The sequence below is a fragment of the Oncorhynchus tshawytscha genome, linkage group LG02 (assembly GCF_018296145.1).
Source record: "Oncorhynchus tshawytscha isolate Ot180627B linkage group LG02, Otsh_v2.0, whole genome shotgun sequence".
NCBI classification, from domain to species: Eukaryota; Metazoa; Chordata; class Actinopteri; order Salmoniformes; family Salmonidae; genus Oncorhynchus; species Oncorhynchus tshawytscha.
The window spans coordinates 32,562,027-32,634,115 of record NC_056430.1 but is presented as its reverse complement, the minus strand read 5'-3'; the positions used below and the strand labels follow the sequence as shown (position 1 = coordinate 32,634,115).

The window sequence follows — 72,089 nt, the reverse complement described above, 5'->3', positions numbered from 1 at the left end:
TGTAGCGAAATGCTTGTGCTTCTAGTTCCGACAATGCAGTAATAACGAACAGGTAATCTAACTAACAATTCCAAAAAACTACTGTCTTATACACAGTGTAAGGGGATAAAGAATATGTACATAAGGATATATGAATGAGTGATGGTACAGAGCAGCATAGGCAAGATACAGTAGATGGTATCGAGTACAGTATATACATATGAGATGAGTATGTAAACAAAGTGGCATAGTTAAAGTGGCTAGTGATACATGTATTACATAAGGATGCAGTCGATGATATAGAGTACAGTATATACGTATGCATATGAGATGAATAATGTAGGGTAAGTAACATTATATAAGGTAGCATTGTTTAAAGTGGCTTGTGATGTATTTACATTTCCCATCAATTCCCATTATTAAAGTGGCTGGAGTTGAGTCAGTGTCAGTGTCAGTGTGTTGGCAGCAGCCACTCAATGTTAGTGGTGGCTGTTTAACAGTCTGATGGCCTTGAGATAGAAGCTGTTTTTCAGTCTCTCGGTCCCAGCTTTGATGCACCTGTACTGACCTCGCCTTCTGGATGATAGCGGGGTGAACAGGCAGTGGCTCGGGTGGTTGATGTCCTTGATGATCTTTATGGCCTTCCTGTAACATCGGGTGGTGTAGGTGTCCTGGAGGGCAGGTAGTTTGCCCCCGGTGATGCGTTGTGCAGACCTCACTACCCTCTGGAGAGCCTTACGGTTGTGGGCGGAGCAGTTGCCGTACCAGGCGGTGATACAGCCCGCCAGGATGCTCTCGATTGTGCATCTGTAGAAGTTTGTGAGTGCTTTTGGTGACAAGCCGAATTTCTTCAGCCTCCTGAGGTTGAAGAGGCGCTGCTGCGCCTTCTTCACGATGCTGTCTGTGTGAGTGGACCAATTCAGTTTGTCTGTGATGTGTATGCCTAGGAACTTAAAACTTGCTACCCTCTCCACTACTGTTCCATCGATGTGGATAGGGGGGTGTTCCCTCTGCTGTTTCCTGAAGTCCACAATCATCTCCTTAGTTTTGTTGACGTTGAGTGTGAGGTTATTTTCCTGACACCACACTCCGAGGGCCCTCACCTCCTCCCTGTAGGCCGTCTCGTCGTTGTTGGTAATCAAGCCTACCACTGTTGTGTCGTCCGCAAACTTGATGATTGAGTTGGAGGCGTGCGTGGCCATGCAGTCGTGGATGAACAGGGAGTACAGGAGAGGGCTCAGAACGCACCCTTGTGGGGCCCCAGTGTTGAGGATCAGCGGGGTGGAGATGTTGTTGCCTACCCTCACCACCTGGTGGCGGCCCGTCAGGAAGTCCAGTACCCAGTTGCACAGGGCGGGGTCGAGACCCAGGGTTTGATGACGAGCTTGGAGGGTACTATGGTGTTGAATGCCGAGCTGTAGTCGATGAACAGCATTCTCACATAGGTATTCCTCTTGTCCAGATGGGTTAGGGCAGTGTGCAGTGTGGTTGAGATTGCATCGTCTGTGGACCTATTTGGGCGGTAAGCAAATTGGAGTGGGTCTAGGGTGTCAGGTAGGGTGGAGGTGATATGGTCCTTGACTAGTCTCTCAGAGCACTTCATGATGACGGAAGTGAGTGCTACGGGGCGGTAGTCGTTTAGCTCAGTTACCTTAGCTTTCTTGGGAACAGGAACAATGGTGGCCCTCTTGAAGCATGTGGGAACAGCAGACTGGTATAGGGATTGATTGAATATGTCCGTAAACACACCGGCTAGCTGGTCTGCGCATGCTCTGAGGGCGCGGCTGGGGATGCCGTCTGGGCCTGCAGCCTTGCGAGGGTTAACACGTTTAAATGTCTTACTCACCTCGGCTGCAGTGAAGGAGAGTCCGCATGTTTTCGTTGCAGGCCGTGTCAGTGGCACTGTATTGTCCTCAAAGCAGGCAAAAAAGTTATTTAGTCTGCCTGGGAGCAAGACATCCTGGTCCGTGACTGGGCTGGATTTCTTCTTGTGGTCCGTGATTGACTGTAGACCCTGCCACATGCCTCTTGTGTCTGAGCCGTTGAATTTAGATTCTACTTTGTCTCTGTACTGACGCTTAGCTTGTTTGATAGCCTTGCGGAGGGAATAGCTGCACTGTTTGTATTCGGTCATGTTACCAGTCACCTTGCCCTGATTAAAAGCAGTGGTTCGCGCTTTCAGTTTCACGCGAATGCTGCCATCAATCCACGGTTTCTGGTTTGGGAATGTTTTAATTGTTGCTATGGGAACGACATCTTCAATGCACGTTCTAATGAACTCGCTCACCGAATCAGCGTATTCGTCAATATTGTTATCTGACGCAATACGAAACATATCCCAGTCCACGTGATGGAAGCAGTCTTGGAGTGTGGAGTCAGCTTGGTCGGACCAGCGTTGGACAGACCTCAGCGTGGGAGCCTCTTGTTTTAGTTTCTGTCTGTAGGCAGGGATCAACAAAATGGAGTCGTGGTCAGCTTTTCCGAAAGGAGGGCGGGGCAAGGCCTTATATGCGTCGCGGAATTTAGAGTAACTGTTACGATCAACTAGGAGTGGTGGTGGGTGGAATCAGGCGCAGAGAGCAGGGTAAAGTCTTTCCTTCAAATTTATTCCCCAGTGCAACAAAAACAGTCACGCCAACACACAGGGCGTATAATAAGTTGCCGGTCCAAACAACAGGACAAAATAGTCCGGAGAATAAATGTACGAATAACTCACACCATCAAACACAGAGTAACACAAACAAGCCCGCACAAATACCCAGCGGGCCTAGTGCCCTTAAATACCCTACAAACAAACCCTAATACAAAACAGGTGTACCCAATTACCCAATAACCAAAAACAAACGGAAAGGAAATCGATGGCAGCTAATAGGCCGGCGACGACGACCGCCCGAACAGGAAGAGGCACCGTCTTCGGCAAGGTTCGTGACAGTACCCCCCCCCCTGACATGCGGCTCCCGCAGCGCGCCGACCCCGGCCTCGAGGACGACCCGGAGGACGAGACGCAGGGCGATCCGGGTGGAGGCGATGGAAATCCCTCAAGAGGGAAGGATCTAAAATGTCCCTCCCCGGTACCCAGCACCTCTCCTCCGGACCGTACCCCTCCCAGTCCACGAGGTACTGCAGGCCCCTCACCCGGCGTCTCGAGTCCAGAATAGCTCGTACTGTGTACGCCGGGGACCCCTCGATGTCCAGAGGGGGTGGAGGGACCTCCGGTACCTCACTGTCTTGTAGGGGACCAGCTACCACCGGCCTGAGGAGAGACACATGAAACGAGGGGTTAATACGATAATAAGAGGGAAGTTGCAATCTATAACACACCTCGTTTATCCTCCTCAGGACTTTAAATGGCCCCACACACTGCGGCCCCAGCTTCCGGCAGGGCAGGCGGAGGGGCAGGTTTCGGGTCGAGAGCCAGACCCTGTCCCCTGGTGCGAACACCGGGGCCTCGCTGCGGTGGCGGTCAGCGTCTCTCTTCTGCCGTTCACTGGCCTGCCTGAGAGAATCCTGGACTGCCCGCCAGGTCTCTCTAGAGCGCTGTACCCACTCCTCCACCGCAGGAGCCTCGGTCTGACTCTGATGCCACGGAGCCAGGACCGGCTGGTAGCCCAGTACGCATTCAAATGGCGACATATTCGTGGACGAATGCCGAAGAGAGTTCTGGGCTAACTCTGCCCACGGGACGTACCTCGCCCATTCTCCTGGCCGGTCCTGGCAATACGACCTCAGAAACCTGCCCACTTCCTGGTTTACTCTCTCCACCTGCCCATTACTTTCTGACCGAGATCCCCAGACGCTCCATAAACGCCTTCCAAACCCGAGACGTGAACTGGGGACCCCGATCGGAGACGATATCCTCTGGAACCCCATAGTGCCGGAAGACGTGGGTAAATAGAGCCTCTGCAGTCTGTAGGGCCGTAGGGAGACCAGGCAATGGGAGGAGACGGCAGGACTTAGAGAACCGATCCACAACGACCAGAACGGTAGTGTTCCCCTGAGATGGGGGAAGATCAGTAAGGAAATCTACCGAGAGATGGGACCATGGCCGTTGTGGAACCGGGAGGGGCTGTAACTTCCCTCTAGGAAGGTGCCTAGGAGCCTTACTCTGGGCGCATACCGAACAGGAAGAGACATAGAGCCTCACATCCCTAGCTAAGGTGGGCCACCAGTATTTCCCCCTAAGACCCCGCACTGTCCTATCAATCCCCGGATGACCCGCAGACGGTAGTGTGTGGGCCCACCGAATCAACTTATCACGGACACCAAGCGGTACGTAACTTCTACCAGTCGGACACTGTGTAGGCGCAGGTTCAACCCTCAACGCTCGCTCGATGTCCTCGTCCACCTCCCATACCACTGGGGCCACCAGCCGAGAGGCTGGAAGGATGGGAGTGGGTTCGATGGACCGGTCCTCGGTGTCATAGAGACGAGACAGCGCGTCGGCCTTAGTGTTGAGGGAACCTGGTCTGTAAGAGATCGTAAATCTAAAACGTGTAAAGAACATGGCCCACCTAGCCTGACGCGGATTCAGTCTCCTCGCTGCTCGAATATACTCCAGATTACGGTGGTCAGTCCAGATGAGAAAAGGGTGTTTAGCCCCCTCTAGCCAGTGTCTCCACACCTTCAGGGCTTTTACCATAGCTAGTAACTCCCGGTCCCCCACATCATAGTTCCGCTCCGCCGGACCCAGCTTCTTAGAAAAGAAAGCGCAGGGATGGAGCTTCGGTGGCGTACCCGAGCGCTGAGACAGCACGGCTCCAACCCCAGCCTCGGACGCATCCACCTCCACTATGAATGCTAACGAAGGGTCCGGATGCGCCAACACGGGAGCCCCAGTGAACAGTGCCTTCAACTGGTTGAAGGCTCCATCAGCCTCTGCTGACCACTGCAGACGCACCGGCCCCCCCTTCAGCAGTGAGGTAATGGGCGCCGCTACTTGGCCAAAACCCCGGATAAACCTCCGGTAGTAATTGGCAAACCCTAAAAATCGCTGCACCTCCTTTACCGTGGTCGGAGTCGGCCAATTACGCACGGCGTTAACGCGGTCACACTCCATCATCATCCCCGAGCTGGAAATGCGATAACCCAGGAAGGAAACGGCTGGTTTGGAGAACACACATTTCTCAGCCTTGACGTATAGGTCATGCTCCAGCAGTCGCCCAAGAACCCTGCGCACCAGGGAAACATGCGCGGCGCGTGTGGCAGAATAAATCAAGATGTCATCAATATACACTACCACACCCTGCCCGTGCAAGTCCCTGAGAATCTCATCTACAAAGGATTGGAAGACGGCTGGAGCATTCATCAACCCATACGGCATGACGAGGTACTCATAGTGGCCTGATGTGGTACTAAACGCTGTTTTCCACTCGTCTCCTCCCCGAATACGCACCAGATTATACGCGCTCCTGAGGTCCAGTTTTGTGAAGAAACGCGCTCCGTGGAATGATTCCACCGCCGTAGCGATGAGAGGTAGCGGATAACTAAAACCCACTGTGATCGAATTGAGACCTCGATAATCAATGCACGGACGCAGACCTCCCTCCTTTTTCCTCACAAAAAAGAAACCTGAGGAGACTGGTGACATGGAGGGCCGAATGTACCCCTGTCTCAGAGCTTCCGTGACATATGTTTCCATAGCCACCGTCTCCTCCTGTGACAGCGGGTACACATGACTCCGGGGAAGTGCAGCGTTCTCCTGGAGGTTTATCACGCAATCCCACCGTCGATGGGGTGGTAATTTGGTCGCCCTCTTCTCACTAAAAGCGATAGCCAAATCGGCATATTCTGGGGGAATGCGCACAGTGGAAACCTGGTCTGGACTCTCCACCGTCGTGGCACCGATGGAAACTCCTATACACCTCTCTGAACACTCGTCTGACCACCCCTTAAGAGCCCCCTGTTTCCAGGAAATAAGGGGATTGTGAATAGCCAGCCAGGGAACCCCCAACACCACCGGAAACCCAGGTGAATCAATAAGGTAGAAACTGATCCTCTCCCCATGATTCCCCTGCGTTACCATGTCCAGCGGAATCGTGGCCTCCCTGACCAACCCTGACCCTAACGGTCGGCTATCTAAGGAGTGCACGGGGACAGGTGGGTCTATCTGTACTAACAGAATACCCAATTTACGGGCGAGTCCACGATCCATAAAACTCCCAGCTGCGCCTGAATCGACTAGCGCCTTATGCTGAAGAGAGGGGAAAAACGCAGGAAAAAAAATTAACAAAAACATGTGACCAACAGGGAGCTCTGGGTGAGTTTGGTGCTTACTCACCTGGGGTGGCCGAGGAGTGTTCCGCCGACCCTCTCGACTCCCAGAGGGACTCCTCCAACACCGGTCCGAAGTGTGTCCTCTCCGTCCACAATAGGAGCAGGAGGAGCCCCCTCTGATCCCCCTAGATGCAGCTCCTCCCAACTCCATCGGAATGGGAGTGGGAGAGCTGGAAGGTGGAATTAACAGGACCCCTTCTGAACGCCCGCGGGCAGCTAGCAGGTTGTCCAATCGAATAGACATGTCTATTAGTTCATCCAGGGAGAGAGACGGCGACGACGACCGCCGAGCACCGCCCGAACAGGAAGAGGCACCGTCTTCGGCAAGGTTCGTGACAGTAACAATGATCCAAGGTTTTTCCACCCCTGGTTGCGCAATCGATATGCTGATAAAATTTAGGGAGTCTTGTTTTCAGATTAGCCTTGTTAAAATCCCCAGCTACAATGAATGCAGCCTCCGGATAAATCGTTTCCAGTTTGCAGAGAGTTAAATAAAGTTCGTTCAGAGCCATCGAAGTGTCTGCTTGGGGGGGGATATATACGGCTGTGATTATAATCGAAGAGAATTCTCTTGGTAGATAATGCGGTCTACATTTGATTGTGAGGAATTCTAAATCAGGTGAACAGAAGGATTTGAGTTCCTGTATGTTTCTTTCGTCACACCATGTCTCGTTAGCCATAAGGCATACGCCCCCGCCCCTCTTCTTACCAGAAAGATGTTTGTTTCTGTCGGCGCGATGCGTGGAGAAATATCCGCCTCGGATAGCGTCTCTCCAGTGAGCCATGTTTCCGTGAAGCAAAGAACGTTACAGTCTCTGATGTCCCTCTGGAATGCTACCCTTGCTCGGATTTCATCAACCTTGTTGTCAAGAGACTGGACATTGGCGAGAAGAATGCTAGGGAGTGGTGCACGATGTGCCCGTCTCCGGAGTCTGACCAGAAGACCGCCTCGTTTCCCTCTTTTTCGGAGTTGTTTTTTTGGGTCGCCGCATAGGATCCATTCTGTTGTCCCGGTTGAAAAGCAGAACACAGGATCCGCGTCGCGAAAAACATATTCTTGGTCGTACTGATGGTGAGTTGACGCTGATCTTATATTCAGTAGTTCTTCTCGACTGTATGTAATGAAACCTAAGATGACCTGGGGTACTAATGTAAGAAATAACACGTAAAAAAACAACAGACTGCATAGTTTCCTAGGAACGCGAAGCGAGGCGGCCATCTCTGTCGGCGCCGGACAGAGATGTATATATTTTGTAACGATCCTCCTCGTGGAGGATCGTTACAAAATATAACACTTACAAGAACTTGTGAATTCAATGTAGGCTTTTAATACAAACATATCAGAAGCCTAGATGGTCCGCGGAACACACACTTGTCCAGAGCACTGGCTCTGATTTATACACATACAACAATATGAGTCCATCCCACATGCAAATGAAGTTATTTCCCTCAGTCCATCTGCCACCATTGTATCCCAATCTGTGCATCCTGCTTGTTCACACCCAATAACGCCCATATCTGCTTTCAGTTATAATGGTGACAGGACCTCTTCATGTCCCAAAAATAATACATGCCCATCTTATCCTATGGGCCCCTTATGTTTAGCTTGTCCTTATTAGGACTAGTAGACTATGCGTCTCTTCTCTTCATGTCCTAAAAATATATGCCCTATGTCTATAGTCCATCAGTTGGTCATTTGGCTGACCCCCTCCTTTGTATGTCCCTCTGACCTTGGTATGTCCAGCTGTCCTATGCTCTCATGGCCTTACTTTGTTTCCTGTCCTATACAATAGACAATGCATTTGACCAGAATGGCAAATGCACTCTAAGTGTATCTTTCTCTTGTGGTACAGTATTATGTTTCTCCCTATATGTACATCTTGCTCCCACACAGACAGTGTTGCCAGCACTGCCACTACCTGGGTGGGGACACCCCACTGGAATCCACAACGGCTAGGTACAAGGTTATTAAGGTTCTCATTAGCAGCTTTGAGAATATTCTTGTGTACTATGCTCTCCCATCAGGGGGCTCTGGCTTTGTAGGACCAACCCTGCCAGGCAGGCTCAGAATCTTGAGGGGGTGATGCCGCTCTTATAAGGGCACAAGGCGAGACCCAAATGCAGACACAGGAGGCAGATGATTGAGCTCTGATATTTATTACACCAAAAGGGGTCGGCAAAACACAGGTCGGGAACAGGCGAGAGTTCATAAACCAGGCGAACAGTACCAGGCGATAGGCAGGCTCGAGGTCAGGACAGGCAGTGGTTCAGTGAACAGGTCCAAGTCCAAACAATAGAAGGGGATAGGCAGGCTTGAGGTCAGAACAGGCAGAGTGGTCAGGCAGGCGGATTCTGCATCAGGACAGACAAGGGTCAAAACGAGGAGGGCTAGGAAAAAAGACTGGGAACAGAGACTGGAAAAATAGCAGCTAGGAGAAATTCTGGTTGACTTGGCAAAACAAGACGAACTGGCACAGAGAGACTGGAAACACAGGGATAACGACATCGGGGACTAATGGGGAAAACAGGAGACACCTGGAGGTGAGTGTTGACAATCACCAAGATAGGTGAAACAGATCAGAGTGTGACAGCTCTAGTATGTTGCTGATCGCATTTATCTTTCTGTTTTGGATGCATATAAGCAGCTTACAGCAGGCCCACAAAACAGATAGGGACTTCTCTTTAGTGTATGGGTCGTTCAGGTGAGTGTCTAGGGTATAGGGTTGGGGACCGTTCCATCATGATAGGAAAATAAATAAATAAATAAATAAAAATAATTTCTAAATTTATAATTTTTCATTTATAATATATAAATGAATTAAAATAAATAATTGTATAATGTATATCCCTCATCTGCACAAAATTGAAAGCTTTCTTTCACAACTCTTGCTCATAGATTAGGTTTTGAGATTAGGAAGATTGAGCCGGAGGGAAAGGCTGCTGTTTTATGGGCTCTTAAAACTTCTTCAGGATAGGGGGCAGTATTTTCACTTTTGGATAAATTGCGTGCCCAATTTCAACTTCCTGCTACTCATCCCCGGAATATAAGAAATGCATATTATTAGTAGATTTGGATAGAAAACACTCTGAAGTTTCTAAAACTGTTTGAATCATGTCTGTGAGTATAACAGAACTTATGTAGCAGGCAAAACCCCGAGGACAAATCATTCAGATTTTTTGTATTTTTAGGTCACTGTCTATTCAATGAGATTTCATTGGGAAACTAGATTTCTAAGGGACTTGTTTGCAGTTCCTACCGCTTCCACTGGATGTCACCAGTCTTTGGAAATTGGTTGAGGTTATTCCTTTGTGTAATGAAGAAGTACGGCCATCTTGAATGACTGTCACGTTATGTGTACTGTTAGAGACCAGAAAGGTAGCGTTAGTTTGTTGTCTTCCTGTATTGAACACAGATAGTCCCGTATGCAATTTGATCGATTATTAACGTTTAAAAATATCTAAAGTTGTATTACAAAAGTAGTTTGAAATATTTTGGCAAAGTTTACAGGTAACTTTTGAGATATTTTGTAGTGACGTTGCGCAAGTTGGAAGCTGTGTTTTTCTGGATCAAACGCGCCAAATAAATGGACATTTTGGATATATAACGACGGAATTAATCGAACAAAAGGACCATTTGTGATGTTTATGGGCCATATCGGAGTGCCAACAAAATAAGCTCGTCCAAGGTAAGGCATGATTTATATTTTATTTCTGCGTTCTGCCTGCAGGGTTGAAATATGCTTTCTCTCTTTGTTTACGGTTGTGCTATCATCAGATAATAGCATATTATGCTTTCGCCAAAAATCCTTTTTGAAATCTGACATGCCGGCTGAATTCACAATGAGTGTAGCTTTAATTTGGTTTCTTAAATGTGTGATTTAATGAAAGTTTGATTTTTATAGTATTTTATTTGAATTTGGCGCTCTACATTTTCCCTGGCAATTGGCCAAGTGGGACGCAAGCGTCCCCCCTATCCCAGAGAGGTTTAACCAACCATGCTATTTTGTTTGTTTTTTCACATTGTTTGTAACTTATTTTGTACATAATGTTGCTGCTACCATCTCCTATGACTGAAAAGAGCTTCTGGACATTACTCATCTTGAACTGGACTAATAATCTTTCTTTGATGAGTCGGATGAGAGGGATTTACTCCAGACACCCGAACAGGCCCTCATCCCTGTCATTCACAGGAGAAGGAGATGGGGGTATCGTGGAAGGAGATAGCCGGTTTCTTGTGAGGATCCGGCTATGAGTGGCTAATCTGTCTTATCCATCGGTACTATTGGCCAATATACAATCGCTGGATAATAAAGTGGACGAACTACAATCACGTATATCCTACAAACGGGACATAAAAAACTGTAATATCTTATGTTTCACAGAGACGTGGCTGACCGAATACATGAATAACATACAGCTGGCGGGTTATACTCTGTATCGGCAGGATAGAACAGCAGCCTCTGGTAAGACAAGGGGTGGCAGTCTATGTATATTTGTAAACAACAGCTGGTGCACGATATCTAAGGAAGTCTCGAGGTTTTGCTTGCCTGAGGTATAGTATCTCATGATAAGCCTTAGAGCACACTATCCACCTAGAGAGTTTTCATCTATATTCTTCGTAGCTGTGTATTTACCACCACAAACCGATGCTGGCACTAAGACCTCACTCAATGAGCTGTATATGGCCATAAGCAAACAGGAAAAAGCTCATCTAGAGGCGGCGCAGCCAGGGACCTTAATGCAGGGAAACTAGTGGCCAGGGACCTTAATGCAGGGAAACTTAAATCCATTTGACCTATTTTCTACCAGCATGTTAAATGTGCAACCAGAGGGGAAAAAACTCTAGACCACCTTTACTCCACACACAGAGATGCGTATAAAGCTCTCCCTCGCCCTCCATTTGGCAAATCTGACCATAATTCTATCCTCCTTTTTCCTGCTTACAAGCTAAAATTAAAGCAGGAAGCACCAGTGACTCGGTTCATTAAAAAAGTGGTCAGATGAAGCAGATGCTAAGCTACAGGACTGTTTTGCTAGCACAAACTGGAATGTGTTCCGTGATTATTTCAGTGTCATTGAGGAGTACACCACATCTGTCACTGGCTTCCTCAATAAGTGCATTGATGACGTCGTCCCCACAGTAACTGTATGTACATACTCCAACCAGAAGCCATGGATTACAGGCAACATCGGCACTGAGCTAAAGGGTAGAGCCGAAAACTTTCAAGAAGCAGGACTCTAACCCGGAAGCTTATAAGAAATCCCGATATGCCCTCCGACAAACCATCAAACAGTCAAAGCGTTAATACAGGACTAAGATCGAATCGTACTACACCGGCTCCGACACTCATCGGATGTGGCAGAACTTGCAAACTATTACAGACTACAAAGGGAAGCACATCCGTGAGCTGCCAAGTGACACAAGCCTACCAGACAAGCCAAATGACTTCTATGCTCATTTCGAGGCAAGTAACACTGAAACATGCACGAGAGCGTCAGCTGTTCCGGACGACTGTCTGATCACTTTCTCAACAGCCGATGTGAGTAAGGCCTTTAAACAGATCAACATTCACAGGTCAACAGACAGATTACCAAGACGTGTACTCCGAGCATGCCCTGACCGACTGGCACGTGTCTTCACTGACATTTTCAACCTCTTCCTGTCTGTTTCGGCCTAGTATGGTTCTCAATCAGAGGCAGGTGTCATTAGTTGTCTCTGATTGAGAATCATACTTAGGTAGCCTGGGTTTCACTGTTTGTTTGTGGATGATTGTCTATGTTAGTTGCTTGTGTCAGCACAGTTCTCATTATAGCTTCACGGTCGTTATTCATTTATTGTTTTGTATAGTTTGTATTCAGTGTTCAGTGCTTTCTTTAATTAAAAACTTCATCATGAACACATACCAAGCTGCATTTTGGTCCGTTCCTTACGACGATCGTGACACTCACATCAACACCATTATCCCAGAAGCCCTAGACCCACCCCAATTTGCATACCGCCCCAACCGATCCACAGATGATGCAAGCTGTATTGCACTCCACACTACCCTTTCACACCTGCACAAAAGTAACACCCATGTGAGAATGCTATTCAAAATCAAATCAAATCAAATCAAATTTTATTTGTCACATACACATGGTTAGCAGATGTTAATGCGAGTGTAGCGAAATGCTTGTGCTTCTAGTTCCGACAATGCAGTAATAACGAACAAGTAATCTAACTAACAATTCCAAAAAAAACTACTGTCTTATACACAGTGTAAGGGGATAAAGAATATGTACATAAGGATATATGAATGAGTGATGGTACAGAGCAGCATAGGCAAGATACAGTAGATGATATCGAGTACAGTATATACATATGAGATGAGTATGTAAACCAAGTGGCATAGTTAAAGTGGCTAGTGATACATGTATTACATAAGGATGCAGTCGATGATATAGAGTACAGTATCTACGTATGCATATGAGATGAATAATGTAGGGTAAGTAACATTATATAAGGTAGCATTGTTTAAAGTGGCTAGTGATATATTTACATCATTTCCCATTAATTCCCATGATTAAAGTGGCTGGAGTAGAGTCAGTGTCATTGACAGTGTGTTGGCAGTAGCCACTCAATGTTAGTGGTGGCTGTTTAACAGTCTGATGGCCTTGAGATAGAAGCTGTTTTTCAGTCTCTCGGTCCCAGCTTTGATGCACCTGTACTGACCTCACCTTCTGGATGACAGCGGGGTGAACAGGCAGTGGCTCGGGTGGTTGATGTCCTTGATGATCTTTATGGCCTTCCTGTAGCATCGGGTGGTGTAGGTGTCCTGGAGGGCAGGTAGTTTGCCCCCGGTGATGTGTTGTGCAGACCTCACTACCCTCTGGAGAGCCTTACGGTTGAGGGCGGTGCAGTTGCCATACCAGGCGGTGATACAGCCCGCCAGGATGCTCTCGATTGTGCATCTGTAGAAGTTTGTGAGTGCTTTTGGTGACAAGCCGAATTTCTTCAGCCTCCTGAGGTTGAAGAGGCGCTGCTGCGCCTTCCTCACGATGCTGTCTGTGTGAGTGGACCAATTCAGTTTGTCTGTGATGTGTATGCCGAGGAACTTAAAACTTGCTACCCTCTCCACTACTGTTCCATCGATGTGGATGGGGGTGTTCCCTCTGCTGTTTCCTGAAGTCCACAATCATCTCCTTAGTTTTGTTGACGTTGAGTGTGAGGTTATTTTCCTGACACCACACTCCGAGGGCCCTCACCTCCTCCCTGTAGGCCGTCTCGTCGTTGTTGGTAATCAAGCCTACCACTGTTGTGTCGTCCGCAAACTTGATGATTGAGTTGGAGGCGTGCGTGGCCACGCAGTCGTGGGTGAACAGGGAGTACAGGAGAGGGCTCAGAACACACCCTTGTGGGGCCCCAGTGTTGAGGATCAGCGGGGAGGAGATGTTGTTGCCTACCCTCACCACCTGGGGGCGGCCCGTCAGGAAGTCCAGTACCCAGTTGCACAGGGCGGGGTCGAGACCCAGGGTTTGATGACGAGCTTGGAGGGTACTATGGTGTTGAATGCCGAGCTGTAGTCGATGAACAGCATTCTCACATAGGTATTCCTCTTGTCCAGATGGGTTAGGGCAGTGTGCAGTGTGGTTGAGATTGCATCGTCTGTGGACCTATTTGGGCGGTAAGCAAATTGGAGTGGGTCAAGGGTGTCAGGTAGGGTGGAGGTGATATGGTCCTTGACTAGTCTCTCAAAGCACTTCATGATGACGGATGTGAGTGCTACGGGCGGTAGTCGTTTAGCTCAGTTACCTTAGCTTTCTTGGGAACAGGAGCAATGGTGGCCCTCTTGAAGCATGTGGGAACAGCAGACTGGTATAGGGATTGGTTGAATATGTCCGTAAACACACCGGCCAGCTGGTCTGCGCATGCTCTGAGGGCGCGGCTGGGGATGCCGTCTGGGCCTGCAGCCTTGCGAGGGTTAACACGTTTAAATGTCTTTCTCACTTCGGCTGCAGTGAAGGAGAGACCGCATGTTTTCGTTGCAGGCCGTGTCAGTGGCACTGTATTGTCCTCAAAGCGGGCAAAAAAGTTATTTAGTCTGCCTGGGAGCAAGACATCCTGGTCCATGACTGGGCTGGGTTTCTTCCTGTAGTCCGTGATTGACTGTAGACCCTGCCACATGCCTCTTGTGTCTGAGCCGTTGAATTGAGATTCTACTTTGTCTCTGTACTGGCGCTTAGCTTGTTTGATAGCCTTGCGGAGGGAATAGCTGCACTGTTTGTATTCAGTCATGTTACCAGACACCTTGCCCTGATTAAAAGCAGTGGTTCGCGCCTTCAGTTCCACACGAATGCTGCCATCAATCCACGGTTTCTGGTTAGGGAATGTTTTAATCGTTGCTATGGGAACGACATCTTCAACGCACGTTCTAATGAACTCGCACACCGAATCAGCGTATTCGTCAATGTTGTTGTCTGACGCAATACGAAACATCTCCCAGTCCACGTGATGGAAGCAGTCTTGGAGTGTGGAGTCAGCTTGGTCGGACCAGCGTTGGACAGACCTCAGCGTGGGAGCTTCTTGTTTTAGTTTCTGTCTGTAGGCAGGGATCAACAAAATGGAGTCGTGGTCAGCTTTTCCGAAAGGGGGCGGGGCAGGGCCTTATATGCGTCGCGGAAGTTAGAGTAACAATGATCCAGGGTCTTTCCACCCCTGGTTGCGCAATCGATATGCTGATAAAATTTAGGGAGTCTTGTTTTCAGATTAGCCTTGTTAAAATCCCCAGCTACAATGAATGCAGCCTCCGGATAAATCGTTTCCAGTTTGCAGAGAGTTAAATAAAGTTCGTTCAGAGCCATCGAAGTGTCTGCTTGGGGGGGATATATACGGCTGTGATTATAATCGAAGAGAATTCTCTTGGTAGATAATGCGGTCTACATTTGATTGTGAGGAATTCTAAATCAGGTGAACAGAAGGATTTGAGTTCCTGTATGTTTCTTTCATCACACCATATCACGTTGGCCATAAGGCATACGCCCCCGCCCCTCTTCTTACCAGAAAGATGTTCGTTTCTGTCGGCGCGATGCGTGGAGAAACCCGCTGGCTGCACCGCTTTGGATTGCGTCTCTCCAGTTAGCCATGTTTCCGTGAAGCAGAGAACGTTACAGTCTCTGATGTCCCTCTGGAATGCTACCCTTGCTCGGATTTCATCAACCTTGTTGTCAAGAGACTGGACATTGGCAAGAAGAATGCTAGGGAGTGGTGCACGATGTGCCCGTCTCCGGAGTCTGACCAGAAGACCGCTTCGTTTCCCTCTTTTTCTGAGTCGATTTTTTGGGTCGCTGCATGGGAACCATTCCGTGGCACTGGTTGTAAGGCAGAACACAGGATCCGCATCGCGAAAAACATATTCTTGGTCGTACTGATGGTGAGTTGACGCTGATCTTATATTCAGTAGTTCTTCTCGGCTGTATGTAATGAAACCTAAGATGACCTGGGGTACTAGTGTAAGAAATAACACGTAAAAAAACAAAAAACTGCATAGTTTCCTAGGAACGCGAAGCGAGGCGGCCATCTCTGTCGGCGCCGGAAGTAGAAGACTTCATTGACTACAGCTCAGCGGTCAATACCATAGTGCCCTCAAAGTGCCCTCATCACTAAGCTAAGGACCCTGGGACTAAACACCTCCCTCTGCAACTGGATCCTGGACTTGCTGACATACCGCCCCCAGGTGGTAAAGGTAGGTAACAACACATCCACCACGCTGATCCTCAACACGGGGCCCCTCAGGGGTGTGTGCTCAGTCCCCTCCTGTAGTCCCTGTTCATTTATAACTGCACGGCCAGGCACGACTCCAACTCCATCATTAAGTTTGCATATGACACAACAGTGTGTGATCACCGACAATGACGAGACAGCTTATAGGGAGGAGGTCAGAGACCTGCCGTGTGGTGCCAGGACAACAACCTCTCCCTCAACGTGATCAAGACAAAGGAGATGATTGTGGACTACAGGAAATGGGGGACCGAGCACGCTCACATTCTCATCGAAGGGGCTGTAGGGGAGTAGGATGAGAACTTCAAGTTCCTTGGTGTCCACATCACCAACAAAGTACATGGTCCATGCACACCAAGACAGTCATGAAGAGGGCACGACCAAACCTATTCCCCCTCAGGAGACTGAAAAGATTTGGCATGAGTCCTTAGATCCTCAAAAGGTTCTACAGCTGCACCATCGAGAGCATCCTGACTGGTTGCATCACTGCCTGGTTGCATCACTGCCTGGTATGGCAACTGCTCGGACTTCGACCGCAAGGCACTACAGAGAGTTGTGCGTATGGCCCAGTGCATCACTGGGGCCAAGCTTCTTGCTATCCAGGACCTCTATACCAGGAAGTGTCAGAGAAAGGCACTACAAATTGTCAAAGACTCCAGCCACCCTAGTCATAGAACGTTATCTCTGCTACCGCACGGCAAGCGGTACCGGGGCGCCAAGTCTAGGTCCAAGAGGGTTCTAAACAGCTTCTACCCCCAAGCCATAAGACTCCTGAACATCTAATCAAATGGCTACCCAGACTATTTGCTTAGCCCCCCCTCTTTTACGCTGCTGCTACTCTCTGTTATTATCTATGCATAGTCACTTTAATAACTCTATTTACATGTACATATTACCTCAATTACCTAAACTAACCGGTGCCCCTGCACACTGACTCTGTACCGGTACCCGCTGTATATAGCCTCCACACTGACTCTGTACCGGTACCCCCTGTATATAGCCTCCACATTGACTCTGTACCGGTACCCGCTGTACATAGCCTCCACATTGACTCTGTACCGGTACCCGCTGTATATAGCCTCCACATTGACTCTGTACCGGTACCCCTGTATATAGCCTCCACATTGACTCTGTACCGGTACCCCCTGTATATAGCCTCCACACTGACTCGGTACCGGTACCCCCTGTATATAGCCTCCACACTGACTCTGTACCGGTACCCCCTGTATATAGCCTCCACACTGACTCTGTACCGGTACCTCCTGTATATAGCCTCCACACTCTGTACCGGTACCCCCTGTATATAGCCTCCACACTGACTCTGTACTGGTACCCCCTGTATATAGCCTCCACATTGACTCTGTACCGGTACCCCCTGTATATAGCCTCCACGTTGACTCTGTACCGGTACCCCCTGTATATAGCCTCCACATGGACTCTGTACCGGTACCCCCTGTATATAGCCTCCACGTTGACTCTGTACTGGTACCCCTGTATATAGCCTCCACATGGACTCTGTACTGGTACCCCCTGTATATAGCCTCCACACTGACTCTGTACCGGTACCCCCTGTATATAGCCTCCACATTGACTCTGTACCGGTACCCCCTGTATATAGCCTCCACACTGACTCTGTACCGGTACCCCCTGTATATAGCCTCCACATTGACTCTGTACCGGTACCCCCTGTATATAGCCTCCACATTGACTCTGTACCGGTACCCCCTGTATATAGCCTCCACATTGACTCTGTACCGTAATACCCTGTATATAGCCTCCACATTGACTCTGTACCGGTACCCCCTGTATATAACCTCCACATTGACTCTGTACCGTAATACCCTGTATATAGCCTCCACATTGACTCTGTACCGTAATACCCTGTATATAGCCTCGCTATTGTTATTTTACTGCTGCTCTTTTAACTAATTACTTGTAACTTTTGGGGGTTTTTGTACTGCATTGTTGGTTAAGTTGGTAAGTAAGCATTTCACTGTATTCGACAAGTACAGTTTGGTTTTGATTTGGCAACCATTTACTTTCTCACTCCCTTATTAACACCATGTAATGCCACACTTTTCCAAACTTCAAAAACACACACCTCACCTTCCATGACAATACATCCACACATACCCACATGCTGTGCCTTCTATGTCTTCTGTTTGCTGTGTTTTTATCTCCACCATGTTGATTGAGTACTTTTGTGTTCCAATTAGTTATACTTGAAAATGTATCATTTTGCTAGTTATCCTTTCTTCTAATGTCGTCTTATCCATTTATAAAATACTAGAAATGGAAAATGGAATACTAATTGTTTTACAACATTCCCTATCTTGAAAGGTACAGTGTAGTTGTACTTTATTTACTTAACAATTTTATTTAATTGTTTTTCTCTCTATTTTTTTTATTATTACAATCCCTACTATGGCTGGTATTGGGTGTTACATTATTTGACTCTGAGAACTTTGTAATTTTTAGAATAGCCATGTGGAAGTCTTTCTGTCTCAGAACATTTGGTTGTCAATATACAGTTTATCAACTACGAGAGCTACACACTTCCCTTTTAATCTATTCTCCTTGAAGATTGGATACAGAACTTTGCTCCGTTCTGAAATCTCCCTCGGGAACTGATCATTCATGCCTATTTTTGTGCCAGCGAGTCTTTTATCCAGGCTTTTAACCATTACTTTATCCTTACAGAAAACAAATTTGGCAGTGATTGGACGCTAATATCTCTGTCCTCTGTCCGAAAACGTTGTACACGTTCGAGTTGGATTTTATCGACAGCATCTAATGGGATTTGATGCGCTGTAAGAAAGAATTCTTTCACTACGTTTTTGGGAACTTCTCTTTCTTGGATACCCGTAAGTACTAGATTTTCTCTCATAGATCTAGTCTGTATGTCTAGTAAGGCTTCTCTCAGAAAGATGTTCTCCTTGACAGAGAGTCTTAATGATTCCTCATGTCCAGCGGCGCTGCTTGTAATTATGGTCTCTGTAGGAGAAAACATGAGTGTCTGACATATCACACACACACACACACACACACACACACACACACACACACACACACACACACACACACACACACACACACACACACACACACACACACACACACACACACACACACACACACACACACACACACACACACACACACTCATACATACGCATGTTATACTCTCACCTCTCACACACTCAGTCATGCACAAACCCACACACATGCATACATTTACTCACACACCACACACACACCATACACACACATGCATAATTACTTTTAGCAACTATTTCCTCATTAGGACTGTCATTCAGGGTTGTGTGAATAATTCATAGTTATTGGAGAAAAGCTGGACTGAGAGGAGAGCGTGTGTCCATCTCAAGTCCCTGATGTGAGTTTTTAAGCTTACAGAAGTCACAGGGGTCTCTCTGTCAATACTGTCAGCCTAATATCTCCTGTCCATTCTCATTGACAAGGCAAACACACACAAACACACACAGTCACGCATACAGATACAGTGGTCCTCTGGAGCTCAGTTAGTAGAGCACGGCACTTGCATCACCAGGATAGTGGGTTCGATTTCCAGGACCACCCATACGTAAACAATGGAAGCACCTATGTTTCTTTGGATAACAATGTCATGTCTTATTATTATATTATACCACACACACACGGTGACCCACACACAAGCACACACACCTGTGACTGTGACAGGCCATGCTGTCTGCATCTCCTCTCAGAGTCAGGGGAAGGAAATGGAGAGGAATGCTAAGATCTAGGGGAAGCGAAGCATACAGATTCATTCTGGGGGGGGGGGTGGAGGCGTACGTCTCTAACATAAACTCTCTTTCTTTCTTTCCTTCTCTTCTTTCTCTCCTCACCATTCTCTCTCCGTCTGCAGAGACCATGTGTGTGTCAACCAGCCAGGCAGTAGAGCATCCCATCTGTCTCTCTGTCTCTCTTTTCCTTTTTTAACCTCTCTCTCCTTTTTCCCTTTCCACATCCTGGTCTTTCTCTCTCTCCTTTTTCCCTTTCCACTCTCTAACCCCGCTTTCTGTCTCTGTGAGTCCTTGTTTGCATTATTTGGGCGTTTAAAAGTTCCACATACTTCCGTCCCCAAATGTGGAGGAGGAGAGAAAGGCAGAGAGAGGGTATGGAGGTGTTCAGTTTCGATGTAAGAGGTGGGAGAAGGAGAGAGGGAGAGGAAGAGAGAAGGAGAGGAGGACTCGTTTAATTGGCTCAAAGAGATGGTCCTAATAAGGCAGAGAGAAGGATGTGGAGAATTCCAATGAGCAGGAGAAGAGGGAGAAGGGAGGGATGGGATAAGATTAAAGCAAAAACTGTGGCCTTAAAGACCAGAGAGATGGATAGAGAAGGTAGGTGAGAGAGAGAGAGAAATGCAGAGAGCAAGAAAGAAACAGTCCTGGTGAGTGTGTCCATTTGTTTACAAGTTCTCCTGCGGCAGGTGTCAGCAGAAGAAGGAAGAAGAAGAGAGAGGAGGGAGAGAGAGAAGGGAGAGAGAGCGATAGAGCGAGAGAGACATCGAAGAAAAAAGGCAATTACCCAGGCCGGTTTGGAGCGTTTTGTTTTGTTTGTGGAAGCAGCATTGTGTGTCTGGCCACTAACGAGGCCCACAGAGCTCGTTAATAATAAATTGGGGAGAAGGTGACTAGAACAGGAGAGGAGGGGAGGACATTCAGGCTGAATATGGTACCACGGTGTGATGTTTGATATCTGAGCACACACACACACATACGTACAAACATACAGGTAATTGCCAAAATAAAGGAAACACCAAAAATAAAGGAACTGCTTAAGGGCGTTGGGCCACCACGAGCCAGAAAAGCTTCAATGCACCTTGTCATAGATTCTACAAGTGTCTGGAACTCTATTGGAGAGATGCAACACCATTCTCCATCATTTGGTGTTTTGTTGATGGTGGTGGAAAACGCTGTCTCATGCGCCGCACCAGAATCTCCCATAAGTGTTCAAATGGGTTGAGATCTGGTGACTGAGACGGCCATGGAAAATAGCTTACATCGTTTTCCTGCTCATCAAACTATTCAGTGACCACTCGCGCCCTGTGGATGGGGGCATTGTCATCCTATGGGGGCATAGCCATGGTAGCCAAAATAATGTCCTGCCTAGCATTTTTATACATGGCCCTAAGCATGATGGGATGTTAATTGCTTAATTAACACAGAAACCACACCTGTGTGGAAGCACCTGCTTTCAACATACTTTTTATCCCTCATTTACTCAAGTGTTTTCATTATTTTTACATACACACATGCACATACACACACACACACACACACACACACACATGCATGGGCGCGAGCATACAGACAGACAGACAGACAGACAGACAGACAGACAGACAGACAGACAGACAGACAGACAGACAGACAGACAGACAGACAGACAGACAGACAGACAGACAGACAGACAGACAGACAGACAGACAGACAGACAGACAGACAGACAGACAGACAGACAGACAGACAGACAGACAGACAGACAGACAGACACAGCTTTTCCCAGAGCATATTGTACTCAGACTTTAGTTAACCGGTTATAAAATGTGTCTTACCTGTATGTGTCCATTCCCCATCCATTGTTTTCACTCTCCTACTCCTTTATCTCACACTCATCCCCTGCCATTCCTTCCCTCATTCGATCGGTCTCATGCTGTGGGGCTGAGAGGAGAGAGGGGGGAATTAAGCTGGATTTGCTTCTCTGGATCTGATGAGACAGCTGACCACCATGATAAGGACATCCATTCCCACTCTTTCTCCCATTCCATATCCTACAGTATGTAATGATTTAGGGGTTTGTGTGTATGCTCTGTGTAATGCCGCATGGCCACCGTTCGTTCTTCTAGGTTACAGTAAATACATGGATAGCTGTTGGTAGGTACCGTGGAGTATACACCTTTCAACCTATACAGCATGGAAGATCTATTTACAGCTTGAAATAACTTTACATGGACTTGAAACGTGTGTGTGTGTGTGTGTGTGTGTGTGTGTGTGTGTGTGTGTGTGTGTGTGTGTGTGTGTGTGTGTGTGGTGGGGGGGGGGGAGAAAGGAGAAAGAGAATTATTACTCCCCTCACAGTGGTGTCCAAATGAAGCCCCTTAGATTCCTCCAGATTTACACCCCCCTGAGGAGAGATGGGGATCAGACAGTCTGCTAGAACCATGGATCACTGAGGGTGTGTGTGTGTGTGTGTGTGTGTGTGTGTGGTTGTTTCTAGTTGATGTAGGATGGGGGAGCCAACCATAGTGACAGTGATAATATGGCTACTTCTCCACAGTTTTACCTTCAACTGTTTTCACACTCTCCAACCCATCCTACTCCTTCTCTTCTCCTTCTCCCTTCACAACTGTTTCCACACTCTCCAACCCATCCTACTCCTTCTCTTCTCCTTCTCCCTTCAACTGTTTTCACACTCTCCAACCCATCCTACTCTTTCTCTTCTCCTTCTCCCTTCAACACATCTTCTGCAGTGGGACCTTCCTCTCTCCCTCTGTTACTAGGTGCTGTCATATGGAACAGTCCTCTATCTCCGTCAGTGTATCATACTGTAGTTAAAGGTATTGGGCTGTTGTTTATGTAGCTGTCTTTTTTGACACTCCCATCCCCAATTCTTCCTTCTATTTCTCTCTCTGTGTCTATGTTTCTCTCTCTCTCTCTCTTTACTTTCTCTCTCTCCCTTTATTCTTTCTCCCTCTTTACTCTACAGTATATTCCTCTCTGTCATCCAGTCTTTCTGCCTGCCTTCTGCAGACACTGGTAGCAGTCTTATTTGGAACAAGCTTGTATTCCTCCTTCCAGCCATTTAGCCTCTCTCTTTCATGTCTCCTTTCATTTCTCTCCTTTTCCTCCCTCGTTCCTGTCCATCCTAACAAAGAGGACGTGAGATGCATTTTTCCCCTGGCCTGCCTAGTTGCTTATTTATTTGCCTTGCGCAAAGGTCTTACTCCCCTCCTCCATCTCTCTCTCTCTCCCTTCCTCTCCCTCTCTCCTCATCTCTGTCATGATTTGAGATGTGTCTTTTCTAACTGTCTGTCAAAGAAACAGATCATATTATTTATGGAACATTCTACAGAGCTCCCTACAACTAGATGTACGGGTGCCTATTGGGCAGTTCAAATTGTGGATTTGGGATCACTTTGCTCAGGAATGTGATAGTTTCTCTTGAGTGTGTTCTGTAATTTAGTATTTTGTTGTATTTGTATATTGTGTATATGCAGTACTCCCTTGTAAATGAGACCTTGGTCTCAATGGGACCAGTGATTAGAGGTCTTCACGGGTCCAAAAATGAATCCGTGGCTTTCCCACCCAACCTGATATGCATAAATAAAAAATGTAATAAAAAAAACAGAAACCTGTTCCAAATGGACAGGAGTACAGTCAGACGAATTCCGAAAAGGCCCGTGGAAAAAGACCTGTGAGATCCAAGAGATCTGTTCAGATCCAAGAGTAGAAAGAGAGAGAAAGAAACCTCCTACCAGATGCTGCCAGCGCCATCAATCAACAAGCAATATTGGCCAAATGATCCACAGTTATGTGTATAGGCCTAAGTGTCCACTGTATGATATTAATATTTAAAATATAAATATAAGGGAAGATAAGCTTAAGCCTAGCCCTGGAGCGACTGAGCTAGAGATATGTCGGCGCCATGTTCCCGACACCGATATGCATTTCTTTATACTTGTCAGATACTACTGCTATATAGGATATAGGCATAGGCATACAGAAGGAGGTATAGGCATACAGATATAGGCATACAGAAGGAGGTTAATTTGTACATTTTCGATGCAAATATCTTTTTATAAAGATAAGCATGATATTGTTAGATTAAAAACCTCTTTGGGATAGGCGTACGCTCGGCCTCGACAACATCCGGGGAAATTGCAGAGCGCCAAATTCAAATTACTAAAATTGTAATATTAAACATTCATGAAAATACAAGAGTCATACAACATTTAAAAGCTTAACTTCTTGTTAATCCAGCCGCTTTGTCAGATTTCAAAAAGGCTTTACGGCGAAAGCACACCATGTGATTATCTGAGGACTGCGCCCCGCACACAAAAGCATTACCTACATTTTTCAACCAATCAGTGTCGTCACAAAAGTCAGAAATAGCGAAAAAAATAAATCACTTACCTTTGAAGATCTTCATCTGGTTGCAATCACAAGGGTCCCAGCTACATAACAAATGGTCCTTTTGTTCGATAAAGTCCTTCTTTATATCCTCAAAAAAGTGAGTTTACTTGGCGCACTTGACTCAGTAATCCACCAGTTTCCCTCGTTCAAAATGTATACAAATGAATTCCGTAAGTTACCAATAAACTTCTTCCAAACAAGTCAAACAACGTTTCTAATCAATAATCGTACCCTAATATGTAAATAAACAATACAATTTAAGACTGAGAATAGTATGCTCATTACAGGAGATAAATAACGAAGTGCGCACCCTCACCGGAACGCGCTACATACACTACAGCCAAAATGGGAGCCACTTACAAAAACTACAATTTCTAGCTACTTTTTCAAAAAACAAGCCTGAAACTCTTTCTAAAGACTGTTGACATCTAGTGGAATCCCTAGGAACTGCAATCTGGGAGGTATTCATTTCATATTCCCATTGACAGCCATTGTAATCATTGGTGAGGTGAAAAAAAGATTCTGGATGGATTGTCCTCGGGTTTTTGCCTGCCATATCAGTTCTGTTATACTCATAGACATTATTTTAACAGTTTTGGAAACTGTAGAGTGTTTTCTATCCAATGCTACCAATTATATGCATATCCTAGTTTCTGGGCCTGAGTAACAGGCAGTTTACTTTGGGCACCTCATTCATCCAAACTTCCAAATACTACCCACTATCCCAAAGAAGGTACTCACTAGGGTACGTGGGACGCTAGCGTCCCACCTGGCCAACATCTAGTGAAATTGCAGAGCGCCAAATTCAAAAACAGAAATACTCATTATAAAAATTCATAAAACATACAAGTGTTATACATCGGTTTAAAGATTAACTTCCTGTTAGTCCAACCACTGTGTCAGATTTCAAAAAGTCTTTATGGCGAAAGCATACCATGCGATTATCTGAGAACAGCGCCCAGCAGACAAATCATTACAAACAGTTACCAGCAAAGTAGGAGTTACAAAAGTCAGAAATAGCGATAAAATTAATCACTTACCTTTGATGATCTTCATATGGTTGCACTTACAAGACTCCCATTTACTCAATAAATGTTTGTTTTGTTCGATAAAGTCCCTGTTGATATCCAAAAACCTCAGTTTTGTTCGCGTGTTTTGTTCAGTAATCCACAGGCTCAAACACATTCACAACAGGCAGACAAAAACTCCAAAGTATCCGTAAAGTTTGTAGAAACATGTCAAACGATGTTTATAATCAATCCTCAGGTTGTTTTTAGCCTAAATAATCGATCATATTTCAACCCGACAATAACGTTGTCAATATAAAAGGTAAAGAAGAAAGGCGCGCTCTTGGTCATGCGCATAAAAAACCTCTGGGACACTGTTTGGTCCACTCATTCAGAGTGGTCTTACTCTCTCATTTTTCATAATACAAGCCTGAAACAATTTCTAAAGACTGTTGACTGTTGATCTAGTGGAAGCCATAGGAAGTGCAATTTGAGTCCTAGGTTAGTGGATACTGTAATGGCATTCAATAGAAAACTACAAACATTTAAAAAATCCCACTTCCTGGATGGATTTTTCTCAGGTTTTCGCATGCCAAATCAGTTCTGTTATACTCACATACATTATTTTAACAGTTTCGGAAACGTTAGAGTGTTTACTATCCAAATCTACCAAATATATGCATATCCTAAATTCTGGGCCTGAGTAGCAGGCAGTTTACTTTGGGCACGCTTTTCATCCGGAAGTGAAAATATTGCCCCCTACACTACTGAAGTTAAACAGCTTGGAAAATTCCAGAGAATTATGTGATGGCTTTAGAATATTCTGAAAGGCTAATTGACATAATTTGAGTCAATTGGAAGAGTACCTGTAAAACTCATCCTATATCAACATAACCTGAAAGGCCACTCAGCAAGGAAGAAGCCACTGCTCCAAAACCGCCATATAAAAGCCAGACTATGGTTTGCAACTGCACATTGGGATGAAGATTGTACTTTTTGGAGAAATGTCCTTTGGTCTGAAGAAGCAAAAATAGACCTCTTGGCCATAATGACCATCGTTATGTTTGGAGGAGAAAGGGGGAGATTGCAATCCAAAGAACAACCATGAAGCACGGGGATGGCAGCATCATGTTGTGGGAGTGCTTTGCTGCAGGAGGGACTGGTGCACTTCACAAAATAGATGGCATCATGAGGAAGTAAAATTATGTGGAGATATTGAAGTGACATCTCAAGACATCAGTCAGGATTTTAAAGCTTGGTCGCAAATGGATCTTCAAAAATGGACAATGACCCCAAACATGCTTCCAAAGTTGTGGCAAAATGGCTTAAGGACAACAAAGTCAAGGTATTGGAGTGGCCATCACAAAGCCCTGACCTCAATCCTAGAGAAGATTTGTAGGCAGAACTGAAAAAGATTGTGTGAGCTAGGAGGCCTACAAACCTGACTCAGTTACACCAGCTCTGTCAGGAGAAATGGGCCAAAATTCACCCAACTTATTGTGGGAAGCTTGTGGAAGGCTAGTTAAACAATTTAAATTCAATGCTACCAAATACTAATTGAGTGTATGTAAACTTCTGACCAACTGGGAATGTTATGAAATTAATAAAAGCTGAAATAAATCATTCTCTCGACAATTATTCTGACATTTCACATTCTTAAAATAAAGTGGTGATTCTAACTGACCTAAGACAGGGCATTTTTACTCTGATTAAATGTCAGGAATTGTGAAAAACTGAGTTTAAATGTAGTTGGCTAATGTGTATGTAAACTTCCGACATCAACTATAGGTTTTTGGTTCTATTAGCTGTGTCCAACATAACATTCAATAATCAACTCATTTAATTTATTCCTGCACCATGCAATCATTTATTTGTTAGAAACATGTGTTTTTCTTCTCTATGCTGCCTTCAGCATGATCTATTTCCCTACAGGCGTAATATATGACAGGTAGTTGTTAGTCTGAACACGTCTCTGGAGCATGTATCAATCCTGCTGCAGGACTCATTGCAGCCGGCAGACCAAATGAACAACTAAACTATTTCTCTCTCCTCCTTCCTCTCCCTCTCTCCTCTTCTCTGTCATGATTTGAGGTGTGTCTTTTTAACTGTTTGTCAATGAAGCCGATGATATTACGTATGGAACAATCTACAGAGCTCCCTACAACAAGCAACGCATGACTCTCGAGTCATTAAAGGCACTGTCAACTTAGTGGATGTAAACTTCTGACCCACTTGTGTCATGCACAAAGTAGATGTCCTAACCGACTTGCCAAAACTATACTTTGTTAACAAGAAATTTGTGGAGTGGTTGAAAAACGAGTTTTAATAACTCCAACCTAACTCCAACCTGTATGTAAACTTCTGACTTCAACTGTATACAGCCTCTGCTCAACAAACTCAAACTCGAGTACGAATCATTTGGGGGGGTGTTTACAACCCTCATGTCAGTCAAACAATGCATTCTGCCAAGAATCGTTCACAATCTAGTCCGGTTGCGGACACAACTAGACCTTGTTTCAAATGTTACGTCTATGTGTATTAGGCAGGATTGCTACTGTGTGTGTATTTGTGTCTCTGAATGTTAGGCTCTGTCACTGTCTGGTGAAAGAAGGTGACCTGCTGTTAGAGTAGGATACATGGTGGAGCCTGGAGGGCTGTAACTCAATGTCTGTCCTGCCCCTACACCTCCTCCCCTCCCTTCCCTGGCTCTGGAACCAGTGTGAGGAAAACATTTGTATTACCATTACTTTAAATGATAGCGATGTACAATTCTGTTATTCTGGTTGTGTAAATTGCTGTTTACACATAACTCTATACCTAATCCACCACGGCTGTGCACATCTTGTGTTCTACCCCCACCTTCTGTACTCTGAAACCTGTCTGTTTCAAACAAAGCCTCTCCTCATCCTCTATTCTAAGAACAACCCGTTCTTAGTACTCGCATGAGAACACAGAGGACTCTGAATATTTGGCCACCTCATCCAGTAGATATCGGTTGGTTCGACACATTGAGACATTTGTGGTGGAACCAGCCATGACTAAGCATTTACAGGTCTACTATTTAAGAGGACTGAGGACCTGGGTAAACATTTACAGGGGATTCCAAATTGGGATCTCAGAGAAGACGCATTCCTGAAGGAGCAGCTGAGACCCGCCTAAGGATCCAAGAGGCAGCAGGGTGGGTGGGTGGATACCATATCCCGAACATAGAAACATTGAGAGAGGTGAGCTTGGATGGTTCTCAACAGTTTAAGCCCCTGTTTTAGGGTACGCCCAGAGCGTGGATCTCCTAGTCGGAAGGCCATGGCTGGGGTGGCTAGCAGGACTGTGCTGAGTTGATAAGAGTGTTTTTAAGTGAGTAAATCCTTAATCATAATTGTTTAACTAGACAAGGGCTAACCAAAAGTCCATGGCCATGGCTGGTTGATCTCAGCAGGACTGGTGAGGTTGTGTAAGAACAAAAGTCCAGTGCGTGAGTTTCTCCTGAGTGGGTTTCTTTGCCTGGTGAGTTCATTCCTGTTGTGTTTTTATTGGTGTTTTTAGTTGTGTTTGAAGGGTATGCCCTGGGTTACATTAGTAAGGTGTTATTGTGAATGTTTCCCTTTACCTGGTACATCTCCTGTGGTGGAAATGAGAAAATATGAATTAAGACTGGATTTCTGGGAACATGTTACAAACTTAAGTACAAGACATGGGTACTCAGTAGGCAGTTTTGTGTATTTGGATAGGAATGGAAGACTCTACACTACGGTGATCGCCGTGGGTGACGAGCCTGTGTGGAGACAACATCCTGCATTTGGACCTTTAACCTGTTGAGTGTAGGGGGCAGTATTTTAAACTATTTTAAACCCAAATTAAACTGCCTATTTCTCAGGCTCAGAAGCTAGAATATGCATATAATTGTCAGATTATGATAGAAAACACTCTAAAGTTTCCAAAACTGTCAAGATATTTTCTGTGAGTATAACAGAACTGATATTGCGGGGCGAAAACCTGAGGAAAATCCAACTAGGAAGTGCCTCTTATTTTGAAAGCTTCCTGTTCCATTGCATGCATTCCCTCCATTTAAAGGGATATCAACCAGATTATTTTCCCTATGGCTTCCACGTGGTGTGAACAGTCTTTAGACATAGTTTCAGCCTTTTATTCTAAAAATGAGCGAGAACGATCACATCGCGTCAGTGGATGGCTGGGTGCCAGCAGGGTTTTGTTTGCGCAACAGCTTGGAGCAGACATTTTCTCTCTCTCTCCTATTGAAAAATGAAAAAAGTTTAATTTGTATTTGGCGCTCTGTAATTCAGTGGATGTTGATGAAAATGATCCCGCTAACGGGATGGGTGCGCCAAGAAGTTAATAAAACAATGTTTTAACGGGGACCCAACTACTCCCCTATGGCCCCTATTGCATCAGAGAAGAATTATCTTGTGTTGTATTTTGAAGCTACATGGCCTTATGACTCCTAAGTGGCACAGCACATCAGTGCTTCAGACTCCCTGGTTCAAATCCAGGCTGCGTTTCTATCAAAGTAAGTGTCTTATTACATTATGATAGTCTCCATATGCCATAGCTCACTGTATGTATGGATGCATAATATACTCCTTATAACTGCAGACACATGAGGTAATGTTACACATTTTATTATCTTTATTTAACTAGGCAAGTCAGTTAAGAACAAATTCTTATTTTCAATGACGGCCTAGGAACAGTGGGTTAACTACCCGGGGTAGAACAACAGATCTGTACATTGTCAGCCCAGGGGTTTGAACTTGCTCCCTGGCCTTATGACTCCCAAGTGGCGCAGTGGTCTACGGCACTGCATCTCAGTGTTAGAGGCGTCACTACAGACACCCTGGTTCAAATCCCATAGTCTCCAGACGGCCGAGCGGTGGGAGAACGACTATTTCATCTCAGGCAGGAGAGGAGGCGCGCCCAGGATTAGGCGCTGGAGTTCCGGACCTTGGCAGCAGGATCTGGGTGGAACGACAGGGCCCTTATTGACCACTACAGGTGTAGTCTCCGGGAGGACGTCCGCAAGGAGTTAGCGTGTCGGGACACCACTCTGTCACTGGATGAGCTGATTGACATGTCTATTCGACTGGACAATCTGCTGGCTGCCCGCGGGCGTTCGGAGAGGGTCCTGTGCGTTCCACCACCCAGCCCCTCCGCTCCTATTCCGATGGAGTTGGGAGGGGCTGTGCCGAGGGGTACCGGAGGAGGAGGCCTTCCCTGCACCAACTGTGGTCGGAGAGGACACACGTCTGATCGGTGCTGGGGGGGTCCGTCTGGGAGTAGAGATGGCAGGCGGAACGCTTCTCGATCACCCCAGGTGAGTCAGCATCAAACTCACCCAGAACCCCTTGTTGGCCACATGTTTGTCGTAACTTTTTTCCCTCTTCCCAGCATAGGGCGCTAGTCGATTCAGGCGCAGCTGGGAACTTTATGGATCGCGGACTCGCCCTTAAGTTAGGGGTTCCGCTTGTGCCGATAGATTCTCCCTTTCCCATGCACTCCCTAGATAGCCGGCCATTAGGGTCAGGGATGGTCAGGGAGACCATGGTCCCACTGGACATGGTGACACAGGGGAATCATAGGGAGCGTATCAGTCTTTTTATTATTGATTCGCCTGCATTTCCAGTGGTGCTGGGGATTCCCTGGCTGGCCCGGCACAATCCTAAAATTTCGTGGAGACAGGGGGTTCTCCAGGGGTGGTCAGAGGAGTGTTCTGGAAGGTGTTTGGGAGTTTCCATCGGTGCCACGTCGGTGGAGAGTCCAGACCAGGGTTCCACCGTGTGCATTCCCCCCGAGTATGCCGATTTGGCAATCGCTTTCAGTAAAGTGAAAGCGACTAAATTACCACCTTATCGACCGGGAAGGGATTGTACGATAGATCTCCAGGTAAACGCTGCGCTTCCCAAGAGTCGCGTGTACCCGTTGTCCCAGGAGGAGACGTTGGCGATGGAGACATATGTCACGGAGTCGCTGGGACGGCCCTCCATCTCACCCGTCTCCTCGAGTTTCTTTTTTGTGAGGAAAAAGGAGGGAGGTTTGTGTCCGTGTATTGATTATAGAGGTCTAAACGCCATCACAGTGGGGTATAGTTACCCTCTTCCTCTCATCGCTACGGCGGTGGAATCATTTCACGGAGCGCAGTTCTTCACAAAACTGGATCTCAGGAGCGCGTATAGTCTGGTGCGTATTCGGAAGGGAGACGAGTGGAAATTCACACGGGGTGTGATCGTACGCTTCAGGGACCACTGTGGAACGATCACACCCGTGTGATGGTACGTGTGAAAGGGTTAAGGACGTTTTTTTTCTGTTCCGTCTGTATGTGTTCTGTGTTATGTGTTTGTGTGAGCATGAAACAGAAACCATGGGAGCACAAGGGAGCAAAGGAGACGGCCTGCCAAATCCCCTGACGGGACCCAGATAAGTGGGGCAGATAAGTGGGGAAGGGACGTTCTGGACCAGGTGCAATTGTGGCATTGGAAAGATGGTTTTCCATTGACAGGGACACAGAGTGTGACACTGTTAGAAGAAGTAAGGGGAAGACTAACAGAACATGAGAGAAAGAAAAAAGGAAAAGGGGATAACATAGAAATTTAGAAAATGGGAGAGAGAGGCAGAAAGGCGTACAGAAAGACAAGACCCATTTAGGGGTCTGCCGCGTCAGAACATGGCAATACAGACTGAGGGGGAACATAGGAAGGGGAAAGAAGAAACCATGAGGAAGAATAGGAAAGATGATGAGAGAGATTTTCCCCCTCCCTACTCTTCTCCTCCTAACCTCTACCTAGTGTTGCCAGTGGACAATGGGCTGCCCCTCTCTCCTCCTCCGCCTGCCCTGCTGGAGCCCCTGCCACCTACTGCACCAGTGCTTACGTCCCCGCCCTTACCGCAAGCCACCTCCCTGTTGACAGATGTGGTGGCCAAACCACTCACTGGCCTGGCAGACATGATGGGAGGAACTCCAAAGCTGTCAAGAAATAAAGAAGTTGCTGAGCGAGCCAAAGGAAAGAAAGAGCATTAACCCCTTCCCCCAGATGGGAGGCCCGAGCAGCTCGGCTGTGGAGGACGACAGCGACACATCATCACAGTCGGGGTCAAAGTCATCTCCTCCCCCAGCGAGTAAAACCAGACTACAGAAGAAGTTGACACCAGAGAGGAGAGGCAAGACACACGTTTTGACAGCCTGCCGTGTGGATCCAAAAGACGTGGAAGAAGAAGGAAGAGAAGGTGACGACCCAGAAGCTACAAGCTGCTCATTTGACTTTCTACCAAGGCCAGGCGCCAGCCAAAGGAGGGGCTGGGAAGGGTCGTGGGGGTAAGACTAAGCCGGGAAATTGTTTCACATGTTGGCAACCTGGCCATTTCTCAGCTCAATGTGATCAAGCACTTCAGACTGGAGCTCAGATGGGTGGAAGAGGTCGAGGCAGGAGTGGACCAAGAGTCAGAAGAGCCCCAAGGGGGGCCCCTAGAGGACATGGGCCAGCATTAGCTTCAGGACTGTCGCATCCCGCCACCAAACTAGTGGCCTGGGCCACCCCCTCAATCTCAGCCTCAACAGCAGTGGCGGTCCCAAGAGGGCCCCCATGGAAGAGGCCGACCTGGGCAATGGCAGTTGGGCCCGCCTACACAGATGACCCTGTATAACCCAGGGCCAGGCCAAGAACAGGAGGGAGAATATTGACGTGATGATGAGACAGGGACAGACGAAGTTGAGCTAACAGAAATGCCGGAACAATTGTTTTTAAAGAGCTACACTCTCCCTAGAATTGAGCCAACAGTGGAGGCTTGCGTCAATGGTGAGTCAATCATTTTTCTTGTTGATACTGGGGCTGCAATGTCTGTGATTAACTGTAAAGCTATGATGAAACCTCCCATGTCTAGTGAAACAGTCAAAACATTAGGGGCTTTGGGTCTCCCTTTCAGGGAACACGTTACCATGCCCTTGCCAGTCTAATTTTCTAAGGAGCAGTGCCAGCATCAATTTCTCTACTCTGACCACTGTCCTGTCAATCTGATGGGCAGAGACCTCACATGCAAATTGGGTGTTAACTTAACGTGTGGACCCACTGGGCTCACAGTTATACATGAGGATGAAGAAGGGGAGCAATTGATGCTGATGTCTGAGTTTTGTGACTGGTATTATGCATGTGATGTTAACGATGAGGTGCCCAATATTGCTCGTGTTTTCTCAATGGCAAAAAGCTTTTGGGGCCACGAGTGCAGTTTCATGTCTGAGACAGGCTTACATTGCACTTCCCCTTCCTCACCATTGACAAGGGATTTATGCTATGAGAAGGAATGGTTTTCACAGAGTGTAGATGAAGAGTCAGTGCAGTGTGAGGTGGTTGTACTGTAGCAGTGATTTTTGTTCTTTAGAGGTTCATTTAACCCCTGCACAGAAAAAGCTCTACCTGTTTGAAGACAGTACTCCTTATGTGTCCCTTGCTAAATCAGACAGTTGAGCGGGCGGATACTGGGGTATAGATGAAGGGTCTGATGGGAGCTACAGATTGGGAAATGCATCCAGATGTGTCAGCATCTTCACCCAGCACACTAACATTTTGTTACCTGTTCAACTGGGATACTCCAGTTGAACTTGAGCAACCTCCATCCGCCACATACATCATGCTTTTGACTGAGGACTCACCCTTGTTGAGAGGGGTCCTGACTGCTTATGGCAGTGGACAAGTGTGATTTTGGGAAGTGGGTGGAACCTCTTGTGGTAGCACCTAAAGGAACCCACCTGCCCTCCAAAGCACAGTATCCACTCAATCAAGGATATTCAATCAAGGGTATTCAATCAAGGGTATTACCCCTGTCCATGCTTAATTGGTAGAGAAGGGAGCCTTAGTCCTGTGTCCAGAGTCACCTTGCAATACCCCTATCTTGCCAGTAAGAAAAGCCTCAGGGGATTGGTGTTTTGTTGAGTTTGCCAGTTAATGAGGCTGTCTATGCTTGTGCCCCAGTGGTTTCCAACCCAACTACACTGTTGTCAGCAGTTCCAGCCACAGCTAATTGGTTTTCTGTTATGGATCTGGCTAATGCATGTTTTAGCATTCTGGTTGCACCAGAGTCACATTTCTGGTTTTCCTTTTTGTTTCTCGGGTGCCATTATACGTGGACGGTCGCGCCTATGGGCTTTACCGAATCCCCCGCAATTATTTCAGCTGCATTAGTGAAAAAAAGGTTTCATTCCCCCGGAGGGGAGCAGTCTAACACAGTATGTTGATGACATGTGCTCTGATTGTTCTCTGAGACCTTGGAGGCGTGGGAAACTGACACAAGAGCTCTGTTGACTATTCTAGCAGAGAATGGCCACAAAGTATACAAAATTAAGTTGCAACTTGTCTCCCAAACTGTAAAGTACTTGATGATGATAGGACATGATATCACCTCAAATGGCAGGCAGCTGGGTCCAGAGAGAGCAATTCTCTGTCCCACCAAACAGCACATGATGTCATTGACTGGTATGGCAGGGTATTGTAGGGCGTGGCTGCCTGACTATGCTGAGGTTGCCCAGCCTCTCTCTGACCTCATCTATGGCCACAAAATGGCTATGAATGAAAAGATCAAATGGACCCCTGAAGGGCTGACTGCCCTGATGAAACTGAAACAGCTCATGACTACCTCTCCCTGTTTGGGTCTCCCTGGCCATTCTAAACCTTTCAATCTGTTCTGTGAGAAGAATGGTTTCATATCACCTGTGCTGACACAAGATCATGGGGGGAAGCAGAAACCAGTGGGTTATTATTCTAAGCAATTAGATAGTGTGGTGAGAGGTCTGGTTTGTTGCTTGAGAGCTGTGGCTGCGGCTACTGAAGCTGTACTTGCATGTGCTGACATTGTGGCTATGTGGCAACTAACTGTGCATGTTCCTCACGTTGTTCATGCTCTCATCTCACAGACTAAGATGGCTCATCTGACTCGAGCAAGGCTGCTCCACTATAAGAATGTGTTGCTAACCATGTCTTATGTAACCCTGAAAAGATGCACTGTGTTGAATGCAGCTACATTGTTGCCAACTGAAGAAGACGGAGAACCCCACGACTGCACAGCTCTAGTTGAGCTTGTCTCAAAACCAAGGTCCGACTTAACTGATGTCCCTTTGTTGAATGCTGAATTGGACATTTTTGATTGGACATTTTAATCCAAGCCAAGATGGCTTGGCTTGGAGATCTGAGAAAGGAGAACTAATAGTTGTGTATGCATTAACCACAGCTGCAACCACTCTTGAGAGTGCTACATTTCCACCACATCTCTCAGCGCAGGTTGTAGAACTTCTTGCACTCACAAAAGCTTGCATACCGGTGAAAGTCAGTTACTATCTACACTGATAGCCAGTATACATTTGGGGAAGTACATGATTTTGGTACATTGTGGGAATAGTGTGGGTTCCTCACATCCTCTGGGGAAACTATTTCTCCCTCAAAATAACTTTTTGAAAGCTATTCTTCTCCCTTCTGCAATAGCTGTATGTCAATGTTTGGCTCATACTAATTATTTTGATCCTGTCTTCAAGGGCAACTCAATGGCTTATTTGGCAGCCAAAGCAGCAGCTGTGTCACTTGATTTGCCTGTGTTGCAGATGATTGCGGTTCCTGTTCAGAATCTCTTCTCTCCTACTGACATCTTTGACTTGCAATCCTCTGTCCTGTCGAGTTGAGGAAGTAGAAGAGGTTGTGTACATATGACAGGTTGCAGAAACTGAGGTTGGGTCCGGCTGGGCTCCCAACCCTACCATGTTCGTGTTTTTCCTACCTGGCAAAGTTGGCACATGGCCAGGACCATGTGTAAAAGGGGGGAGGGGTAGATTTTGTAAATCATTTTTGGTTTGCACCTGGATTTTCTGTGTTTGCTGAACAATATTGTGAAAAATGTGTGATTTGTAGGAATAACAATGCAGGAAGGGGGATTCCCATGTCTGTGTCTGCCCAACCCCATAAGGGCAATTTGAACATGTGATGATGGATTTCATTGAGTTGACACCATGCCAGGGGTACAAATACTGCCTGGTCAGACCCTAAAAATGTACATGGTGAAACTCATGGCAGAGACTGGCCTCCCCTGGGTCACAGTAATGCCCCTGACACTGATGTTTATGAGGGCAAGCCCACAGGATGACTGGGTTGGCACCTCATATGACACTGACTAGCAGACCTATGAGAATGCTAAACACCCCTTTCCCACTGAACAAGCTGACCCTGTTGGTCTGCGATGATGTTATGGTAAGTTACTGTACTGCTCTAAACAACGTTCTGAAGGCTATTTTTCCCAGGGTGAAAGCATCGTTGCCTCAGCCATTAGTGGGGATCCTGTGCCAGCTACAGCCAGGTGATTGGGTGGTAGTCAAGGATCTGAGGAGGTGGACTGGACCATTCCAGGTATTGCTGACCACTCCAACCACTGTTCGTGTGTCTGAGAGATCTACGTTGAGATCCACGTCAGCCACTGACGGAAAGTGCCACACGATCCAGCTGAGGATGTACCAGAGGAGGAGCCACCACCAGGTGCAGTCTAGATGGTCATGGGAGGACCAGGACCAGACTCTACGTATCATGTTTGTTGCTTTCGTGTTCATCCTTCTCATTAAAGCTGGAGTATGGGCGCTTGGAACAGGCAAACAACAGAGAGCAGAAAAGCTGAACTCAACCAACTTGACCAACTTGACCGCAGTCCCATGGAGGACTAAAATATCAGCCACTCTCGCCCTCCCTGGGGTGAAGCCACAGGAAATGCGCTTTCTGCACCATCGCCATGATTGGGAGGACACTGGGTTATTTCACCTGAATCACACTGCTCTAGCTGTTAACCTGACAGACTGGTATGTGTGTGGGCATGTCCCCTTAGCTACCCGAGTAGGAGTTCCATTTAGTGGAGTAGAAGTACATGAGCCAACACTCAAGAGTGTGGGGTCGACCAGCCCCATTATTGCAATAATTTATTGATATCAAATAAAGATGGATTGTTTGAAGAATTTTTCAAGTCTCTCTCACTTGTTTAGAACTTCCAGGACACCAGGTCTTACCACAGAGGAGGGTCTCTCAATCTGCCGAAAGGCATAACCTGGCCACACACCCGCACACACCCACACACACCCACCCGCACACGACCCGCACACACACACACACACACCTGGGGTGGGTAGATGAGAGCTGAGTGGACCAGGTCAGATCAGATTGTGTCTATTCCCTCTTCCCACCCACCCCTCAGCATACCTCTTTTCCACTGTTCATCTTTGATGACACGAAAATCCCCACTGGTGCTCCATCTGATCCCCTCCCTCAGGGCTTCGTCAGAGTGACTGACAGCTGTCAATCAAAGTCAAGCCCACAACATTACGAGGGATGTAACGGCCGTTGGTGGTGGAAGAAGGTGAGGACCAATGTGCAGCGTGGTAAGTGTCCATATTTTTAATAAAGTAAATGAACACTGAACAAAAACAACAAAGTGAACCGAAACAGTTCAGAACATGACAGTACCCCTCCCCCCCAAAGGTGCGGACTCCGGCCGCAAAACTTGAACCTACAGGGGAGGGTCTGGGTGGGAGTCTGTCCGGGGTTTCGGCTCTGGCGCGGGACGTGGACCCCACTCCACCATAGTCTGTACCCGCCTCTTTACCTGCCTCCGTGGCCTCTTTAGAGTGGCGACCCTCGCCGCCGACCTCGGACTGGGGGCCCTAGCAGCGGGCCCCGAATGGACGGGAGATTCCGGCAGCGCCAGAGTGAGGGGCGGCTCTGGCAGGTCCTGACTGACGGGCGGCTCTGGCAGCTCCTGACTGACGGTGGCTCTGTCAGCTCCTGTCAGCTCTGGCAGCTCAGGACAGACGGGCGACTCTGGCAGCTCAGGACAGACGGGCGACTCTGGCAGTTCAGGACAGACGGGCGGCTCTGGCAGCTCAGGACAGACGGGCGACTCTGGCAGCTCAGGACAGACGGGCGACTCTGGCAGCTCAGGACAGACGAGCGACTCTGGCAGCTCAGGACAGGGAGACTCTGGCAGCGCTGGACAGGAGGGAGACTCTGGGGTGGCGGCTCTGGCACAGGACGTGCACCCCACTCCACCATAGTCTGTACCCGCCTCTTTACCCGCCTCCGTGGCCTCTTTAGAGTGACGACCCTCGCCGCCGACCTCGGACTGGGGCTGGACAGGAGGGAGACTCTGGCAACGCTGGACAGGAGGGAGCACCTGGAAGAAGGAGACGGAGAGACAGCCTGGTGCGTGGGGCTGCCACTGGAGGCCTGGTGTGTGAAGGAGGCACCGGATAGACCGGACCATGGAGGCGCACAACCTTTCCTGGCTGGATACCTCCCGTAGCCCGGCTAGTGCGGCGAGGTGGAACAGACCGCACTGGGCTGTGCTGGCGAACCGGGGACACCGTGCGTAGGGCTGGTGCCATATACCCTGGGCCGAGGACACGCACTGGAGACCCGATGCGCTGAGCCGGCTTCATGGCACCTGGCTCGATGCCCACTCTAGCCCGGCCGATACGAGATGCTGCGATGTAACACACCGGGCTATGCCTGCACACCGGGGACACCGTGCGCCTCACTGCATAACACGGTGCCTGCCCGGTCCACCTCTCTCCACGGTAAGCACGGAGGGTTGGCTCAGGTCTTCTACCTGACTTAGCCACACTCCCCATGTGCCCCCACCCAATACATTTTTGGGGCTTCCTCTCGTGCCTGTTGCGCTGCCGTGTTCGTGTCACCAACTCCATTCTCCTGTAATCCTCCTCGCACTGCTCCAGAGAATCCCAGGCGGGCTCCAGGACTCTCCCTGGGTCGACCGACCACCATTCTATTTCGTCCCAAGCTGTCACATAGTCCAGATCTTGCTGCTGCCCGATACCACACTGCTTGGTCCTTGGTTGGTGGGTGATTCTGTAACGGCCGTTGGTGGTGGAAGAAGGTGAGGACCAATGCGCAGCGTGGTAAGTGTCCATCTTTTTAATAAAGTAAATGAACAATGAACAAAAACAACAAAGTGAATGAACGAAACCGAAACAGTTCTGTCTGGTGCAGATACAAACACTCAACAGAAAACAATCACCCACAACTCAAGAGTGAAAACCTGTTGCCTAAGTATGGTTCTCAATCAGGTACAACGACAGCTGCCTCTGATTGAGAACCATACCAGGCCAAACACAGAAATACCAAACATAGAAAAAGACCATAGACCACCCACCCAACTCACGCCCTGACCATACTAAAACAAAGACATAACAAAAGAACAAAGGTCAGAAAGTGAAAAGGGAAGAGTTGATGGACACCCTGAACCCCCCTCCTGGTGTTTCCCTGTCAGAACTGTTGTCATTGTCTCATTGTTCTTCTCTTGTTTATTGTAGGTGACCACTCATTCTACTGTGTGGCTCTGGTACATTTAAAAACATTATCATGTTAGGGTAATAAGGCAATCTACAGCATAGATTAAGAGTATGTTGTTAAGTCTGCTGGAAATTATTTAAAGGATGACACAGTCACTTATTTAGTAGACATCTGTTTGGTAACAACATTCCCAAGCAACAGTAAAACATAATGAAATAGTAGCTAGACAATTATTATTATTCAACGCTTCCCTCCTGAATTCAGTACTATTGCTATTTTAATCAGAATTACCAGCTAGCAAGCATAGATATTGAATAACAATTGAACATGACATCAATCGAAGCCTGATTGTGTGACATGTTAGTGATACTCTCATTCTTCTCATGGCTGCCAATTAAATGTTTACTGCTAATGAACATCTCCATAAGCTTTGTAGGAAGTATGTAATTAATTAGGCCTTAATTGGACTTGACTGCCGTTATCGTGCTGAGCGTGTTAACTGCCTGGTCATTAACTATGGGAAACTGTGATTGAGCTATTGTGGTCCGTGCTGGTGTGTGTGGGTGCGTGCGTGCGTGCAAGTGTGTGTGTAATGTCAGAAATGACACCAGGACCAGCTATGATCCATAGACTGGTTCTGCTTTGATCAGGGGGGGGTGTTTGGTCCAGACCTCCTGCGGGTCCTGATGAAGATGAATAGGCTAACAAGACATTTCAGAATTCCTTTATAGAAGGGGGGTAAGTGCATTGTGAAAGTGGGAAGGGGGATTTATTGTTTATTTATCGTTCTGACCAGTGGATAGCCGCTGCCGCCTCATCTTCCCTCCCCAGTTCCTCCCAGGACCCTTGTTCTTTAATTACAGTTCCAACCAAGTCCTTATTAGCATCGACATAGCAACCACCGTGCATCATTGTACTGGGGAGTTGGGGTGTGATAGGGGTGTCTAAAAGGGGGTAAGGGAGGTGGGGGGACTAAAATGTCACAGGCATGTTGATTTTGCATTCCATTACGCCTACACTGCCTGGGAGACAGGGGGGTGACAGCCAGGGAGGCAAAGACGAATAAGGGTGCGATTAAGCAGTGTAGATGATGGGAGCGAAGGATCAGGGATGACAAATGGAGAAATGGAGAGATCCACGGAAAGAAAGAGAAGAAGGGGTGGGGGGGGGGGAGACATTAAATGGTGTGGGAGACCTAGAGGTGGGCTGGGGACCAGTGTTTAAACATGAGAAGAGTGCAGAATGAGAGGACAGGACAGGACAGGACAGGACAGGACAGGACAGGACAGGAGAGGAGAGGAGAGGAGAGGAGAGGAGAGGAGAGGAGAGGAGAGGAGAGGAGAGGAGAGGAGAGGAGAGGAGAGGAGAGGAGAGGAGGAGAGGAGAGGAGAGTGCAGAAGGAAAGCAGAGGAGAGGAGTGTAGAAGGACAGCAGAAGGAGAGTTGAGAGGAGAGGAGTTGAGGAGAGGAGTAGAGAGGAGCGGAGAAGAGAGGAGTGCAGATGGAGAGGAGTGCAGAAGGAGAGGAGAGGAGATGAGAGGAGAGGAGTTGATAGGAGTTCAGAAGGAGAGCAGAAGAGAGGAGTGCAGGAGTGGAGATGAGAGGAGAAGTATAGAAGAGCAGAATGAGAGCAGAAGAGAGGAGAGGATACGAGATGAGATGAGATGAGAGGAGGAAGAGGAGAGGAGTGTAGAGGAGAAGGAGTGCAGAGGAGATGAGTGCAGAAGGAGAGGAGAGGAGGAGGAGAGGAGAGAGGAGAGAGAGGAGAGGAGAGGAGAGGAGAGGAGAGGAGAGGAGAGGAGAGGAGAGGAGAGGAGAGGAGAGGAGAGGGAGATGAGTGCAGAAGAAGATGAGTGCAGAGGAGAGCAGAGGAGAGGAGAGGAGGGGAGAGGAGTGCAGGAGGAGAAGAGAGGAGTGGACAAGAGTTTGGAAGGAGAACAGAGGAAAGGAGTGCAAAAAAATCAAATCAAATCAAATCAAATTTTATTTGTCACATACACATGGTTAGCAGATGTTAATGCGAGTGTAGCGAAATGCTTGTGCTTCTAGTTCCGACAATGCAGTAATAACAAACAAGTAATCTAACTAACAATTCCAAAAAACTACTGTCTTATACACAGTGTAAGGGGATAAAGAATATGTACGTAAGGATATATGAATGAGTGATGGTACAGAGCAGCATAGGCAAAATACAGTAGATGATATCGAGTACAGTATATACATATGAGATGAGTATGTAAACCAAGTGGCATAGTTAAAGTGGCTAGTGATACATGTATTACATAAGGATGCAGTCGATGATATAGAGTACAGTATATACGTATGCATATGAGATGAATAATGTAGGGTAAGTAACATTATATAAGGTAGCATTGTTTAAAGTGGCTAGTGATATATTTACATCATTTCCCATCAATTCCCATGATTAAAGTGGCTGGAGTTGAGTCAGTGTCATTGACAGTGTGTTGGCAGCAGCCACTCAATGTTAGTGGTGGCTGTTTAACAGTCTGATGGCCTTGAGATAGAAGCTGTTTTTCAGTCTCTCGGTCCCAGCTTTGATGCACCTGTACTGACCTCGCCTTCTGGATGACAGCGGGGTGAACAGGCAGTGGCTCGGGTGGTTGATGTCCTTGATGATCTTTATGGCCTTCCTGTAGCATCGGGTGGTGTAGGTGTCCTGGAGGGCAGGTAGTTTGCCCCCGGTGATGCGTTGTGCAGACCTCACTACCCTCTGGAGAGCCTTACAGTTGAGGGCGGTGCAGTTGCCATACCAGGCGGTGATACAGCCCGCCAGGATGCTCTCGATTGTGCATCTGTAGAAGTTTGTGAGTGCTTTTGGTGACAAGCCGAATTTCTTCAGCCTCCTGAGGTTGAAGAGGCGCTGCTGCGCCTTCTTCACGATGCTGTCTGTGTGAGTAGACCAATTCAGTTTGTCTGTGATGTGTATGCCGAGGAACTTAAAACTTGCTACCCTCTCCGATCGATGTGGATGGTGGGGTGTTCCCTGTGCTGTTTCCTGAAGTCCACAATCATCTCCTTAGTTTTGTTGACGTTGAGTGTGAGGTTATTTTCCTGACACCACACTCCGAGGGCCCTCACCTCCTCCCTGTAGGCCGTCTCGTCATTGTTGGTAATCAAGCCTACCACTGTTGTGTCGTCCGCAAACTTGATGATTGAGTTGGAGGCGTGCGTGGCCACGCAGTCGTGGGTGAACAGGGAGTACAGGAGAGGGCTCAGAACGCACCCTTGTGGGGCCCCAGTGTTGAGGATCAGCGGGGAGGAGATGTTGTTGCCTACCCTCACCACCTGGGGGCGGCCCGTCAGGAAGTCCAGTACCCAGTTGCACAGGGCGGGGTCGAGACCCAGGGTTTCGAGCTTGATGACGAGCTTGGAGGGTACTATGGTGTTGAATGCCGAATGGAGAGGATTGTTGAGGTGAGCAGAAGGAGAGGTGAAGAGAGCAGAAGGAGAGTAAATGAGAGGGGAGCAGAAGGAGAGCAGAGGAGAGAAGAGGAGAGGAGAAGAGAAGAGAGGAGAGGAGAGCAGAAGGAGTGCAGAGGAGACGAGAGGAGAGGAGAAAAGAGGAGAGGGGAGGAGTGCAGAGGAGAGGAGAAGAGAGGGGAAAAGAGGAGAGGAGAAGAGAAAAGAGGAGAGCAGAAGAGCAGAGGAGAGGAGTGGAGAGGAGAGGAGTGCAGAGGAGATGAGAGGAGTTGATAGGAGTTCAGAAGGAGAGCAGAAGAAAGGAGTGCAGGAGTGCAGAAGGACAGCAGAAGTAGAGGAGTGCAGAAAGTGTGGAGAGTAGAGGAGACGAGAGGAGAATAGAGGAGAGGAGAGCAGAAGGAGAGCAGAGGAGACGAGAGGAGACGAGAGGAGAAAAGAGGAGAGGAGAGCATAAGGAGTGCAGAGGAGAGGAGTGTAGAAGGACAGCAGAAGTAGAGGAGTGCAGAAAGTGTGGAGAGTAGAGGAGACGAGAGGAGAATAGAGGAGAGGAGAGCAGAGGAGAGGAGGGGAGACGAGAGGAGAAAAGAGGAGAGGAGAAGAGAGGGGAGGAGAGGAGAGGAGAAGAGAAAAGAGGAGAAGGGGAGGAGTGCAGAGGATAGGATAGGATAGGAGAGGAGATGGAGGGGATTGTTGAGGTGAGCAGAAGGAGAGTGGAAGAGTGTGAGAGAGGGATGACTGACTTATTCAAAACATATATTTGCCTGTTAACATTAAAAACACAATGAAATTAAACCCCAGTCCAGGTACACACATTAACTCTGAACTCCCCTGAACTCTTGCTCTGCTGTGAGAGAAATGGTTACAGAGAGAGGAGGGGTGGCCATACATCTCCAACATAATTTATCACCGCGTTGCCGTTCCCACTCTGAAATATCGGCCTATTAAAACATTCATTGAGTTGATTAAACTGCAATAAAATCTAACATCATTTGTACCGACAGTTTCAGGGTCTGATTTATTAGTCTGGCGCTTTGTATCCTCTCATATCCCACCCAGTCCTGCCGCTGTCAGAGACTTTCCACACACAGGATAGCAGAGGGGAATCAGCAGATCTTGCTGCCACCCATTGGTGGCTTTAGAGTGCTGCAGCTGCAAGCCCTGGAACCCAATAGCCTGTCTATTGCAAGCACAGACAGATTACACTGAGTGTACAAAACATTGAGGACACCTGCTCTTTCCATGACATAGACTGACCATAGTCCACCACACAAAGGACATCCAGCCAACGTGGCACAACTGTGGAAAACATTGGATTAAACATGGGCCAGCATCCCCGCGGAACACTTTAAAGCACCTTGTAAACCATGTCCCAACGAATTGAGGTCGTTCTGAGGCCAAAGGGGGTGCAACTCAATATTAGGAAAGTGTTCCTAATGTTTTGTACACTCAGTGTCAATTATGAAAATACTCATCTCTCGTTGGACAGACGCATGTAACATAACTGGTATCGTGTAGGATGCGACTACTGACAAGAAACGTGTTCTTCTGGTGAGCAGATTTTTTTCACTGATTATTTGAACAAATCCAGTTTTCGAAGATGTTCGCATCGGAAGAATATTTTCTCACACGTCTTCATCCAGAATTTAATCGAGCGTCTGACACAATTATGCCTGATTTTAGTTTCTGTGATTATGAAAATACTAGCTACTAGGATCGGTGTTGAAGAAAACCTCCTAAGCATATTTATCGTAGTATAGCCAATTTCATGACTAGAAATATAGTAATTTAGCCGACAACCTTAACAGCTGAACCGTTTGTCTTTTGCACTTGTTGTCTCAATGAATAAAATAGCAAAAAATATGTTTTTGAGTGCAACCTCTCTACCAACAACTAGAAATGTAATCATGTGTTATGGTAGTTCATGCTATAGAGCTTGTCACATTTATGGCCACCCTAAGCCTAAATACTCACCAAGTCCATTACATTCATCCCACTTAGCCTTGTCTATAAGGGCTCTAATTCAACAACATACTGTATGTACAGTGCATTCGGAAAGTATTCAATACTTTTTATGTCACATTTACATAAGTATTCAGAATCTTTATTCAGTACCTTCTTGAAGCAGCTTTGGCAGCGATTACAGACTTGAATCTTCTTGGGTTTGACGCTACAAGCTTGGCACACCTGTATTTGGGGAGTTTCTCCCATTTTTCTCTGCAGATCCTCTCAATGTATGTCAGTTTGGATGGGGAGCGTTGCTGCACACAGCTATTTTCAGGTCTCTCCAGAGATGTTCGATCGGGTTCAAGTCCGGGCTCTGGCTGGGCCACTTAAGGACATTCAGAGACTTGTCCCAAAGCCACTCCTGCGTTGTCTTTGCTCTCTGCTTAGGGTCATTGTCCTGTTGGAAGGTGAACCTTCACACCGGTCTGAGATCCTGAGCGCTCTGGAGCAGCTTTTCATCATGTATCTTTCTGCTCAGTTTATCCTACAGATGGCAACCGAAGTCAGCCTGCATGCACCCGGCGCGTCACTAGAGTGCAATGGCACAAGTGTCTTCCCCGGCCAGCCAAACATTCCCATAACCTGGACGACTCTGGGCAAATTGTGCACCGCCTCATGGGTTTCCCGGTTGCAGCCGGCTGCGACACAGCCTGGAATCGAACCTAGGTCTGTAGAGATGGTTTAGCACTGCGATGCAGTACCTAAGACCTCTGCGTAACTTGGGAGGACTGACCTCTATTTCGAGTCTCATAGCAAAGGGTCTGAAAACTTATGTAAACAAAGTATCTCTGTTTTTTATGTTTAATACACGTGCAAAAATATTTAAAAACCTGTTTTGGCTTTGTGATGAGGGGTGAAAGTATTTAATCCATTTTAGAATAAGGCTGTAACATCACAAAATGTGGAAAAGTCTAGAGGTCTGAATACTTTCCGAATGCACTGTATATATTCAGATATGTATTCATTAACATATTATTGAAGGAAGCAGGTTAAATTGTTAGGTGCTGTATACAGTTGAAGTCGGAAGTTTACATACACTTAGGTTGGAGTCCTTAAAACTTGTTTTTCAACCACTCCACAAATTTCTTGTTAACAAACTATAGTTTTGGAAAGTCATTTAGGACATCTACTTTGTGCATGAGACAAGTAATTTTTCCAACAATTGTTAACAGACAGATAATTTCACTTATAATTCACTGTGTCACAATTCCAGTGGGTCAGAAGTTTACATGCGTTAAGTTGACTGCGCCTTTAAACAGCTTGGAAAATTCCAGAAAATGATGTCATGGCTTTAGAGGCTTCTGATAGGCTAATTGACATCTTTTGAGTCGATTGGAGGTGTACCTGTGGACGTATTTCAAGGCCTACCTTCAAACTCAGTGCCTCTTTGCTTGACACCATGGGAAAATCTAAAGAAATCAGCCAAGACCTCAGAAAACAAATTGTAGACCTCCACAAGTCTGGTTCATCCTTGGAAGCAATTTCCAAACGCCTGAAGGTACCACGTTCATCGGTACAAGCGATAGTACGGAAGTATAAACACTATGGGACCACGCAGCTGTCATACTGCTCAGGAAGGAGATGCACTCTGTCTCTTAGTACTGTGGTGTGAAAAGTGCAAATCAATCCCAGAACAACAGCAAAGGGGCCTTGTGAAGATGCTGGAGGAAACAGGTACAAAGGTATCTATATCCACAGTAAAACTAATCCTATATCGACATAACCTGAAAGGCCGCTCAGCAAGGAAGAAGCCACTGCTCCAAAACCGCCATAAAAAAGCCAGACTACGGTTTGCAACTGCACAATGGGGATAAAGATTGTACTTTATGGAGAAATGTCCTTTGGTCTGATGAAACAGAAATAGAACTGTTTGGCCATAATGACCATCGTTATGTTTGGAGGAGAAGGGGGAGGATTGCAAGCCCAAGAACACCATCCCAACCGTGGAGCACGGGGGTGGCAGCATCATGTTGTGGGGGTGCTTTGCTGCAGGAGGGACTGGTGCACTTCACAAAATAGATGGCATCATGAGGAGGTAAAATTATGAGGATAGATTGAATCAACATCTCAAGACATCAGTTAAAGCTTGGTCTCAAATGGGTCTTCCAAATGGACAATGACCCCAAGCATACTTCCAAAGTTGTGGCAAAATAGCTTAAGGACAACAACGTCAAGGTACTGGAGTGGCCATCACAAAGCCCTGACCTCAATCCTATAGAAAATTTGTGGGCAGAACTGAAAAAGTGTGTGCGAGCAAAGAGGCCACCCAACCTGACACCTGACTCAGTTACACCAGCTCTGTCAGGACGAATGGGCCAAAATTCACCCAACTTACTGTGGGAAGCTTGTGGAGGGCTACACGAAATGTTTGACCCAAGTTAAACAATTTAAAGGCAATGCTACCAAATACTAATTGAGTGTATGTAAACTTCTGACCCACTGGGAATGTGATGAAAGAAATAAAAAGCTGAAATAAATCATTCTCTCTACTATTATTCTGACATTTCACATTCTTAAAATAAAGTGGTAATCCTAACTGACCTAAAACAGGGCATTTGTACTAGGATTAAATGGAATTGTGAAAAACTGAGTTTAAATGTATTTGGCTAAGGTGTATGTAAACTTCCGACTTCAACTGTATGTCATAGTAAATGTTGCGAAAGTTTTAGCACACAATCATATTAAAATGCAACCAAGTGAGTTGTTACATAATAAGTTATTTTAATTACTGTACTTTTTTCAGGATGGTCTGATGAAAACTGTATAATTCCATATTTCCCAGCATTAGTTCCCTGTGGTTAGGAGTGGAAGTGTTGTGTACAGAGCTGGGTGTCTATTGATCCACATGCTTTATTACCCTACACCGGGAGTGTTAACACTGTCCAGGATGATGGGAGGGGAGGATCACCTGGAAATGGTGCTATCGATCCCGGCTCGCTGCCATGGGAAAGAGTTCTATGACGGAACATCCTCCAGGGATGTGGGATGGGGAAGATCTACCAACAGAGAACAGCGCTGCACAGGGGACACAACACATCTGGCATGTGTTGGGTTTTTGGGGTCCGAAGGGACATCTAGTATTTAGTCTATGTTATGTGGGTTTTTTGGGGGGGGGAGAGTTTTGTGGTGTCTCAGCTAGCGTCCCATATGGTACCCTATTCCCTAAATAGTGTACTACTGTTGATCAGGGTCCATAGGGAATGGGGTGCCATTAGGGATGCAGCATCATTTGTCATGTCTGCATCGTTGACCTATTCACTGTCCAGACACCATGATGTGACCTATTGGCTTATTAGTTGTCATAACAAGTGCCTCGGTGCAATTTACCGTAAGTCAAATGAAATTGCCTATTTCATCATGGCCTGTCTTAACATATTGTCATTCATTTTGTAAATTAGTGCCTTTATATTGCACATGGTGAAGAAATGCTTGACAGCATCCAAAACAACTGGAACAAAAGAGCATGCCGTATAACACATTAAGACAGAACTTCACATATGTGAAACATGATCTCGCAAAATGGATTCTGTACATTGTCCAACTGCTGCAAATTCTGCAGTGTAAATTTAAAGACCAGGCTGCACCTAGAATATAAATAGTATGGAACCCCCTGGAATCAAATTAGTATAATCATTTAATCACCATTTTATTCATCAATGTACGTGACTTCAAATCAAGAGACTTCTGGGTTTTTGCACGGGCTGCATCTCATGCCACTACATCTGCCGGTGTCGGCCATTCGGCGCTGTGGTGGAAAACGGCAGACTTACCAAGGTGTTTGTGAGACCAGGAGACATCCCGGAAACAGGTCTTCTAACCGAAACATCTGTAAAGGCAGAACGGTTTGAGCTAAAAGAACTCTGAACAGCTGAGACACTTATGAACACGCCATCCGTTTTGCTCTATGACGCCCACCAGCTGCACAGTACTGGTCCAAAGGTCATCTGGTGACTGTGCAGTAAAAATGACGTCATAGGTGGAGGGGTCATTCCACTACATAAAATGTAATAAAACAATTCCTTCGCTATCTCTCAGATATAAGAAGCATATTTCAAAACATACTTCCTTTTGATGTATTTTTTGACTATCTGTTTTTTTTCCCATGCATGAATGTGTTGTTCAATGTGTTTCTGTGGGCTAATAGCAATAAATTCAATGTTTCATCAAATCCTTTTTTGAGATATATTTTTTTATACTTACAAGGGTCCTAAAATTGTAAATCAAATAACTAAATGGTCCATGGTATGAGCATCGTAAAATAATTCCACATCTTGGATTGGTGTGGAACTTGTAGCGAGTCAGTGACAAGTGGGAGGAGGACGATGCCAGGAGCAACACTTGGTAGACACCAGGGTCATAATCAATCAAATGGACTGAAACATTACTTGGAATTGTCCAAAAGAAAGCACTCGTATTCACTTTCCATTGCACTTTTTTTTTTTTTACATTTTCCATTGTGTGCCCTGATGAATACAACCCCGTTCCTCTGGGGTCATGTGTGGAGGGTGGAAACCCTGGCAGACTGACAGCCTGGCTGGCTGGCTGACTGTTATACTGCAGTCATCCCCATACCTCACTGGACTCCAGGCCTCTGCTATGTCAGGCTGCTCAAGCAATCCACTGTCAGAGCCAGTTTGCCCTCTGCTGGGGTGAGTGGAATCAACAATGTCAATATTGTCTCAGTCTATTCCACAGATAAACAACAACCCAAATAGACACTTAAACACTGCTGTATCATGGTGCAATTGCTGTCATCGTGGACAGCCCATCTCCAGTTCAAGCAAACCCCTTTGGCAGGCCAGGCTTCACCTGAAGCATCTGAAATCCCCAGGATAATGACTCTGTGATGAAGTCAACTTCTATCAGTTGGGGGGACTCTGGGTTCTCTCATTTGGACTGGTGGCCTTCGTGGTGCTCTGGGTTCTCTCTTTTGGACTGGTGGCCTTCGTGGGGCTCTGGGTTCTCTCCTTTGGACTGGTGGCCTTCGTGGGGCTCTGGGTTTCTCCTTTGGACTGGTGGCCTTCGTGGGGCTCTGGGTTCTCTCCTTTGGACTGGTGGCCTTCGTGGGGCTCTGGGTTCTCTCCTTTGGACTGGTGGCCTTCGTGGTCCGCTGGGTTCTCTCTTTTGGACTGGTGGCCTTCGTGGGGCTCTGGGTTTTCTCCTTTGGACTGGTGGCCTTCGTGGGGCTCTGGGTTCTCTCCTTTGGACTGGTGGCCTTCGTGGTCCGCTGGGTTCTCTCCTTTGGACTGGTGGCCTTCGTGGGGCTCTGGGTTCTCTCCTTTGGACTGGTGGCCTTCGTGGGGCTCTGGGTTTCTCCTTTGGACTGGTGGCCTTCGTGGTCCGCTGGGTTCTCTCCTTTGGACTGGTGGCCTCGTGGTCCGCTGGGTTCTCTCCTTTGGACTGGTGGCCTTCGTGGGGCTCTGGGTTCTCTCCTTTGGACTGGTGGCCTTCGTGGTCCGCTGGGTTCTCTCCTTTGGACTGGTGGCCTTCGTGGGGCTCTGGGTTCTCTCCTTTGGACTGGTGGCCTTCGTGGTCCGCTGGGTTCTCTCCTTTGGACTGGTGGCCTTCGTGGGGCTCTGGGTTCTCTCCTTTGGACTGGTGGCCTTCGTGGTCCGCTGGGTTCTCTCCTTTGGACTGGTGGCCTTCGTGGTCCGCTGGGTTCTCTCCTTTGGACTGGTGGCCTTCGCGGTCCGCTGGGTTCTCTCCTTTGGACTGGTGGCCTTCGCGGTCCGCTGGGTTCTCTCCTTTGGACTGGTGGCCTTCGTGGGGCTCTGGGTCCTGAAGGCGGTCCGTCTACGTCCAAAGGCCACCTCAGTTAAAGGTAGGTATCATGATGTTAGTATGTGGTGGTGAAGGTTAGAATCTGTCTGTCTGTCTGCCGGGTTCATGAACAATGTCTATTTGTGTACTAGAATGTAAAGTATGTGTATTTTTGAATTGGTAGGTCTATGGCTACGTATATCTGTGCATGTGTGTGGTTAGTGTGTACAACAGGAGGCTGCTGAGGGGAGAACGGCTCATAATAATGGCTGGAAGGGCGCAAACTGAATGGCATGTATTTGATATCATTCCACCCATCCACTCCAGCCATTACCACAAGCCCGTTCTCCCCAATTAAAGTGCCACCAACCTCCTGTGGTGTGTACGTGTGGTGCTTGTACAGTATATGTACAGTACGTATCTCTGTACTATACCATTTGTGTTGGGTGTCTGTGTTCTCCTGTTGGCAGGCCTTGGGATGACTAGGCAGTTTTAGAGTAATGACAGCAAGTGGTGAGGGGGTAAGGGTAGGGGAACTGCACTTCATAGATAGCAGGCTTGTATCCCAGTCAAGCTCAGACATCCTGTGTCTATTTAAAGATGACTAATAAATAGTCTAGGACAGATTTGTGATATGGACATTCTGATTTTACATTCAAGTATATTATACAATATGTTTGTATCAGCATATAAAAATATATTGAAGTAAACAATCTACAAGTACTTGCAATTGTCTCAAATTAGTACCTTTATTTTTTTAGTTGTATTTTTGTTACATGTCTCTATTTGGACTTCTATTGCTATTTAATTCTTAGCTGAAAACAAAGACTGTCTTGTAGTACATGAGTAAGTACAGTTTATGGACTCCTGCACACACTGCAGTCCACAGACAGGGGTGGTCCTCCTGAGTTACTCCTCCCTCATTGCTAGTTAACACAATAGACACACATCTCAGATCAGATCTGTTTCCCGCCAACTGACCCACTGAGACCCTAACAGCACATGAATAATCAAACAGTTATGAACCATTCTGGAGCATGCACACAGACTCACAAATACATACACACACACACACACAGTGGGGTAATGTGTCTACTTTCTATGGTAACGAATGAGGTGGAGGGTGTGAACCACTGAGACAGCCAGACATGATAATGACTGGCTTGACACTCACAGATAGGGTGTGTGATGACATTAAACACATACACCGTCTTCAAACACAAAGCATGGGTTTTAGAAAACTAGTTTGGAAGTGGGAACAGTCAAAAGAAATGCTAGATTGTTGGCGGTAGAGAAGGCATATCGGGTGTATCGTGACTCAGGAAAAGACCCAGATGCAGACATAAGAGGCAGATAGTTCGAATTGTAGGCAAAAGGCAGGTTGAGGGCAGGCAGAGGTTTGCAATCCAGGAGAGTCAGGCAGGTACAGGACGACAGGCAGGCTCAGAACAGGAAGTTTAAAAACGAAAACTTGAGAAACAGAAAACGCAGGTATAAATACACAGGGAATAATGTGGGAAAATGGGAGACACCTGGTGGGGGGTGAAGACAACCACAAGACAGGTGAGACAGATCAGGGTGTGACAGGGTGAGATACTTAGTTGATTCTTCCAGTACATAGCAACATCTGATGTAATGCATTTGTCATGGCATTAGCTATCTACTTAGTTAGCAATTAGGAAAATTAGAAGACTAAATGATGTCTATTGTGGGAGTATTGTATTTATGCATGCATTTCGAATATATTAAAGATTTTATTTCTACCTGCTGTAATGTTTTTACGAAGAGTTATCAAAAGAGAAACAGTACATTTATGCTTCAATTGATAGGAGTCTGATTTGAGGGTACCCATGCATTCTCTCATACACTCCCGCACACTCTCATTACAGTAACCTCTCAAGTTAATTCTCAACGAAGATCTCTATTCTAATAAACTCTCATCCATGCTGTGTATTGATAGGCTCGGTGTAGCCTTGGACAGCCTATTCTGTGATTGCTGCCGACCAAGCTTATTTATTTGTATGAAGGCATAGGCTGTGACGGTGGTTAGTTTTATAATTAGTTTAGAGTGAAGAGAGGTGTGTGTGCGCGTTTGCACACAAGTGTATGTGCGAGTGATAGGGTGTGTGTGTGTTCTCATCACGCGCATGCATCAGATTCCTGCCAAGCAGGGTGGTGGATAAACTGTGTCCCACTGTCCCATCCAGTCACTTTCCCAGTCAGCCAAGCAGGGAGAGTGAGGGGAGAGGAGAGAGAGAGACATTCTACTGCACTATACCATACACAGAAGGGCTACCAGGATCAAGGCTAATTCTTATCTGCTGTCTTTTCCTTCCTTCCCTTTTCTGGTCACAGGCAGTTCCAGGAACATGGCACACCCTAAAGACCACAGCAAGATGGGCATCGGCCGCTCCATCGCCGTGCTGACCTCTGGAGGCGATGCCCAGGGTGAGTGGGGCTGGGCGGACCAGGGCAGGTGGGTGCCAAGGGACTGTTCAGGGGAAGTACCAGTTACAGGGGCAGACAGTCCAAGGGAGGGCAGACAGCCCAGAGGATTGTTGGTAAGCAGCAGGTGGCTGAGCCGGGCCAGAGTTATATAGGTCTGTGGGAACAGTTCCCATGTGGGGGCAGCAAACAATGAGATATTACTTTATGTCAACAATTCCCATAATTCCCATTCATGCTCAGAGCTTGTCAATGAATTTGGAGTAGGGAAACAGTGGAGTGTAGTGAGGTAAAGTAAGAAGTGATTTATAAACATAATTTGTGTTGTCTGAAGTTATGGCTGGACTTTAAGGCTGTTGCATAGACTGACTGGACTACAGAAATGCATACATTTTGGTTGAAAGTCAGATGAGTCACAGCACATATAACTAATAGAAAACATGCCTCTTATTTGTGTGGTTTGAAATTCAACTGTGTTGACGTTTTGTTTTCAGTCACAGTTCAAGTCACACAGTTTGCCACAGCCACCACCACGGCCAAATAAACTGTAATGATTGTGGAGTTCTGACATTGAAAGTTCATATCGTGTTGGTGGCTGTGATATCACATTAGAGACCCCTTCTCTCGGTTGTCACTGAGATATCTTATCACGCTCAAAAAGGGCAACGGGAAGTCTTCCATCCGAGGAGGTTGCAAGGGTCACCAGAGCATTTGCAGTGGGTGCGTCCCAATAATCTCTCCTACCTTTTGAAGTGTGCACTCTTTCACTACTCCTCCCAAATGTAAAATTATTGGATTGGTGTAGGCAGAGGGTAGAGGGAGTTTCCGTATACCAATCATTTCGATTGAAATCGAGGAAGGGAAGTGAACATGCACACACTTTTGGAGAAAGGAAAGATTATTGGGATGCACCCAACAGTCTTCCCTCTGACCTTTAACTGGATGATGAATACCTCCCCTTTGACCTTTTGGGATGTCTGCCACTGACCCCACATGACCTTCTGATTGGAGCCTGTGTCAGGGAGCTGTCTGCCTGTCTGAACTTTACATCATTATGGAGCTGTCTGCCAACAACTAAGTAGCTCTAGTTGGCTAGCTGCTTTTCAGGGTTCTCTCTCTGTTCTCTCTTTTATTTCATGTTTTTTTCTTTCTTGTCTTCTTCCCATATTCTGTACATACACCCTGGCTACTCTGTCCTTTAAATATTCGCCCATATCTTTATGTTTCCCTCTATTTACCTCTCTTTCCCTCCCGCTGTCTCTCTTTCCCTCTCGTTCCTTCTCATCTCTCTGTATTTTTTGAAGTGGTGCTAATTTTAGAGGTGTGACCTTTGTCATATGACATGGAGAGGAGGAGGAGGAGGAGATAAGTGGGCCGAACTATCCCTCCCTCATATCCCTCCTCAATCCTCTTCCTCCTCTTCCACCTAAACCTTTTTCTCCCTCCATCATGTTGAAAGGGGAGACACTCTTGGCACGTCAATACTATCCACATGTGTTGCCCTTTAGAGTGGAGCTGGTGTGTTGAGACAGTGAGCTAGTTACATTTCCTGTCTTCCCTGTCTGCCCTACCCACCTGGTCTGCCCTACCCACCCACCCTGTCTGCCCTACCCACCCACCCTGTCTGCCCTACCATATCTGTCGTCTCTGTCCGCCCTACCCACCCTGTCTGCCCTACCCACCCACCTGGTCTGCCCTACCCACCCTGTCTGCCCTACCCACCTGGTCTGCCCTACCTCCCACCCTGTCTGCCCTACCATACCTGTCGTTTCTGTCTGCCCTACCCACTCTGTCTGCCCTACCCACTCTGTCTGCCCTACCCACCCACCCTGTCTGCCCTACCCACCCACCCACCCACCCTGTCTGCCCTACCCACCTGGTCTGCCCTACCCACCCACCCTGTCTGCCCTACCATACCTGTCGTCTCTGTCTGCCCTACCCACTCTGTCTGCCCTACCCACCCACCCGGTCTGCCCTACCTACCCACCCACCCTGTCTGCCCTTTCAGATCCCTGCTAGTTCACTGAAACAGGAGTGCTCTTCATTATTCCACTATGCTATGCTATGCTATGCTATGCTATGCTATGCTATGCTATGCTGTGCTGTGCTGTGCTATGCTATGCTATGCTATGCTATGTTTCCCCATCAGCCATACATCCTGACCATGTGAACTCACAAGAAAAAACTCTGGACCCTATTACATAATGATTATGATGAACTGGTATATGTACACATTACAATTTTTTTGTTCTGCAAAATCACTAAAATTGAGACAATGAATCTGTTAAAGGTCCAATGCAGCTGTTTTTATCAAATCATTATCTGGGTAACAATTAAGTACCTTACTGTGAAAACAGACATTTCCCCAGCAAGAATTTTGCTAGTACTGTCTGGAAGTGGTCTGAGTGGGGAGAGGAAAACAGAAAATGAACTGTTATTGGGTGCGTTCATAAATCCACTCTGGCTATCTACTCCGATTTCCGAGCACACTTGTCTGAGTGTGCCAGAACGCAGAATAATAGATTAATTTACGAACGCGCAACACCCGTTGAATATGACTTGTGTCAGTAAACGTCGGCATAAAAATGAATTCAATTGTTGCAAGCTGCACAGTTACAGTCACTAACACTCTAGATAAATTTAAACCACCTAACCAGCTCTTCTAGGGTGATTTAAAATAGTCAGAGTGAGTTTTCTCTCATTTGTGTCTGGAAGTAGCTATCAAGCTAACCAACTTTAGCCAGTTAGCTTGGGTGCTTGACTGCCGCTCTGAGGTCAGAACATTTGGATCAACCCAACTCCTCCGGCCAGAGCGTCCAGTGTGCGCTCTGAATGCGCCGAGAGAGAAATGCTCAGAATTTATGAACAGGCAATCTGACAACGCTCTGAATTTCTGAACGACCCAAAGCACACTCTGACACACTGGAGGCAATTTACAAACGCACCCATGGCCTGAGATGTTTGGAATTCTCTTTCATATTGGTATATTAACTAATTCACTGCATGGTGATGTCACCATAGAAGGCCAAACTACATCCCACCAAAACATGCTGAAATTTCAGGTCTATTCAAACAGCTCTTACACTAAAAGGGCATTATCTTAATTTTCACAATTTCACAGTATTATTCCAAAATCATAAATATCTATAAAACACAGGAAAATCTAGTTTTTTACTGCACTGGGCCTGTAAGAATGAAGTGATACAGTGGAGAGATATACTATATATACAAAGGTATGTGGACACCCCTTCAAATTAGTGGATTTGGCTATTTCGGCCACACCCGTTGCTGACAGGTATATAAAATTGAACACACAGCAATGCAATCTCCATATACAAACATTGGCAGTAGAATGGCCTTACTGAAGAGCTTAGTGACTTTCAATATGGCACCGTCATAGGATGCCATCTTTCAGTTTGTCAAATGTCTGGCCTGCTAGAGCTGCCCCGTATGTGCTGTTATTGTGAAGTGGAAACGCAGTGTCACCCAGTGGGACCGCCGTGTGCTGAAGAATATAGCTCGTAACATGTGTCTGTCCTCAGTTGCAACACTCACAACCCAGTTCTGCCTCTGGAGCAATGTCAGCACAAGAACTGTTCGTCGGGAGCTTCATGAAATGGGTTTCCATGGCCGAGCAGCCGCATACAAGCCTAAGATCGCAATGCCAAGTGTCGGCTGGAGTGGTGTAAAGCTCGCTGCCATTGGACTTTGGAGCAGTGGAAACACGTTCTCCGGAGTGATGAATCACACTTCACCCTCTGGCAGTCCAACGGACTAATCTGGGCTTGGCAATTGCCAGGAGAACGCTACTTTCCAACTGTAAAGTTTGGTGGAGAAGGATTAATTAGCTGGTGCTGTTTTTCATTGTTCAGGTTAGGTCCCTTAGTTCCAGTGAAAGGAAATCTTAATGCTACAGCATACAATGACAGTCTAGATGATTATGTGCTTCCAACGTTGTGTCAACAGTTTGGGGAAGGCACTTTCCTGTTTCAGCATGACACTTCCCCTGTGCATAAAATGAGTTCAATACAGAAATGGTTTGTCAAGATCAGTGTGGAAGAACTTGATTGGCCTGCACAAAGCCCTGACCTCAACCCCATTGAACACCTTTGGGATGAATTGGAACACCGACTTTGAGCCAGGCCTAATCGCCCAACATCAGTGTCCTGCCTCACTAATGCTCTTGTGGCTGAATGGAAGCAAGTCCCTGCAGCAATGTTCCAACATCTAGTGGAAAGCCTTCCCAGAAGAGTGGAGGCTGTTATAGGAGCAAAGGGGAACCAACTTCATTATAATGCCCATGATTTTGGAATGAGATGTTCGCTGAGCACTTGTCCACATACTTTTGGTCATATATTGTAGTTTCTAACGGGCATACAAGCCATTGTGATGGTTTACCTTAACCTTCGTCTGGGGTTCTGACCTGTTATGATGAAGTGTAAGTACACTGAACAAATGTCTCTCAAATGTTGTGCACAAATGTGTTTACATCCCTGATAGGGAGCATTTCTCCTTTGCCAGATAATCCATCCACCTGACAGGTGTGGCACATCAAGAAGCTGATTAAACAGCATAATCATTACACTTATGAAACTTGTGCTTGGGACCATAAAAAAGCCACTTTAGAATGTGCAGTTGTGTCACACAACAATGCCACAGATTCCTCAAGTTGAGGGAGCGTGCAAATGGCATGCTGACTACACGAATGTCCACTACCATAAGCCACCTCCAATGTCATTTTAGAGAATTTGGCAGTACGTCCAACCAGCCTCACAACAGCAGACCACATGTAACCATGCCAGCCCAGGACCTCCACATCCGGCTTCTTCACCAGCGAGATCGTCTGAGATCAGCCACCGAACACCTGATGAAACTGTGGGTTTACACAATCGAAGAATTTCTGCACAAACTGTCAGAAACAGTCAAAGGGAAGCTTATCTGCGTGCTCGTCGTCCAAACCAGGGTCTTGACCTGAGGGTGAGTGGTTTGCTGATGTCAACATTGTGAACATAGTGCCCCATGGTGGCGATGGGGTTATGATATGGGCAGGCATAAGCTACGGACAACGAACACAATTGCAATTGCACAAACGAAGGCAATTTGAATGCAGAGAGATAACGTGAGGAGATCCTGAAGCCCATTGTCATGCTATTAAGCTGCTGCTATCACCTCATGTTTCAGCATGATAATGCATGGCCATGTCGCAATGGGCTGTACACAATTATTTTGAGCTGAAAATGTCCCAGTTCTTCCATGGCCTGCATACTCACCAGACATGTCACCCATTGAGCACGTGTGGGATGCTCTGGATCGATGTGTACGACAGCGTGTTCCAGTTCCCGCCAATATCCAGCAACTTCACACAGCCATTAAAGAGGAGTGTGACAACATTCCACAGGTCACAATCAACAGCCTGATCAACGCCATGCGAAGGAGATGTTTCACACTGCAGGAGGCAAATTGTGGTTACAAGAGATACTGACTGGTTTTCTGATCCACACCCCTACCTTTTTTAAGGTATCTGTGACCAACAGATGCATATCTGTATTCCTAGTCATGTGAAATAAATCTTGAAATTGTTGTATGTAGCCCGTTTAGCTTCCATCTAAACCAGTCACTCAGGGAGGGACTAATGTGGAGTTAAAGATAAAGATTCAAATATAAATAGTGACACAAGAAATAAATACACAGTGAATAACAATAACAAGTTAAAAATAAAATGGCTATATACAGGGAGTACCAGTACAGAGTCGATGTGCAGGGGTACGAGGTAACTGAGCTGTTGCAGCAGCATGTGTGAAAGTGTGTGTGAGTGTGTGGCGTCTCTATGCATGTGTGTGCATGTTATTAGTGTGTTTGTGTCTGTTGGGCAGTCTGTTTGTAAGTATTTGTGATTGTGTGGTTAGAGTCCAGTGTGTATGCATAGAGTCAGTGCAAGACAGTTAGTTAATACAAAAAGGGTCAATGCAGGTAGTCTAGGTAGCCATTTGATTAATTATTTAGCAGTCTTGTTCAGCAGTCTTCTAGCTTGGGGGAAGAGTCCTGTTGGTTCCAGACTTGGGACACTGGTACCACTTGTCATGCAGTAGCAGAAAGAGTCTAGGGTCTTCCTCTGACACCGCTTGGTATAGAGGTCCTGGATGGCAGGGAGCTCAGCCCCACCCTCTGTAGCGGCTTGCGGTCGAGTGCCCTGCAGTTGTGGAACCAAGCGGTGATTCAGCCAGTCAAGTTGTCTGCATCCCCTATATAATCATTCATATGTCAAGTTTGTAGCACACAGCATGCCAACTTAATCATAGCAGCTACACTGTGTTGTGTGTCATAGTTCAAAACCACCTGTGCAGGTGGGACTGTGTCAGTGATGTTCTAACAGCCACTCTGTGCTGCAGGTATGAATGCTGCTGTGAGGGCCACAGTCAGAGTGGGCATCTACACTGGGGCCAAAGTCTACTTCGTTCATGAGGTTAGTACCTGACTTGTATCCCCCATCTCATCAACCATTTTATGTTTCCCATTAGCCCAGAACTGTTACTGTTCCCTTTTTCTGATTATTATAGTCTACAGCAATCAAGGGATTTTTTTTTGTATTTATTTTTTTGAGCTCTTGGCGGTAGGTGCACTTGATTCAGAAGCCCTGCGCACCGGGTAGGCAAAGTGTTCCCATTTTGAACCATTTCATTCAAACTCAGCTTACCCGGCAGACAGAGAGATCTGAGGCTTAATCAGTGTGGCTACTGTGCTGGCCAATCTTATAGCTCAAATTACAGTGCCTACAGCTTCCACAACACAGTCCATCACAAAGTTTGATACTAGCCTACTTGAAATTTTCTTAACTTTTAAAACCATGACCAGAGAGAAACTGTCAAAGACTACAGCAAAGAGCTGCTGTTTTTATGAGTGAATTCATGTCAAAGTTTTTATTCAGCACTGTCAATACTGTTTTTATTCAACATTACTACAAAATGTAAAATTTGTGGAAAACTGTCTAGACTTCTGGGATACTCAAATAAGTATGATATGTTATGTTTGGTATGGTTACATTAGACAGATGGTTACTCAAGTCAAAAATGAAAGTAGGGTAGCTGGAAAGGTGTATAATGCGAACGTCTAGCAACCCGAAGGTTGTGAGTTTGAATGTCATCACGGTCATTTTAGCATTTTAGCTAATTAGCAACTTTTCAACTACTTACTACTTTTTAGCTACTTTGTAACTACTTAGCCTTCCCCTAACCTTAACCCTTTTAGCTAACCCTTCCCTTATCCACATCTTTAACCCTTTAAGCTAACTCCTAAACTTAACCCTAACCCTAGCCTAGCTAACATTAGCTAGCTAGCTAACATTAGCCACCTAGCAAGAATTTGTAACATATCATACGTTTTGCAAATGTGTAACATATAGTTAGTTTTTCAAATTTGTAACATATTGTATGATGTGTAAATTCGGAATATATGGTATGAATTGTAATTCATAACATATCATCCGAAATAGGTGATGGACATCCACAAATGAATACACACCATACGAAATGTAACATATCTTAATAAATGGAGTGTCTTGGATGTACGTATAGAATAATACAAAATCCATGATTAGAGGGGACAGGATGTAAACCAACAGAGCTACGGACAGCAAGGCCTGGATTTGAGAAAGGTGATGTGGAATGAGCCTCTTACAACCTCATATTCCTTTTTCCTTGCCTGTTACCTTACCGTAAAGGTCTGTCAGCTAAGCCACATCAGTTACCTTGGGTTCTCCCGTAACTGTGAGTGACAGGTTTGTGTGTTCGTCTCCAGGGTTACCAGGGTTTGGTGGATGGAGGTGACAATATCAAACCTGCCACCTGGGAGAGCGTGTCTATGATGCTGCAGCTGGTGAGCACACATACAGTATACACACACACACTTTATCCAATTACCTCCCCCCCCACTCTCCTTTAGTTTCTAACCAAATGTAACCTTTCAGTGAAAAGGGTGGGATCCATCCTCTGGAACATGAACTGGTCCTAGATCAGTCACCCTCTAGTCAGTAGGAGCTAGTCAAATGCCAGGGTTCACTGGATTTAATGGGCTTCAGAATGATAGGCTGGGGTTTCACCTCCCTCCTTTCCTCCTCTTCTCTTCCTCCTTCCCTCCCCCTTGGTCTCTCTCCTTCTTGCTCTCTCTCGCTCTCACACACACTATTCCTGAACCACAATCTCTCTCAACCCTCTCTGCCTATAGCCCACATCCTGTCCTTCTCTACTTCCTCCTCCATCTCTCCCTCTTATTTAGCCCAACTGAATGTGTTCTGTTGGCATGTTGTCTCGTCTCAGGGTGGCACTGTGATTGGCAGTGCCCGCTGTATGGACTTCAAAGAGAAGTGGGGGCGTCTGAAGGCCGCCTGCAACTTGGTCAAACTGGGCATCACCAACCTGTGTGTGATCGGTGGTGACGGTAGCTTGACTGGTGCTAACCAGTTCCGTACAGAGTGGAGCGAGCTGCTGGCTGACCTGATCAAACAGGGTGAGATACCTAGGTCACCAACAAGACTACATTACCCTGTACCCTTCACTCCAAAGCACCCAACTACCATAAAACATAATGTAACCCACTACACTTATGTAACCCTCCCAGTCACTTTTTAGATGATCCTAAGAGGGGGATTAGGTCATTATTCATTATGATCTTAAAGCCAAAAATGATCCTAGATCAGCACTACTACTCCAAGACAATTTGTGAATACAGGCCCAAGTATCTGTATGGTCTTTGAAATATCTGGCTCCTTACACTGTACTTTAATGCCTCCTTGTGTACCCAAGTCATATAAGCAAATTAATTCATCCAAAGCAACTTAGAATAGTGCTTGCATACAATTTGATATGTGTGGCCTCAGTGGGAATTGAACCCACAAACCCAGCATTGCAAAGGCCATGCTCTAGCAACTGAGCCACATAGGACTACAAGTATTGTATTAAATGTGAGAGCTGACTGCTAGTTTGTGTGTCCACCACCAGGTAAGATCACGGCGGAGGAGGCAAAGCGTTCTTCTCACCTCAACATCGTGGGCATGGTGGGCTCTATAGACAACGACTTCTGTGGCACTGACATGACCATTGGCACTGACTCCGCCCTGCACCGCATCATAGAGGTGGTGGACGCCATAACAACTACTGCACAGAGGTACACACACACACACAACAATATTAAGTCATTTGTAAGCATCAGTAAATCATGATTTTTGGGGGGATTCTTGTGTTTTTCACATATTTCTGTTGACAGTCACCAGAGGACCTTTATCCTGGAGGTGATGGGCAGACACTGCGGGTGAGTGCCTGACTGTGTGTGCATGCGTGTGTGTGTGTGCGTGCATCTGTGTGCACATGTGTCTGTGCGTGCTTGTGTATGTATTAACATTGCTGTCTGTCCTCACAGCTACCTGGCCCTGGTGACTGCTCTGGCCTGCGGTGCTGACTGGGTGTTCATCCCAGAGATGCCCCCAGAGGAGAACTGGGAGGAGCATCTGTGCAAAAGACTGATTGCGGTACCACACCTCCTCTCCTGCTCCCTCTATCCCCCCATCCTTCTATCCCTTCTCCACCTCTTCTGATTGACCCTCTCTATCTCTTTGTCCCTCTCCCTGGTTCTCTCTCTCTTCCTCATATAATAACACACAAAACAACGTTCTCTCTCCGTCTCCCTCTCAGCAAAGGGAGCGTGGTTCTCGTCTGAACGTCATCATCATGGCAGAGGGAGCCCAGGACCGTAAGCAAAAACCCATCACCTGTGACCAAGTCAAAAATGTGAGCGATGGCATTACACAGTCAATAGAATGTGTTCCTAACCACTGAAACAGGTAGTGTCCCAAACGGCACCCTATTCCCCCAGCCAGAGTCCGATATGTTTCATCCCCCTAATGGTAAAGGTTATAAGGGGCTAGGGTAATATCACCTTTGATCAATCATCTAGCTCTGATCTGACAGAGGACTGATGCTGTAATCTCTCTGTGTCACTCTGTACAGCTGGTATCCAAGAAACTTGGCTTCGACACCCGTTCTACCATCCTGGGACACGTACAGAGAGGTGGCACCCCCTCTGCTTTCGACAGGATCCTGGTAATCCATCTGTCTGTCACCACTTTGTGTCTGTCAATCTGTCTGTCTGTGCCGGTATTGTTTTTACTCTGTTGTCTACTCTTTCTTGACCTTCAGGGTCATTTACATAGCACCTATAATATAATGCTATGATGATCAATCCTTTGTTCATTCATTTATTCATTCTCTCCCTCCGTCCCCCAGGGTAGCAGGATGGGTGTGGAGGCTGTGATGGCTCTGTTGGAGGCCACCCCAGAAACTCCAGCCTGTGTTGTCAGTCTTTCTGGGAACATGGCCATCAGGCTGCCGCTCATGGAGTGTGTCCAAGTTGTGAGCTATTTACCTATGCTAAATCAAACTGCATTATTTCCTCTCTTATTGCTGAGAAAGCATATTATCGACATCGTCTTTTAAAATGTCTACCTCTCTCTATTGTCCCCCCCTCTCTCACTCACTCTCTCAGACTAAAGATGTGACCGTAGCCATGGCTGAGGGGAGATTTGAAGATGCTGTGAATCTCAGGGGAAAGTGAGCCTTTATTTTGCCTATTTTCTTTCCTTCCATGGCTGGCTTGTCATTTGGACTAAGTACTGAGATGAAAACCATTGGTCATTTTCTTGTTTGTAGGAGCTTTCAGAATAACTGGAACACATACAAAATGCTGGCTCACGTGAACCCCCCAGAAGTGAAGGTGAGTAACTGTATCATTTTCATCAGGTTCTTTTTCTTGCTATCTTGGTCTGATATTTGGGCAACCTGGTTGCACATTTGAAGGCATTATAAGGTTGCACCCAAAATACATCCTCTCTCTGTCTTGTTCTCCCCCTCTCAGAGCAACATCAATATTGCCATTGTAAATGTGGGCGCCCCCTGTGCTGGGATGAATGCAGCAGTGCGTTCAGCTGTCAGGGCTGGTCTCATCCAGGGACACCAGATGCTGGCTATACACGATGGCTTTGATGGCCTGGCTAACGGACAGGTGGGACATTCCACCAGGAAATATGCCCCTGAGGATTTCTTGTAGTGGACAACTTGTATGTTATTTTACATCTGATCAGATGAATGGCACCATCAAGAACACCAGTTCATTGCCAAGTTGAGCTCCACCTGCACAGATCAACACAAATAACACACACACACACACCATACTAATCTCTCTTTCCTCTTCCTCAGATTGAGCCTATCACTTGGGCTCAAGTGGGTGGATGGACTGGGAAGGGAGGGTCCAATCTCGGTACCAAGAGGTGAGACATCTCCACAGAGCACACGCACCAATGCTTAGGGCCAGGGAAAGCTCACAGTTGTTTGTTTAGGAGGAACCCAGGGTCCTACTAAGAACAACAGAAACCTCTATTGACAATTAACTTTCAATGTTTCTCCTCTCTGGTGTGTAGAAACCTGCCAGGTAAAAACATTGAGCAAATCAGCCTGAACATTGCCAAGTTCAACATCCATTCTCTGATCATCATTGGAGGCTTTGAGGTGAGGATCGAGGGGTTGGATCAGAGAGTATTTGGATGGTTCACTTGTCCACTGTCCAATCATTATTGATTGAACATATTCATTGAACATAAGCACAACAGTTGTAAAACGAGTATCATGAATATTGTCTTGTCTGTTGATGCCTAGTCCAGATATACATGGTATTGTGTGTCTCCTTGTCAGGCGTATCTGGGTGGTCTGGAGCTGGTAACAGCCAGGGAGAAGTACGAGGAGCTGTGTATCCCCATGGTGGTCATTCCCGCCACCGTCTCCAACAATGTTCCGGGATCAGACTTCAGCATCGGCGCTGACACCGCCCTCAACACCATCACCACGGTAAGACAAACACACATGCTGTACCCCAGACACACACCCACATTTTAAATACTTTATTTGAATCCACAAATTACATTACAGTCGAGAAGGATTCAAACATTTCAAAGGACAAAAATATCTGGATGGATATAAAAAGCACCTTCTCCATACAGCAAGGCTGCCCATGATCGCTGACACAGAGCATTACCTTGTTAGCTACTTTGCCTTTGTCCTATGCAAGCCTGCATTCTGAAGGCCACGTACAGTCAGCCTATGTACATGGGCGAGACTCCCAGATATCAGCACCACAAGTTTGCACTGATAACTAAGGCTGTTCAGGCATGACACATGGAGATGGTATTTCAGCAACTTAGCAACAAAAGGTCTGCTACATGTAGGAGTCAAAAGAGCAACCCACATCCAAAATATGCACCTCCCTCCAGCCTTCCCCACAACAACAATATCTGGCATATTTGGGATACAAGAAAACACCTCATTATCAAACTTGCCTCCTCTGACAGGAGAAAGTTTGTGGGGGACACACACTTTAGTCATTTAACTGACACTCTTATACAGAGCAATTAGGGTTAAGTGCCTTTCTCAAGGACACATCAACAGATATTTTACCAAGTCGCTCTGGGATTCAAACCAGTGACCTTTTTGTTACTAGCCCAACACTATTAACTGCTATGCTAGCTGCTAGGCTATCTGCCTAACATATGACAATACCCAGACCCACATCCCTCCTCATACTAGCCTTTCTTTCTTTCTGTCAGACTTGCGACAGGATCAAGCAGTCTGCTGCTGGCACCAAGAGGAGAGTGTTCATCATTGAGACCATGGGGGGATACTGCGGCTACCTGGCAACCATGGCTGGCTTGTCATCTGGGGCTGACGCTGCCTACATTTATGAAGAGCCTTTCCATATCCATGACCTGGAGGTCAGGGGGCACACTGACAGAATAACAAATATGGATGGATTCTGTGTTATATTTCAAGCACAAAAAATGGGGACATTGGGATGTTGAATCATCTGTTGTATTGTTTTGTTGCAGCTGAACGTGATGCATCTGATAGAAAAGATGAAGACCTCAGTGAAGAGAGGTCTCATTCTCAGGTAGATGTGCTCTCCTCAAAAACACATCCTGTCTGATATCCCTCAGACATTATCGTTCTCTTGTTTCTCTTGTTACTGCAAATCCTCCTCCTACCCACAGGAACTCTAATGCCAACGACAACTACACCACACAGTTCCTCTACAACCTGTACTCAGAGGAGGGCAAGGGCACGTTCGACTGCAGGATGAACATCCTGGGACACATGCAACAGGTCTGATGGACACTTCTTCTAACTGTTTAATGGGCTCAACTCTAAACCTGTGGTAATATAAGGAACCAATTCATCTATATATTCATATGGAAATACATCTCTAACCATCTCTCTCTTTGCTCACGACCAGGGTGGAACCCCCACTCCCTTCGACAGGAATTTTGGCACCAAGATGGGAGCCAAGTCTGTCATGTGGCTGACTGACAAGCTGAAGGAGTGCTACAGACACGGTGAGGATCATTTGGTATTTTATTAGGATCCCCACTGCAAAAGCAGCAGCTACTCTTCCTGGGGTCCACACAAAACATGAAACATGACATAATACAGAACACTAATAGACAAGAACAGCTCAAGGACAGAACTATATCAATTAAAAAAGAAAGGCACATGTGGCCTACATATCAATACCAAAACATACACAAACTATGTTGTGCTGTGAGGTGTTGCTTTATCTGTTTTTTGAAACCAGGTTTGCTGTTTATTTGAGCAATATGAGATTAAACGGATTTCCATGCCATAATGGCTACATATAATACTGTACGCTTTCTTTAATTTGTTTTGGATTTCAGGGACTGTGAAAAGACCCCTTGTGGCATGTCTGGTGGGGTGAGTGTGTGTGTCAGCTGTGTGTATGCTGACTATGCAAACCATTTGGGATTTTCAACACATTCATGTTTCGTGATGCAGTGATACAGTCAGTCTCTCCTCAACTCATAGCCAAGAAAGACTGGCAGCATAGTATTTATATCAGCCCTCTGATTACAATGAAGAGCAAGATGTGCCGCTCTGCCAGCTGCAGCTTAACTAGGTCTTTCCTTGCAGCACTCGACACCACAACTGGACAATAATATAAGACAAAACTAGAGCCTGCATCTCCCCATCTTTACAACCATTGAATCTATATGTTTTGACCATGACCATTTACAATCTAAGGTAACGCCAAGTAATTTAGTCTCCTCAACTTGTTCAACAGACACACCATTTGTAACCCAATTCAGCTGAGGTCTAGAATTTAGGGAATGCTTTGTACAAAATACAATGCTCTTAATTTTAGAGATGTTCAGGACCAGTTTATAACTGGCCACCCATTTCAAAACATACTGCAACTCTTTGTTAAGGTTTCAGTGACTTCATTAGCTGGGGTTTGTTACGGTTTTCTAGGTGTGAAGGATAGTCGGACCAAAATACAGCATGTAGATTGCGATCCATGTTTAATGAACGTAAAACACGAACCAATAACAAACACTACAAAACAAAGAACTTAACAAAAACCGAAACAGCCTATACTTGTGTAAACTAACACTGCGACAGGAACAACGACACATAGGACAATCACCCACGACAAACTCAAAGAATATGGCTGCCTAAATATGGTTCCCAATCAGAGACAACGATAAACACCTGCATCTGATTGAGAACCACTCCAGACAGCCATAGACTTTGCTAGATAACCCCACTAGCCACAATCCCAATACATACACACCAAAACCCCAAGACAAAACACACCACAATACAAAAACCCCATGCCACACCCTGGCCTGACCCAATACATGAAGAAAAACACAAAATATTTAGACCAGGGCATGACAGGGTTGCTGATGCGTATATGGTTGAATCAGCATCATACATGGACACACATGCTTTGTTTAATGCCAGTGGTAGGTCATTGGTAAAAAATAAAAAATAAAAAAAAGTAGAGGGCTGAGAGAGCCACCTTGCAGTACACCACCCTTTACGTGTTTAAAGAAAAGAAAACCCTTTGAGTTCTATTAGATATATATCTCTGAATCCACGATAAGGCAGAGGTTGAAAAGCCATAACACACGTTTTTTCAACAACAGGTTATGGTCAATAATATCAAAGGCTCCACTGAAATCTAACAGTTCAGCTCCCACAATCCTCTCATTATCAATTTCTTTCAATCAATCATCAGTCATTTGTGTCAGTGCAGTACTTGTTGAGGCCCTTCTTTATAAGCATGCTGAAAATCTGTTGGTAATTTGTTTACAGATAGCATTGTATTTGTTCAAACACAATTATTTCCAACAGTTTGCTAAGAGCTGGCAGCAAGCTTATAGGTCTGCTGTTAGAACCAGTAAAGGCCACTTTACCACTCTTGGGTAGAGGAATTAATTTGGAGGACAAATACTTTCCTCTAGGCTCAGATTAAAGATATGACAGATAGGAGTGGCTATAGAGTCAGCTACCATCCTCAGAAGCTATCCATCTTTTTTTTTTTTTTTTACCTTTATTTAACCAGGAAGGGCACATTGAGATTTAAAATCTCTTTTTCAAGAGCGTCCTGGCCAAAAAGAGACACAAAGGGACACAAAGAGGGCAAATCCTCCTCCTGCCCACAGGAACTCTAATGCCAACGACAACTACACCACACAGTTCCTCTACAACCTGTACTACCCTTGGCCTGGTCCTAGATAGGTGTTTTATCCAACTCCTCTGACTATTGTTGTCCTGCTATAAGAGATGAGCTGGATAAAGCCCATACAGACAGGTCTAGGACCAGCCAGGCTACTGCCCTCCTATGTTGATGCTAGCTCTCTTTGTGTCCCCAGGTCGTATCTTTGCTAACACACCAGATTCTGCCTGTGTGCTGGGCATGAAAAAGCGATCCCTGATCTTCCAACCCCTGGCTTCCCTCAAGGATGACACTGACTTTGAGTAAGTCCTAATCCTCCCTCTGTTTCCATACCTCCTTCTCTTTCTCTCCTCCTCTCTCTTTCTCTCCTCTCTCTTGTTTGTGACTCTTCATCGTGTGTTCCACATTGAGTTCAGCTGTGTTTTAATGCTGAGCTGTGGTAGGTAAGTGCTGTTGTTTGTAAGTATGTGTCAGTCCAATCAGAACCATTGAACCAGCCCAGCTCTTCCTCTGTTTCCTGTTTTCTTTCTCTGATCCCACTCTTATTCTCCTCCTCCTTCACACTTCCCCCTTCTACCACCCTTTCCCCTCACTCCATCCTTCTCTCCTCCCTCCACAGGCACCGTATCCCAAAGACTGAGTGGTGGCTGAAGCTGAGGCCCATTCTGAAGATCCTGGCCAGGTATGAAGCTGTGGAAATAGACACCTCTGAGGTGGCTGCCATGGAGCACATCATCAAGAAGACAGGAGAAATCAAGGGGGGCAAAATTTAAACAAACCAAATAAACACACACAACCTCACATAAACACATACATACACACCCTTAGTCTTGCACCTAGACCCGCCCGCACCTATGAGAAGAAAGGAACCTGAGGATCTGTCTTTTTCAACCATCTATTTCCTGTGTTTGAGGGGTGCAAAATCCACTTGTCACTTAAATCTGGCTGGATTGATTGCTTTCATTTTAGTCCTGTGACTCTTTCATACTCTTGCTTGTGTCTGTCATTTTTACCCGTTAACGTTACGACCGTGGAAATGTTTGTAATGACCTGTCAAACACATCCCGGTAATGGCTGAAAGGGGCTCAATGGAAAACATTGTATTTCCGTTGTATCTATAAGAACGCTAAACTTTGTCTGAGATTAAACGCACAGTCTCGACACTTGCATCACAAGAAAGAGAAGAAAGATAACGTTATTTGATGGGTGTACATTTTGTGCGGCTCTGATAAAAGTTATAATTTAATACATTTGAAATGTTTACAAAAGAGATGCACTAAAATGAAAGCAATTTCCGAAAAGGAACACTCGGATTATAGTAATACTATGTCTGATCTCGCAAACAATGTAAAGTATGTATAGATAGGTGTCATCTATTCTAAGACATATTGAAATTTGACAATAAATGTAATACCTAAATTCCCACCAAAATCCCTGAACTCCATTATTTGTCCTTGCCAGTCAAATGTTTTATGTGCTATAATTCAGTCAATATATAATAGATACATTTTCTTCAAAAAGTTTGGCGTATCTTCATCCATTGTCCAACTGTTGCATTTATTGGAATCATTTTTACAACCTTTTAACAATTTTGTTAGTAACTAGTAGTTAGTTGCTAGTAACAGTCAACCATTCAGTCAACTGATGGGTGTATCATATCAGTACAGTACTAGTGGTTATGAGGAAAAGACTGTACATACAGTTTGTGTGGAGCTTCGAACTATTCTACATCACAGAAGTCATTCTACATCATTCTGCAGCTGGCAACCCTTCAACAATACTGTGCAGATCTCTCTGCAAAGTCAGAGTCTAACACTTATCTGAAAACCACAGACACCCACAGTGTTCTGTTTCCTGTGTCTGGTGTAATGCCTTCTCCCCTGTTTGTATGGCAGAACAGTTTAGAATGTAATACTTCTTTCTTCCATTGAAACTGAACTAGGACATGGAATAAAACATTCTGTTTAGTTTTCTGGACTATTTAACATTTTATGTCATGAAAGATCATTTCGAAATTGACTAGGTTTATTGAAAATAAAAAATATTGAATGTTTAGTGATAAAAGGGTATCAATGTATTGCAAAGAAAATGTAACTCATTTTGTGGTGCTTTTTACAACAATAACTTCATTATCTGTTATTAAATGATGCCTAATAGGCTGACTAAGTACAGCCTACCCCAATAATAAAGTTGTTATGCATTTAGTCATTTAACAAATACAAAATGTAAGGTGAGGGTAAAAAAAAAGACTCAAGGCTAGACAGTACTACACTGATTGGAAACAGAGATGATGATGACTGACAGAAGAAATTAAGATTGTAAATTGCTCTGGATAAGAGCCTCTGCTAAATTACTAAATTGTAAAATGTCAAAATGTAGACCATGGCACCTACTGCAAGTTCCCCCGGTTTCTGTTGTATGAATCATGACAGCTCAACCATGACCATGACCATTTCCCTATTTACTCTTTCTCCCTTAGTTACAAATGTTACTGAGCGTACCAAAGGAGTGTGTGTACACAATAGTATGCCCTCTTTGGGGGGAATTCAGACCAGAGTTACATGCACCTAAATGGAAATGAATTCCTTTTTATACCTCTTTTCTTTCTAGGGGAGAGTGGGGTCTGTTGAGCCATTTTTTACATTCAGCATCACTCTGTCAAGGGAAATACGGTATTCTTTCTAACAAAGATATCTACTTAAATTTCAGGATGTTGTGTATCCCTGGAAATAATCAGAATTCATGTAAACATTACAGTTTTGAAAACATAGCTTGTCCAAAAAAAGTGGTCTCTTGGCGCAACTTACCCTGGGTAAATTGATCCTCAGGGCAGGGTGAGTTACGCCACCTACAAATTTCTGTGCTGAATGAAATATTACCACTACCTTTTTAAAACTATCTTTATTTCCCAAACACTATTCAACTCAATCACAATCGCCATCTTTTAATCATTTTAAGCACATTTTAACACAGCACCAATGACATTATCTCTCCGCCCGAAACTAAAATCAAAATGGTGCATATAGCTATATCTGCAGTAACACCTAAAAAACACTGTACTTTTTTAAAGACTTTATCATGGGCCACGCCATGTTGTTACATCATATCCCAGAAATAATGCTTTGCATTACGCCTGGGAAGAAAACACTTACATTTGCTTAACTTACCCCAAGGTAAACATTTTGACTATATTAGCCCACACAACTACAAGGATGCACTTTCATGCTAGGTTTAGGACATTGAAGCATATAGAGACCCAAACTGTTAAAATGATCTACTTTGGTTTAGATACAAGCATCATGAAACCTCTAACACAATAGATTCATTTTACTCAGCCTATCTTCCTTACC

General features: G+C 46.1%; 1 protein-coding gene across 1 annotated transcript; it reads left to right on the top strand.

Annotated features, from left to right (window-relative positions):
• The first annotated feature begins 52,919 nt into the window (after positions 1-52,919).
• Positions 52,920-70,906, top strand: pfkmb (phosphofructokinase, muscle b). The gene is made up of 22 exons (XM_024378106.2): positions 52,920-53,172; positions 59,559-59,632; positions 60,964-61,041; positions 61,482-61,671; positions 62,163-62,328; positions 62,428-62,472; positions 62,581-62,689; positions 62,853-62,948; positions 63,168-63,260; positions 63,444-63,569; positions 63,703-63,767; positions 63,867-63,930; positions 64,072-64,218; positions 64,413-64,483; positions 64,634-64,721; positions 64,905-65,057; positions 65,813-65,977; positions 66,092-66,153; positions 66,254-66,365; positions 66,496-66,595; positions 68,936-69,041; positions 69,359-70,906. Exons 1-22 carry the CDS (start codon positions 53,094-53,096, stop codon positions 69,510-69,512), a joined length of 2,343 nt encoding a protein of 780 aa, XP_024233874.1. The 5' UTR covers positions 52,920-53,093; the 3' UTR covers positions 69,513-70,906.
• Positions 70,907-72,089: the final 1,183 nt, after the last annotated feature.

Excerpts from the sequence above, each read along its gene's own strand:
- pfkmb (XM_024378106.2), top strand. The coding sequence starts at position 53,094 with ATGGCACACCCTAAAGACCACAGCAAGATGGGCATCGGCCGCTCCATC. Across the intron at positions 63,768-63,866 it reads GCTGTGAATCTCAGGGGAAA|GAGCTTTCAGAATAACTGGA; the intron begins GTGAGCCTTTAT and ends TCTTGTTTGTAG. Across the intron at positions 66,596-68,935 it reads GAAGGAGTGCTACAGACACG|GTCGTATCTTTGCTAACACA; the intron begins GTGAGGATCATT and ends TTGTGTCCCCAG.